At 32.4% G+C, this 72089-nt stretch overlaps 3 protein-coding genes and 2 long non-coding RNA genes across 5 annotated transcripts in view; 3 read left to right on the top strand and 2 right to left on the bottom strand.

The window, feature by feature from the left end:
- LOC139511190 (beta-1,3-galactosyltransferase bre-5-like) overlaps positions 1 to 12834 on the top strand; it is a 21775-nt gene extending 8941 nt beyond the window's left edge. Inside the window, exon 3 of the mRNA XM_071297768.1 lies at positions 11379 to 12834. Within this exon, the coding sequence (XP_071153869.1) occupies positions 11379 to 12336 (958 nt within the window). The 3' untranslated portion in view covers positions 12337 to 12834. The remainder of the gene's footprint in view (positions 1 to 11378) is intronic.
- Positions 12835 to 17417: 4583 nt separating this feature from the next.
- Positions 17418 to 22027, top strand: LOC139511189 (beta-1,3-galactosyltransferase brn-like). The gene is made up of 2 exons (XM_071297767.1): positions 17418 to 17491; positions 20022 to 22027. Exon 2 carries the CDS (start codon positions 20347 to 20349, stop codon positions 20986 to 20988), a length of 642 nt encoding a protein of 213 aa, XP_071153868.1. The 5' UTR covers positions 17418 to 17491; positions 20022 to 20346; the 3' UTR covers positions 20989 to 22027.
- A 12316-nt stretch (positions 22028 to 34343) lies between these two features.
- On the bottom strand, positions 34344 to 39904 carry LOC139511188 (uncharacterized). The gene is made up of 3 exons (XR_011661981.1): positions 39475 to 39904; positions 38400 to 38428; positions 34344 to 34505 (listed from the first exon to the last, which is right to left on the bottom strand). It is a non-coding gene; the product is annotated as an uncharacterized lncRNA (long non-coding RNA).
- Positions 39905 to 41234: 1330 nt separating this feature from the next.
- On the bottom strand, positions 41235 to 61131 carry LOC139511187 (uncharacterized). Its single transcript, XR_011661980.1, has 5 exons — positions 60575 to 61131; positions 58914 to 60037; positions 56811 to 57597; positions 45886 to 46645; positions 41235 to 41343 (listed from the first exon to the last, which is right to left on the bottom strand). It is a non-coding gene; the product is annotated as an uncharacterized lncRNA (long non-coding RNA).
- Positions 48121 to 52935, top strand: LOC139511186 (uncharacterized). Its single transcript, XM_071297766.1, has one exon. The coding sequence runs from the start codon at positions 48136 to 48138 to the stop codon at positions 49345 to 49347; it is 1212 nt and encodes a 403-aa protein (XP_071153867.1). The 5' UTR covers positions 48121 to 48135; the 3' UTR covers positions 49348 to 52935.
- Positions 61132 to 72089: the final 10958 nt, after the last annotated feature.

The following is a 72089-nucleotide window of genomic DNA, read 5'->3' as shown; positions in this document are numbered from 1 at the left end:
TTCTGTGTTTCTTTTATGCATATGAATTGGCTCTGTTTCTTATATATCCGGTCATTGTGTTATTGTGGTATTGCTAATGTTTGCCTTTCCTTTTCCTAGTGTGCTTTGTCTGTTTGCTTTTTTGTGCTTTTTTGTTTGTTTTTATAGTGATAAAGATTAAAACACAATGTTGACTGCTGCGTCTCTATTTTTGACATGTTTGTCTGTGGTGTCTCTTTCGTTCACACATCGTTGGCAATATAATGGAATTTTGTGCAACTGTCATACAAGTGACTGGTTTACACCAAGGGTAAGAATATTTTGAATGTCTTGCATTGACTTGGCAGTTGCTCGGCGTGTGATCGTATAATAGCCCCCCCCCCCGGCCCCCCTCTGTTTGATTATTTACTATTTGCTTTAAATTCAGTTTAACAGTATATAAATCAGTCAAAAGTGTACTTATCCCTTTGTTCAAACATGTACGAGAGAGAGTTTTCTGAATTTCGTCTTGCCGGTGTTTTTTTTTTTTAATTGCACTCTCTTTCCCGCTTTTCCATGTTTTTGGAATATTTGACGGTTGCGCCTTTTATTTCTCTTTTTATGATATTCCATTTCAAATTTTAATTTTTTAAATTGTGACATTTATTATCACATTCTGATAAAGTATTTTTGACTATATTCACAAAATCGTTATCTGTCAGTAAACCCGAGTAGAATTTCCAGAAACCGGGACCTCTCGAAAGTTTTCGCCGGACAGCGTCAATTTAATAAGACTATGATCCGTTATTTATAGATAGGTAAATGGATGTTTGAGTAAAACTTGTTATGATATTGTAATTATTGTATTTATTTATGTTGACCTAATTTGTGTTGTATGGCCTGATAGTTGTTTACAGAATAATCTTAGAACTGTGCAGTTTAGAAATCACTGGAACAATTACAGAATGATTGGAACTTTCCAGAATGATCCTAATAAAAGATGCGTTATATAAACTTCTACATTTTACTAGAAACTTCCATCGTAACTTTCTAGGATGTTCTAGTATAGATTGTTCTAGAATTTTCCTTGACAATTATATATATGCAGACACTAAAGTTAAACGGTCATTCTTGGATTTGGACTTAGACATCGATAGACATTAATATTCATAGCCTTTGGATTGACACTTTTATTCTACAAACAACATCATACTGGATTGTGACCGTAATATTCAGATTGGATTCCGAAAGATATCCGGATACAGATAAAGATAAAAGATTGGACTTATATTTGTGTAATACTTCTTGTAAACTTTTGTATAATAAATATTATTAAATTTTATTACTGATTTGTGTCTTTTGTTGGCTACAATTTAAAGGCGATTTCTGGCCGTAACAGAAATTGGGGGCTCGTCCAGGTCACGAAAATATCTTATTCAAAATTTATTCAGTATTTTTATTATAACTAGCCAACAAAATTCTACAAAATGGCATTTGATGCCGGTAAATTTTTGAAAACGCCAGACCTGGAGGGGTTTGATAATTTAAAGAAAGAGGAATTAGTGTTGCTTGCTAAACATCTGAAATTAGATTTTAAAGTATCTATGAGTAAACAAATTATAAAAAATTTGGTTATAGACAAATTAGTTGACGCAGAAATTTTAGATGAAGAGGCTCTTGAACTGAAGGTCGAAAATATTGAAGCCTTTAAATTAAAACAGCTTGAATTAGAACATGAACTCAAATTAAAGGAACTGGAAATGAAGGAGATGGAGAAAAGAAAAGAAGATGAACTAAAATTAAAACAAGATGAACTTAAATTAAAACAGGCAGAACTGGAAATAAAGGAAAGGTTGGAAATGGATAAAAAAGAAAAAGAAGATGAATTTAAATTAAAAGAACTTGAAATGAAGTTAAAAGAACTTGAAATGAAGGAAAGGCTAGAGATGGAGAAAATGAAAATTGAAATGGTCAAGGAAGAAAACAACACTAAAGTGCAGCCGAAATCAGAATATTTTGATGCAGCAAAAAATATACGTTTGGTTCCCAGATTTTGTGAAAAAACAGTCGATAAATATTTTCCACAGTTGGAGAAAATTGCTCATAATTTGAATTGGCCAAAGCCATATTGGACTACAATGCTACAAAGTGTTTTTGAGGGAAAGGCCGCTGAAATATACTCGGCACTTCCATCAGAAAAAAGTTCCGATTATGACATGGTAAAACAGGAAGTTTTGAAAGCTTATGAGCTAGTACCGGAAGCATATAGACAGAAATTTAGATCTTATAAAAAGTTTGATTCGCAAACCTATGTGGAATTTGCTCGGGAAAAGGAAGATCTATTTGATAAATGGCTTACTGCAAAGAAAACAGATAACAATTTTGATAACCTAAGACAATTGATGTTATTAGAAGAGTTCAAACAATGTGTTAATTTAGACTTAAAAACACATTTAGACGACAAAACTGTTGCGACAATACATGATGCAGCTATAATTTCAGATAATTATACCCTTTCACATAAAAGAAGTTTTAAGGGTCAAAATGTTAATACTTCAAGTGGAAATTACAAAACTCAAAGCACTGAGCGTACCGATAGTAAGCCTGTTGCACAGAATAAGAGTCAGTCCAGTTATAATAGGTCTAGTCAAAAATTTGATACCTTTGAGAAGAAGTCACTGATTTGTGCTTATTGTAAGAAAAATGGTCACCTGATGGCTGATTGTTTAGACTCCAGAAGAAGAATGAACGAGATAATAAGCCGAAGTCCAGTACTTGTACGACACCTTATATTACCAGTACGTTGGAATGTCCTGCGAGTCAGGCTTTTAAGTCCAGTTTTTGTGATTACATGGAGGAATATAAACCCTTTATGTCTGATGGGTTTATTTCTATTGTTGATGATACCACTCTTCAGCCTATTAAGATTTTACGGACACTAGAGCTTCTCAGTCTTTATTGTTAGAAGGTGTGTTGCCTTTGTCCGAGAAGACTTCTGTTGGTGCCTCCGTTTTGTTACAAGGTGTAGAGTTAGGTTGTATAGATGTTCCTCTTTATCGTATTTATCTGAAGTCAGATTTGATAACTGGACCAGTCAGTTATTGTGGGTGTTCGTCCTAATCTCCCTGTAGAGGGTGTTACATTATTGCTAGGAAATGATCTAGCTAGGAACAAAGTGGTTGCTGAACAAATTGTTACCAGTGAACCAGTGGTGGATGTTAAATCACCTGAAGATGATGCTGAATTCTATCCAGCTTGTGTTGTTACTAGGGCGATGGCTAGAAAACAACAAGATGAGGATTTGCAAGAAAACCAGTTTGATTACATGGACCTTTCTGACACTTTCCTAGCAGACATTGAAGGTCCTGGTAGCTCAGAAAAGGCCGTAATAAGACCAACTTTAGTCTTATGTTAACAAGAATGTAATTATGCCATGGCCAGACGTAAACAGCCATTCATTAAACAGAAAGAACTTTTTGGAAGAACAAAATAAAGACCCTGAGGTTCTTCAGCTCTGCAAGAGGGCTCAACCACAGGAGGAAGCAGACAAAGTGGCCGAATGCTATTACCATCAGGACGGCATTTTAATGAGGAAGTGGAGGCCTCCTGATGCTACCCCAGAGGAGGAATGGAGAGTGGTATACCAAGTGGTGGTGCCTAAAGTTTATAGGCAAGAAATTATTGGTCTTGCCCATGACACCCCCTTGGCTGGACACTTAGGTATAAGGAAGACTTGCCTTAAGATCTTGCAGCATTTCTACTGGCCAAGACTTAGAAATGATGTTGCAGAATACTGCAAATCATGTCATATATGCCAGGTTGTTGGTAAGCCTAACCAGAAAATACCACCAGCACCACTTCTGCCTATTCCAGCCTTTGACGAACCTTTCAGCAGAGTTCTAATTGACTGCGTTGGACCTTTACCAAAGACTAAAACTGGAAATGCGTATTTATTGACAATCATGTGTACATCCACTCGCTTTCCTGAGGCTATTCCGCTAAGAAATATCAAGACACCTACTATTGTCAAAGCACTCATCAAATTTTCACATTAGTAGGACTTCCTAAGTCTATACAGTCCAACCAGGGATCAAATTTCATGTCAGGTTTATTTCAACAAGTCGTGTACCAGTTAGGGATTGCTCAGTATAGATCAAGTGCGTACCATCCAGAATCTCAAGGTGCCTTAGAACGTTTTCATCAAACATTGAAGAACATGATTAGAACTTTTTGTCTTCAATTTGACAGAGACTGGGATGATGGAGTTCACTTTCTACTTTTTGCAGTCCGAGAGGCTGTTCAAGAATCCCTTGGAATTAGTCCCTTTGAGTTGGTATTTTACCATACTGTAAGGGGACCGTTAAAATTGATTAAGGAAAAGTGGCTTACTGAACATACTGATTTGAATCTTTTAGACTATGTATCTAGATTTAAAGAAAAATTGAATACTGCTTGCCAAATTGCTCAGAAAAACTTTAAAAAGGTACAGAACAAGATGAAAATATGGTATGATAAAGATGCCAGGGATAGAGTTTTTGAGCCTGGTGATAAGGAACTTGTATTTTTGCCAGTCCCTGGACATCCTTTACAGGCTAAATATTGTGGTCCTTATACAATACAGAGTAAAATCAATGATTTGAATTATATTGTAAAAACTCCAGGTCGGCGTAAACAAAACAGAGTGTGTCATATTAATATGTTAAAGCCATATTTTGAGTGTACTAATGAATTTGAGAGTAAACCAGTTGCCACTTTAGGCATGGTTAAATTTGAGAACAATCATGACAAACCAGAGGTAGTTGAACTACCTTTTAGTTCTAAAACTATGGAAGAGACGGTTAGATTGAAAAATTCAGAAATTTTGTCAAATTTAGACTCAAAACTTGCACATCTGTCTTTTGATCGTAGAGAAGAAATAAAAGCTTTGGTATTTTCTTTCAAAAATCTTTTCCCAGATGTGCCAAACAAAACCACTGCCGTTTGTCATGATGTTGATGTAGGAGATGCTTCTCCCATTAAGCAACATCCTTACCGGCTCAATCCACTCAAACTTGAAGTTATGAGAAAAGAAATTGAATATATGCTTGACAATGATATTATTGAGCCGAGTAACAGTGAATGGAGCTCTCCTTGTCTCCTTGTGCCAAAACCAGATAAAACCTTTCGTTTCGTGACTGATTTCAGAAAAGTCAATTCAGTCTCAAAATCTGATTCCTATCCGATTCCAAGGATAGACTATTGTATTGGCAACATTGGTCAAGCAAAATTTGTGAGCAAATTTGATTTGTTGAAAGGTTATTGGCAAGTTCCATTGACACAGAGAGCTCGTGAAATATCAGCTTTTGTTACACCAGATGGCTTATTTCAATATACTGTAATGCCGTTTGGCATGAAAAGTGCACCAGCTACATTTCAAAGAATGATCAATAATGTTATAAAAGATTTAAACTGTTGTTATGCTTATATTGATGATCTAATTGTATGTAGTGATAGCTGGGAACAGCATTTAACACATTTGTATAATACTTTTGATAGATTGTCACAATCAAATTTGACTATTAACCTTGGTTAAAGTGAATTTTGTCAGGCCACTGTTGATTATTTAGGGCATGCAGTTGGCCAAGGTCTAGTGAAACCTATTATGGGTAAAGTGGAAGCCATTTCCAAATTTCCTCCTCCTACAAATAGAAAACAACTTATGAGATATTTAGGCATGATTAGATTTTTCAGAAAATTTTGTTCAAATTTTGCTACTGTGGTTCAACTATTGACTCATCTTTTACGAAAAGATTCTAAATTTATCTGGAGTGAAAATTGTCAAAACGCTTTTGAAAATAGCAAATCACTTTTAATTAATGGTCCAGTTCTGATTACTCCACACTTTGAAAAACAATTTCAACTTGCCGTTGATGCAAGCGATGTAGGAATTGGAGCTGTTTTATATCAAGAGACAGATGATAATGTTGAGAAACCTATACCATATTTTTCTAAGAAATTAGATAAACATCAGAAAAATTATTCAACTATTGAAAAAGAGTGTTTTGCAATGTTGTCAGCACTTCAACATTTTGATGTATATTTGAATCCCACTATATCCTATTCTTGTTTGTACTGATCATAATCCTCTAACCTTCATACATAAAATGAGAAATAATAATCAGAGGTTGACTAGGTGGAGTTTATTGTTACAGGAATATGATGTAATTGTAAAACACATTAAGGGTAAAGATAATGTAATAGCAGATGCTTTATCTAGAGCTTATTAAAACACTTTGCATATATATATGTATATTTGTTCATATTATTCATGATAAGTTTTTGTTACACTAAAACTTCTTTTAAGGGGGGAGGTGTTATGATATTGTAATTATTGTATTTATTTATGTTGGCCTAATTTGTGTTGTATGGCCTGATAGTTGTTTACAGAATAATCTTAGAACTGTGCAGTTTAGAAATCACTGGAACAATTACAGAATGATTGGAACTTTCCAGAATGATCCTAATAAAAGATGCGTTATATAAACTTCTACATTTTACTAGAAACTTCCATTGTAACTTTCTAGGATGTTCTAGTATAGATTGTTCTAGAATTTTCGTTGACAATTATATATATGCAGACACTAAAGTTAAACGGTCATTCTTGGATTTGGACTTAGACATCGATAGACATTAATATTCATAGCCTATGGATTGACACTTTTATTCTACAAACAACATCATACTGGATTGTGACCGTAATGTTCAGATTGGATTCCGAAAGATATCCGGATACAGATAAAGATAAAAGATTGGACTCATATTTTGACAGTTAAGTTGACAGTAATATTTGTGTAATACTTCTTGTAAACTTTTGTATAATAAATATTGTTAAATTTTATTACTGATTTGTGTCTTTTGTTGGCTACAATTTAAAGGCGATTTCTGGCCGTAACACACTGCCTGACAACAAATTCTATATCAATCATAAATCTAAACGACATTGTATAAGCAGGGTTCATTTTTTTTACATAAATAAGGCCGTTAGTTTTCTCGTTTAAATTGTTTTACATTGTCTTATTGGGGCCTTTTAAAGCTGACTATGCGGTATGGGCTTTACTCATTGTTGAAGGCCGTACGGTGACCTATAGTTGTTAATGTCTGTGTCCTTTTGGTCTTTTGTGGATAGTTGTCTCATTGGCAATCACACCATATCTTCTTTTTTGTATTCTTTGACGCCAAGTATATAATCTAGAATCAACATGTTTGTCCTCCAAATATCACATAACTCAAATTCTTCTGTAAAATCTTCTTATTTACTCGTATATCTGACAGGTGTGCTATATTTTGAACCACTCATTTTGTTTAAAAATGCATTAAGTATGGTATTATAATCTCCACCCAAAACAAGATTGTGACCTACCTTTTCGTTTAATAAAATATTGATGTTTTCAATATATCCAATTTGTTCATTTTCAAAATTTTTGGTGGGCGCATAATAATTTACAAAAACGAAATCTGTGTAATTAATTTCAACAGTTAGAATGAGATACTTTCCGTTAATATATGCTATTTGTTCCTTTAATATATAGTCTGTTGAGCTGTTAAACATAATAGAAACACTTCTAGAATTCGGTTCCCCGTGCAGTTTTTTTTTATCTTCACCTTATTCCCTTGACATATAGTTTAATAGGATTCAATACTTATAGGTTAGACAAAACTTGGTCATGTTTTATGAAGATTTAAGCCTAAGGATGGATGAAATGAAATAGCACTGACATAGTTTGTCAGGAAAAATTGTTTTTCTTCTGCTTCAGGTAAAATCTAATACTTTTATATATTTTTAGATTTTTAAATTCTAGAAAGCAACACAATGTTATATAAATCCCCTTTTTGAAATTTGATTTCTTTTATAAATATAAAAAGTATGAATATTTGAATTCCGACCATTCAACATTAAATGCTTACTTTTTATTGATAAATTTAGATGTATGTTGTTTCTCCGAAAACAATCCTTTGCTTTATATATCAGCAGTCTGGCATTGTGTTCCCTCAAATGTAAGGTATATGAATTAAATAAATGTCATTTTATCCTTACCAATTTTTTGTTTGTGTATTCTATATATGTGTATCATTAGAAAATGCATGACATTTTGCAAAATTCAAAATGTTCTTATTTTAATCTTTACTCTTTCATCTTTAATCAGTAGGCTATTTTCCCAAGGAAAATGCCTTAGGGGATTGTACACTTCGTTAGTGCAGCTATTAAGAGTTCACTGTCATAATTAACTGACAATGAAAAGTCATTCATGTAAAGCATTTCATAGTGCATGGGAAACCATGAACTATGAAAATAAGAGGGCAAAACACTGACTTTTCATTGGACAAGAAGCGGTGAGTATGTTCTAATGTGTGTTTCTTGTAAGAAAAATGATGTCGCTTTGAATTCAACTGAAGAAACATTGATTTGCGTTTTAAATCGTCTCCAAAGCCACTTACATTAAAAGAAGATAAATTGATACAATAATTATGCATTGTATAGTTTGTGCTTTAAGTCTTATTAATTTCATATGTAAATAAACTCATCATAGATTCCAGAAATACATTTTGTATTTACGCCAGATGCGCGTTTATTCTATAAATGACGCATCAGTGACGTTCCAATCCAAAAAAGTTTTAAAGTACAAATAAAGTACTAAGTTGAAGAGCATTGAGGACCAAAGTTCCTTAAAGTTGTGCCAAATACAACTAAGGTAATATATTCCTGAGGTAGAAAATCCTTAGTATTTCAAAAATTCAAAAGTTTCGTAAACAGTTAATTTATAGCACTGGGCTGGTAATATTATTTGGAAATTGAAACTCTACTAAGAGGGACATCGACCTAGTGGTTGTAAATAACTCATCATAGGATTTTTTTTATTTACACCAGACGCGCGTTTTGTATAAAAAAAAACCTCTTACACTTAACGTAGTTGAACATTAATTATTAAGTAGGGAAAAATACACAGAAAAAATATAAAAAAGGCAAAAAATACAAAAAGGGAAAATTCTCTCTTTTCGGTCTGCCTGACTAAAACCGTATGTATAATTTTAATGTTTCTTATCTTTGAATAACAGTAACACCTAACTTTCACGTATGTGTCGGCTATTACAGCTTTTACGATCTAGGTACAGGAAGGCATTTGTCGGTACAAAGTGTTTTTTCACATCCGAAATGTTTTCTAGTCCCTTTGAAAATATTAACATCAAGAAATATGATGTCCTTAGAGGAAAATTATGAATTTTAGGCACGGATGATGATTATTTGCTAACTCTAACACATCTTTTATTTCCTTCCAATCGCCGTGATATATTAATATAATATAATCATGATATTCCATAGAATAAGGTAATTTCTTTATGTTAAAACTTCGAAAGATTTAATTTATAAATTTATACATAAGTATATCACCGACTATCGCGGTGCCTATGTTTTACTTATAAAGCTGTCCATGAGAATCAAAAATGTTGTTTTCTCAAATTGATTTGAGGAGATAGATTAAATCATCAGTAGGTTGGGGTTTGATTGTGTAATCTGATTTATCAAACTGATCATACGATATTCTAACTGCCGATAATAATTTATTAATCGGGCAGTTAGTAATAGTATGTATACAGAGTCTTCCGAATAAGAATTTTTGCTATCGGAATTGCGATTGATGTTGGAATACGTGGATGCTAGGTGTCACTTTTATACAAAGATTAGAAACATTAACACAAAACATATGGTTTTGGTCAGGCAGACCGAACAGAGAGAATTTTCTCTTTTTGTATTTTCTGCATTTTTGATATGTTTTTCTGTATTTTTTTTCCTATATAGTTTTAAAATGTTTAACTACGTTAAGTGTAAGACATATGCAATTAATAATACTGTAAAGCACAAACAAGACAATGGCTAACTATTATATCAACTTACCTTCTCTTTATGTAAATGGCTTTTAAGACTATTTTAAACGCAAATTCATGTTTCTTTGGTTGAAAAATATTCAAAGCGACATTATTTTAAAACACACAGTATTGAATCCTATTAAACTATATGTAAAGGGAATAAGGTGGAGATAAAAAAAAAACATCGCACGGGAAAACGGTTTCTAGAAGTGTTTCTATTATGTTTAACAGCTCAACAGACTATATATTACAGGAAAAAATAGCAGATATTAACGGAAAGTATCTCATTCTAACTGTTGAAATTAATAACACAGATTTTGTTTTTGTAAATTATTATGCGCCCACCAATAATTTTGAAAATGAACAAATTGGATATATTGAAAGAAAATCAAGATTTAATTAAACAAAAAGTTAATTCACATTCTTGTTTTGGATGGGGATTTTAATACGATACTAGATCCATCATTAGACAATATGGGTGGTTTAAAAAATAGCACACCTGTCAGATATACGAGTAAATAAGAAGATTTTATAGAGGAATTTGAGTTATGTGATATTTGAAGGACAAAACATGTTGTTACTAGCTAATATACTTGGCATCAAAGAACCTCTCTTATACAATGTCGCTTAGATTTTTGTTTTTCGTCAAGCAGTATTACTAAAACATCTATTGTCCCATCTATAAAAACTTATCAACGACTTATAAAATTGACACTTTCCGGCGAAAACTTTAGTGATCGAGGTCCCAGTTTCTGGAAATTCAACTCGGGTTTACTGACAGTTAAGGATTATGTTGATACATACAAAGATACTTTATAATAGTGATAACAAATATCACAATTGAAAATCTAAAATGTATACCATAAAAAGTGAAATAAGAGGTGCAACCGTCAAATATTCAAAATATAAAAACATGAAATTGCGGGAAAGGGAGTCCAATTTAAACAAAACCTACAAAAAGAAATTCAGAAAACTCTCTCTAGTACTTTTTTTAACGCAATTATGACTTTCAAAGTTTTAGACGATGTACATGTCCTTCATCGCAACTGACATCTGTGATTACTTCAATAATAGTACAAAACACTCATACTTTTCACCCAATACTCTTCAGTTTATCAAATTTTATTACATTGTGAAGGGTAGAAAAATTCTAATGTTAAAGTCTGACACCGGAAAAGAACTTTATGACGTCATACTGGCATGTGCCAAAGACTAGATCAACGATTCGCGAAAATTTTAATTCACACAAGGATAGTGTTGACCATTAGAGAAATAGTTTTTGTCAAATTGAATATAGCTTTTTGTCAACTCTTGTAATAGTAAAGTCGACGATGTTTCGTTTATTATTAAATTTATATTAAATAACTCAAATTTGTATGAAGCGAATACCAATGCTCATTTGTTATGAAACCTATAGCCAGAAAATACATTTACTATTTACCCTATAAGACAGTAACGGATTTCATATTAATTGGCTAGCAATATTTATTAATATTTTTCTCAATTTTTGATTGCAGATTTCTCTTTTTTGTGTTCTTACCGTTTGCATTATTCGTATGCAAACTTAATGGTGTAAGCATTATACAAGCGGTTACAAAAACAAAGATATCTAGGATATATTCTGACGAAATATCAGCTGATATTCAAGAACATGGAGGTTCAAATGTTAAACCAACAAATATATTTTTAATGAAAGAAGCATTTCGGAAAAATCCGAAAAAAGTGTTTTCAGTGATACATACCGTACAACTGTTGTTTATTGTCAAATCACACATACTTAATTTTGGTAATCGAGAAGCCATTCGTAGAACATGGGGAAACGTGAAAGAACTGAATGTTAAAACTGTCTTTGTCGTTGGCTACTTACATGACATGGACACGTTTGTTGATTTTGAAACGAAACAGTATAACGATGTCATACAGGTTAACATGGAAGATATATATGAAAATATAGTTTATAAGACAATTTATGCAGTCCAAATTTTATCAGGGTTAAATATTAAAACTGAATTTGTACACATTGTAGATGATGATAGATTAGTTAATACACTAAATGTGTATAATTTTGCAACATCAAGCATATCACAATCAGAGGTAGCTTTGATAGGTTTTATGAAATACTTGCCCCGGCCCGATAGAAAAATTACTTCAAAAAATTACATCTCATGGAATGATTTTCCTTTTGTCTTTTTTCCGTCCTATATCATAGGAGGAACAATATTAACAAATATGAAAACAATAAATCAGCTGGCAAAAGCCGTAAAATATATAAGAATAATCCAAATTGAAGATGTTTTCTTTGGTTTGGTCGCAACAGCTTTTAAAATTGATATGCGACATCATAATGGTTTTTTACCGTCTAAAATACCTGTTTATTTGCTACGAAATACGTTATCATGTCCTGGGTACGAAACGGCTTACTTATTATTGAGAGACTGGGGCTTAATTAATCAAAACAACACAAAGACTACATAAATATTATATCAATATGACCAACACTAGCTTATCAATACTTATACGTATATTTGCATGATTGAATATGTAGTAACACAATGACACAAATTATTGTGCATTCTTGAATCATTACATAAAAGTGTATCAAGTTTATAACTAAATAATCATTATCAAATTGGTTAAATCAAATGCTTTTTATAAAAGAAATTCCATTGGAAATTTGAAATATGTAAGTTTTTCTAATGCACCTATTTTGATGATGTACACAAACAGGATGTTCTTGTCTTAAGAAGAATGACAACGGTCGCTAGAATCGATCGGTACACACATTTGTCTTATCAATACTACATAACCTGTCTCCTGGAAACAGAGGTTAAACATTTATACAATATCATATTATTTTTTCTATCACAACACTCTATTTTGTATAAGTATATTAAAGATGTTATTTCTTTCTAGCTAAATGAAAATTTGATCGCCTCTTTGCAAATATTAAAGACAAAAGATATTGTTGTTTTTTCCTTCTTATTATTAAGGTTTATGACGTATTCTGTAGCCATGTGGCCTGCCAAATTTTCAAATTTCCATAATATCTAAGCAAAAAAGATAATGAATAGTAGAGACGTGCTATTCTGTAGATATGCCGAAGGAAACTCCGTTGAAAGCTATAGTATTAATTTCTATATTTCATTGAATTGTATAAATGGGTCATTTTGAAGCAAATAAGGAAATATTTTTGCAGAAAATCCACAGACTTTATTACAGAAATTTTCGTTATAAATTTTGTACAAAGATTTCTTACTTGTTTGGAATGTTGTGCTAGCGTTCATTGTTTACAAAACCCGTAACAACCTTTACTATCCAAAAAACATCGTCCTGTACGTATCACTTTATTTCAATCTATGAGTTTAACGGTCCCTCTGGTATCTTTAGTCCCTCTTTTTTAAGTCGAGTGAACTTGATTTGGTATATATTTATATTTGTTTTAACCAATATCTTGATTAAGAAACAATATTCAAAAGCATATTTAAATCTTTAAGTATTTAACCTATTTACCAGCAAAGTAGTATTACCAATATGTGGACTTTGAAAAACACTTCAGAACTGATTGCTAATCTTTAATATCGGTTTTTCTCTAAAAATGAATTCCATCGAAAGCTTTAAGTTTACTTCACTTTATACTAGAACAATCGTCTAAAAGAAATAATTCACAAAGCTTTTCAATATAGAAATAAGCGTTAAATTTAGTGCTTTAAAATACCTTACGACATATTTTGTTAATGTTGAATAAAAAGGTAAAACATGCTACATGAATATGAGATCAGCAGTCGGGAGTATTTTATTGACAACATATATGTTAAATTTCGATAAAGGTTTTTTTTAACAAATCGCTAGCATTCTTACGGGTTCCACTTATATATCCTCCTGAGTCCAGGTTTAGAAATCAAAGATTCAACAAACTCGATTCGCATTCAGAAAATAAGTAAATTCAGTAAATACCAGGATTGAAATTTGGTATTTACGCCAAACGCGCATTTCGCCTACAAATGACTCATAAGTGACGCTCGGATAAAAAAAAACTGAAAAAAATAGAAAAAGTAAGAAGTTGAAGAGTATTGAGGACAAAAAAAATTCCAAAAAATTGCCAGATATGAATATCAAATAAACTTTGTAGTATACCGCTAATACATATCATCCTACCCGGACACATAATGGGTACCCCGGACAAACCAATATTTGCTCTAACTCCTAAATACTATTTGTCTGGCAGATAGGCAACAAATCTTCAATTTGAAACAGACGAGGATCAAGCACACGACTTCCAGCACTCGAGCAGTGGTATAGCTTTTATTTACTCAATGAGACAACCGCCTCATCAAATGTTAGACTATTAAAAAAAGAAAGAAAAAGATAATTATATGCCATGTTGATCATACAATGAATAAAATTGAGAATAGAAATTTGAAATATGTAAACAAGTGAAACAACCAGACTAGAAAACAGAAAACAGCCGAAGGCAACCAATCGATCTTTGATACAGCGAAACAAAACTGCGCCCGGAGGCGTGCTAAAGCTGGCTCCTAAACAAAAAAAGTTCAGTGACAATTGAAGTCGTACTAAACTTTTGATGGATAAAGTTTTCAACAGAAACTTTGCATTCTTGCATTTAATGTAATACTCTTGTAACTTGAAATATATCAGCACGACATAGTTCACCGAGTTATTATCATCCATAATACATTTTAACAAAAAATAAAGTAAACGAATTAAGTTGACAGTAATAGTCGATGTTAAACTTTATATCCCTAAATTTGCACAAAAGCAAGATAGAGGATTGTTTTTGTTTTGATCAGGACCTGAACACTGAGAGCTAAACCTTTAAACAGCAGCTTCATTGAAATATATTGATTAAATGTGCACTATAAATGTTATTATAGGATGAAATTGCACATATCTGGATTTTTTCATAAAAACTATGATTGTCAGTGTGTGACCTAACAAGAGTTTAATTATCTACACCTATTTTCCGATTCATATTTTCAATAAACCAACAACTATATTAACTAAAAGTTCAATGGCAAATATTTCATGCATAATTAACATGCAGAGAGCTTGGCAATATCTCTATAAGATGCATCTGATTAAACGTCCCCATTCTGACCTGCATGGACTGGGTACTTGTATATCCCGCAGAATCAAACGGGCTCCTCGTTTTTGGTTAATTACCAAACGTGACTTATTCCCGATTGTGACTGTTTTGCTGAGTGTGAATTCGCATTACTATAAGACGTGTATTCATGTATTTAGTTTAAATGTTTAATGTTATATTTGTAATTCTCATCGCATTTTGTCAAATGTGTTGCATCTTTTCTGTTATATTTATGTGTTATGGAAACAAAAATTAATCACCGCCGTCATTTATTAGATTTAATTTTGGTCAACATAATCTGTACGATATTTTACGTTTGAAGTTGGATTCATAACAATCTGCACATATATATATTATAGTTAATTGCTATTAATAAGTATTGCAATATGCATTGTGTTTAAATGCAATATCAGTATTTAGTTCTATTTTAATCTTTAATTAATCCTAATTCTATCTTACTTTTGAGATATAGTTTTTCATATGTGACGTAATTTTTCTGCTGTTTCAGAAATTTCATATATTCAAATGTGACGTAATTTTTAATGCCTTTTCACCATCGTATGTGACGTAATTTTTAATGCCTTTTCACCATCGTATGTGACGTCATTTTCATAATTTACTGCGTTGAGGCCTGGACTGAGTCGGGTGTGTCTATTCTGTGTTGGTCATTCATTATGTATTCGTGTTTGTTTTATGTAATGAGTTAATACTTCAGTTTCATTATGTATATCTGTTATATTCATTTGATAAAATTTACTGTTTGCAATAGCATTAATTGTTCTAAATAATAAGGATGTTCTTATCCCAAGCATAAAAACTTAGCCGTATTTGACACAACCTTTTTCAACTTTTGATTTTCAGTGCTGTACAACTTTGTACTTTTTTTCGCTTTCGATCTTTTATATCTGGGCGTCACTGGTGAGTCTTGTGTGGACGAGGCGCGTTTTTGGCGTATTAAATTTTAAAACTGATGCTTTTTTGTTATTCATTAATCATGTGTTTCTTTGTCTAATACGTTTTCCTATTTATTTGTATTGTAGTCCTGTAATATTATGTTGTCATTTCTATGTTATATTTAACATTGCCATTAAAGTGCGAGGTTTGGCAAGCCACAAAATCAGGTTCAACCCACCATTTTTTCCTTTAAAAATGTCCTGTACCAAGTCAGGAATATGGCAATTGTTATATTATAGTTCGTTTATGTGCTTGTTGCAATTTAACGTTGCGTCTTTTGTTTTCTCTTATTTTTTAGTGTAAATTGACATTGCGATAAATCGTGTCACGGTACTTGTCTATCCCCAATTCATGTATTTGGTTTTAATGTTATATTTTTTATTCTCGTGGGATTTTGTCTGATGCTTGGTCCGTTTCTGTGTGTATTAGTTACATTGTAGTGTTGTGTCGTTGTTCTCCTCTTATATTTATGCGTTTCCCTCAGTTTTAGTTTGTTACCCCGATTTTGTTTTTTGTCCATGGATTTATGAGTTTGAACAGCGGTATACTACTGTTGCCTTTATTTTGCAATGATTAAACTCCTAATCGGAACAAGACCACTAATGACAATATTGCTATTCCCCCCGCTCAACTTTTAGGGGTTTAAAACTGTCAAGGCAAGCGCACGACAAAAGAGACAAACATGAGTATGACATACACATACTGTAGCCAGGTGTAGGGTGAGGCTAATAGAAGTGACATATTTGATGATATATAGATCTTTATTTTTTACTATTAACAAAGGTGGCAGGTAGTCTTTGGTTTTATAAATATTTTGATATGAGCGTCACTGATGAGTCCTATGTAGACGAAACGCGCGTCTGGCGTACTAAACTATAATCCTGGTACCTTTGATAACTACCTGCAAATACACAAAAATAAGGTTTTTAATACACACTTGTAGAACACAACTTCTGTTATAATGTACACTATCATGACAATAATGTAAATGACATCAGCAAAATACATGGTTACAATAATTTGCTTGCCTAGCCAATAATTACTCAGTATAAATACCAACAACTCTTGTATACATTTAATATGACAAAGTATGGTTTATATGCAGTAAATATATTGCTTAAATCATTTCATTAACTCTCTTTCATATTCAAAATGAAGTTTACTTAATCAAAACACTCATTTAAATTGAATTACAAAATATTGTTAAACCTGCGTTCCATAACATGACACATTAATGTTAAACAGGCTTTCCATAGTTTTGATAGCAAATAGCTCTCATTTGTGTACGAAATAAATGTTAATTAAACTTGGCATAAGAACTGGGATGGTTATTGTTCCATCATTATAGATGCATGTTATTAATATACCAAAACAATTATTTAACAATGAAAAATACAATGTTTATGCAACAAAAACAACTTACCTAAATTATAGTTTTTCTACGTGACATAAATTATGTGTCACATAATTACATATAATACGATATGTTTGTCTGTGTTATTAATTTAAGTTATACTAATACGTATGAAAAACAGAAATGTACGGAATATTTGCTTGAAGTTTTGATACAGAGTAAGTAGGATGATAATTTTGATGATCAACTTACGCTAGCAAAGGGATATCATAGGTACATCATTGTCTGTGCGTCCGTCCATTCTAACGTACATATTTAAAATATAGACGTTAACAATTATATACCAAATTAGAGTTGGAACAGGTTAAGGTGGTGCACTGAACATGGAAATATGATCATGTGAAGGAGCACGGTGTCTTAAGGCCATGCATTTCAAATGTTTTAAATTATAACGTAAATGTGTATTAATATTGTGAGCAAGTCACTTACGATTCCGGAGTTTATTCATGTATAACCGGTAATTTTCTATTTTTATTGTAACCGGAAACACCTGTATATTTTAAAAACATATATAGCTGTGTTAAGACATTTTTCATGAAAATTCTGATTTTTTTTAATGAATTGCTCGCTATATCCCCAGAAATTGTCGTCCAATTTTGACTGAAGCGATACGAAAACTCCATATTGGAATTATTTCTCCTTCTGTATTCCACATAGGAATATGTAAATGTATAGCATGAATGGTAACTGATTGACCTACGTTCTATTGAATTGATGTCCTTTGCTTAACAATATTCAAATGATATTTAGGACAAGGTCATATTCTAAATATTGATGTGTCCTTGTTCCATGATCTCTTCTTTTACAGAAAATGTTTGCCTAAATCTGATCAAGGATGTTTGCTACTCCGTTGCAATGAGGTTTTTAAAAGACTGTTATAAATTGATAAAATACAGATAAAGGTACTAAAATAGCAGAAAAAAATGAACATCCTAAAGATATGACACACGATCTGAAACAATCCAATAACATCTTATAGGAATAATGGTCCCTGAAGATAATCGATTTGAGGTTAATTGATTATTACTCCAACTTGGTACGTAATAAAGGTTTATTTGGCAAACTGTGATTGACATATGCCCTTGAAAAAATCAACCGGAAATGACCTTGCATAAACGGGAAGTAGCATTTTTGCACTCATTTCATGAAAAATGTCTTAACACAGCTATATATGTTTTTAAAATGTATATATGAACCTATCATTTGAGACCGGAAGTGAACTTTCTTAAAGTGGAAGTACATAGTATCTCTCATATTACAGACAAAAATATATAGAACCATATATTTTTGGAATCAGTGTCAATAAAGCTATTATGTGAGACTGTAAGTAACATTTTTTAAACCTGAAACAGACAATTATCTCCCAGTCTCTTATTTCAGGCAAACATATATAGAAACATCTATAATGGTTTACTTTTATAAACTGTGACTTGGATGGAGAGTTGTCTCATTGGCACTCATACCACATTTTCTTATATCTATATAAGATAAGGATGTTGTTATCTGCACCTATTTTTTCATAAACGTTCAAATATTTGGTATAGAATGTAATAAAAAAAGATTTCAAAGGATTTCAAATAACATTTGATAGGAAAGCAATTGTTTTAAACAATCGTTTTTGTAATGATAAAAATTACATCGAACCTGCATTGAATAAATTTGAAATCTTTTGATGGTATTCGGTATTAATAATGAATAAAAAAACACGGAATGAAAATAAATTGGAAAAATAATTTAAAAAAACCAGTAAATTCAAAATACCAGCTATAAAACTGACATGTAAACCTGTTAAAGCTTTTGGAAATTTGTTTGGATATGTGGAAAAAATTTGAGAATTCGTTGGAAAAAGCAAATTTCACTACGTTAAAAAAAAATTTTGATTATTAAATCCTTGATTGTATAACTCTTTACCTGATTATCATTCTTATGTTTATCATAAGATATTTTAACATCGTCAAAAATGCATTCCCAAATGATACGGTACAATTTCCTAAATCAGAGAAATCCCCGAAGGAGAGTAAATTTTGTCAAATAAATCATTATATAATGAATAGTTGTAAAAGCAATTAGTTATCACTATGTGATTAGATTTATTCTTTTTTCTGTTTTTTGGTCGGGTTGTTGACCTTTTGACACAATCCATATTTCCTTTCTAAGTTTTATTACTATTGAAAATTGAAAATATACTTTCTATTTTAATACATTGAAAAAGTTGCAATGTAAACTTTATTCAATTTTACCTTCACAAAAGTTATTCATTAGATAGAAGGTGACAAGCAATGATTTATTGAACTTATACTTTACTACACATGTTCAAAGTTATTATCATTATCATTATGATAAACCTTGGTGCTTTTTGAACATTATTTAGATAAAAAAAAAACATAATTCAATATAGTTCGTAATAGAAACCCGATAACATTTGATCACCTCCCCGACACTTAGTATGGAAATTGACTTAAAAACTGAACATGCCTGAATAATTTATCAATATGAAATTTGCTCCTGATTTCAGTTTAAGTAACATCATTTTGAAAATTACTTGGATCAGTATCTTATTTTTTATTCAGATCACTCTGAAATTGAAGAAACATAGATTGTACTGCCATTCTTCAGATTCTTTTTTATATTTTTGTCAATATATGTTTTACGGCATGGATCAACTTAATAAATATTTCCCTTTTTCAGGCGTAAACTCTGCTTTATCGGCATTCTAGTCATCATAATATGTGTATCCACGTCAATCAACAGAAGAAAATGTTATCAATTTGGGTTAATTTACAACAACTGGAACCATATTGCAGCCGAGTTCAAGAAAACTAGGACAACATCAGCAGATCAATTAAATAATATAACTTCATCTTATAGACTACTGATAAATCCCCGTCAAAATCATTGCCAATCGAGTTTATGTCAAACAGTTGACATTATATACCTGGTAAAATCTGCTTTGCGTAACGTTGGTCAACGAAAGGCAATTCGTGAGACTTGGGGTACACATGGAGGTAAACGTATGATAACAATATTCATTGTAGGATATAGCGAACCCCTACAATCACAAATAGAGATGGAATCAATTACTCATGGTGATATACTGCAGTTTGATATGGAAGATATATATGACAATCTCGTGTTTAAGACGGTCTTCTCTATTGCCTGGTTATGTGATTCAAAAATCAAAACAAAGTATGTACATTTTGTCGACGATGACCGATTGATCAATTCAAAAAATCTTTTGAAAGTAGCATTTAATAATTTACAGGTATCTGAAATTAAAATGATTGGATTTAGAGTACACTGTGGGAAACCTTACCGGAGCAAGTCATCAAAGTGGTATATATCTGTTACAGAATATGAATTTGATTTTTGGCCGCCGTACTTGCTTGGTGGGACTATACTCACTAATTTGCAGGTCATTAAAAAACTTAGAGAAGGGATACCATTTTCGAAAGTAATTCGCATTGAAGATGCATACATTGGTATATTGGCAAAATTGCTAAATATTTCCTTAGAACATAATGAAAACTTCTCACCAGCTTTCATATCTGGATATGAACTAATTAACAAAATATCAAGTCCTGATTATCGATCATACAATACAATAATTAAGGAATGGAAACTTTTAAATTCTTTCAATAATGATAACTCTTTGTAAACGATGCTATTAGTGGTGGTAACTTTCCTGAAAAGCTATAATAGAAACGTATTAGTGTGAATGCAGTTGAATAAAAAAAATGATAATGACTGGCTGATTCTCATTAATTCGGACAATGACTTCAAGAGGTTCAAATATATACATAAATCTACATCTGTGGCTCAGTTATAGATAATGCATATTTTAAGGTTTTTCTTGTCGTAGAACACACCGAGGGGTGTCAGGATTGATCAAATGAAAGACCGACCGTAGGGACCGTTGGTGTAAAAGGTATACATAAATTTTAAAAAGTTAAGAACTGACACGAAGACGAATATAAATACATGTAGGTCACAGTATGATTCCTATGCAGCGTTTATTGTCCTGGACATGCATGAAATATTTCCCACTGGACGTTAAGCAATCAACCAAACATCAATCAACCTATTCAGTGTGACACAATAAGATTTTCAAAATCTAACGCACGAATATGTTAAATCTGGCTTTTTATTTATGAAAGTCTATCTTAAAATTCATCTCACATATATAATAATGTTTCTTTATTGTAGCGATAAATTAACAAAACTTCACGTTATTTGTTTCTAAAATTAAAATGCGGGCAATGAAGGTTTCTTTTACATCTATCATCGATTGAACTTTAAAACATAAATTTCCAAATCGGCAACAAAAACTATCAGACGGATAAAGTTTTGGAGTAAATTATAGATTGCATTTTTATCAAGGAAAATAATGACCTCACACAGGTCATTATTTTATGCTTTTGAGCATATTTCATTGAAACATGGTATCGTTCGGGTTGATTCTGAAAAAGAATAACCTGTCGTTCTGAAAGAAAATAGCTTCATATAGGTATATAATGTGTGATAATTCCCAACGAGAACAGCTCCGAAATTCGCACTGCACTGTTTATTGAAAAACTTATATATAGCGCTCCAAACCACGTTTTTAAAACATGTGACATTTGCGACCGTCCATTCACTGACATTTTCGTAGATGCATGCTTTGGCTGTACCCGACATCAAATATGTACAGTACTTGGCTAGACTTAATAATAGAAAACTTTTCTCTCGATCTCTATGTTGAACTCTGTGAATGTAGTGACAAATCGTTATTTATAATTTGTCTAGGAAAAGACCCTTCAACTGCGCTCAGTGACTCAAACTTAGATTCATTTAAGCGACTTTGCTACGTCCATGTTATAAAATCTGCATCCAAATACAATCAACAATTGAACTATACAGTATAGTGTTAGCACATGTTATATCGACAGCTCGCAACATAAACTCTTTTACACTAAGGCTTACAATTTATATTAACATTTCATTTATATGTAAACATAACGCATTGTTCATAACTTTATTAGTTTAGGTAGTTGAGCTGCCTTATGCGAACATCCTAGATTTGTGTTCTACCCAATAAATGCTGAAATATGTGTCATTGTTATTATCTAGCTGGATGTTATGTTATTTATAACTAATTCTACAGTTTTTTCATACTTTTAATTCTTGATTACAAAAAATATGACCAGAAAAACCTTAAATGATCGTCGAATTATCCAAAAGTTTTGAATTTGCAAATAGAAAGTAGGGCACATTAGGAATCTTTATGTAGTTTATTATCCCCTGAGATTTTGGCTAAGCTGTCAAAGAACAAAAGTATGAAATGTTTAATCGCCAAAAATCTCGAAAGACAAGTAGTTTAGATTTCCAAATTGTCAAAAGTCGTAGGAATATTGTTTGTCGTCAATACGTAGTCAAATATGTCAGTAGTCTTAAAATAAGTTCCACTGTTCATGCTGTTAGCGGCAATTTTAAATTGTAAGACGAAATTTGTGTATCTTTTCATTTTGGAGGCAGGGGTTCAAATTAGTGGTTGTCCGAGGTCTGCGACCTTCCACTTTTGCAGTCGGACTTTCGACTTGGTTACTAGCTACGCTCAACATGCCCGACTTGAGATGAAATAAAAAAAATACTTTACAAACCTTTTTTACCAAAGTATCCTAATAAACGATCTCAAAACTTGTTTTTAGCATTATTATTCATGACAGCGATGTTCATTTTGTTCAACCGCTAGCTTTATACAGAAAATCGCCAACAAATAAAGTGTAAATTCGAGTAAAGTCGTAACTGACAAAAACAACATTGAAAACAAAATGGCTGACATGAGAAGAAAATTACAATATCGGATCCGATTCCGGAAGCGGATATGGGTAACTGCGGGTTTTGGCGATCAACTTTTTAAAAAATCAGACAGATGAAAAAATACATCTTTGCATGGTAAATAGATATAAACACTAGAATTGAAAACCAAAAGATATATGTAAAAGAACAAAAAAAAACAGAAAATATTTGTACTGAAACTCAAAATTACTTTTTGACAAATTTTAATTTCAAAATCCAATACATATTGAGTCTTGGTGACAGCTGGGAACAGTACATCTAACAATATATATGGTCCTGGTGACGGTATAAATTTTCTTTATCAGTAATAAATATTGGTAAAGCAAGTTAGATGCTTTTAAAGAGTAAACATTTTACTGCAAATTCAATGGGTATTTTTTTTCTCAATTTTGACCAGTTAAAATAGCTGGAAGTTTCTTATTTTACACATATAGAGCAACTAGATTATATGATACCTGAATGTAAGCAAATCATATGATATGTATGTGGAGTCCTTTGGGGCACTATACTCCCTCCTGTTTGATAACTTTGAAAGGGATGAGATCCCCACTTTTCAACCATATACATTCATGTATGGGACTATATAACTAATCAAACGAAATATAGGTGAAGTCCCTAGGGTCACCCACCACCTCCTGCTTTAGAACTTGGAAACAGTCGAGATCCCCACCCCTCAACCATATTTATTCATGAATGGGACAATATAACCAATCAAATGACATACAGGTGGAGTCCCTGGGGTCACCCTGACCCTCCTGTTTGGGAACTTTGAAACAGTCGAGATCCCAACCCCTAAACCATATATATTCATGGGACAATATAAAAAATCAAATGAAAAAAGGGGTTGTCCCTTGGGTCTTACCCCACACCCTCTTGTGTGTGTTTTGAGAACTTGTAAAAGATTGAGATACCAACTCCTAAACCATATTGATGCCTGTTTGTCATTTCAAAAAGATTGAATGACATACAAGGTTAATCTCATAGGCGTCATATATGCATATCACTTTGCTAGACCTAACACCTGTCAGTTTAGTCCAAACTTAGACATCATGGACTTGTGGTGAAGGTGGGAGTCATTTACATTTACTATGGATAGGTCAGTCAGACCTCACCATTGATCCCTGTAGTAGTAAACATTTGTCTGATTTGTGTCTCATAACTTTTGTACTGTAGAACACAAACTCAGTTTTCTTTCCAGGGAAGCCAGTCCATTCATACTTTTACAAGCTCGTACTAAAGTTAACTTGAACTACTAACAGTCAACTTATACAAACAATTACAATCAACTAGAAGAACTGCAATCATTACGAATGTGTACCACTGCTGACTCAAGACTCATGACCACGAAAAAAATATACTTTATATCCAGATATCAACGCCACTTTGTTTATTTCAATATTATACTAAAGAAATCGGATACGGGTCACGGAAATTATATTAAAATGATAGGAAATTTTGAAAAAAATGTCTGTTTTAATTCTAATTTAAGTGATGGACAGGTTGCCGGGGCGGAAAATAAGTATACACAACAATATACACCATTTAAACGAAACATAATGACTGTTGCAAAAATCAAGGTTCCTGAGGTATTTTAAAAATAGAAGCGAGAGGCTTGTAACATGGCAGTGTAAAATACAGGCTGAAATGGCTGAAACGTCAAATTTGCAAACTTCGTGTTGAAAATTAGCTTACAAAGTCATTAGAAAAACAGGTTCCTGGGATGGAATTTGAAACCTGAATGTCCAACGAATAAGCAAGTTGAAACGTTGAATGTGTAGTCGTTGAACTCTAGGTTCCTATGTAAAGTGAAAATGCCCGTATTTCAAGAAGAATAAACTCACGAAAACATGAAAAATTCACTAAATTTGCGTTCATTGTTTTGATTTTGACCGCCTGACAACTTTACGGAAATATCAAAGTGATTGTAAATAAGGACTCGGTGACGGGCAACTTATAATATCTGTATTTTAAAGATTTTAGTGATATCAAGCCAGTCCAGTTCAAACTATTATAACGTGGTACAATTCTCATTTACATATTATGAATATTAATTAGCAAAAGCAATACAAATTTCTGGCTATGTGATATATACGTTGCTATTAAAAACCTTGATAAAATATGAATTATTTGCCTTAATGATCAATTTATTAATTGAACATAAATCTACAATTAGATATGAATGTTTAATGTTTGTTCTTTTAAATCTTTAAAAAAAATTGAAGCAACATTGCCACAGTTTTTATAATTATGTTTGCCTTGTTTTTTGGTTAACTGCCTACAGTGCTAACAGCGCTTTGATTATTTTCTGTTATCAATGTATTAATGTATTGTTCATGATAATGTAGTAGTTGTAATCTCTATAAAGAGGAATTATGAATGATTGAATATAAACGGTAACTGAATGATGCGTACTAATTTCAAAAGAATAGCAGCGAAATTAGAATGGACCCCTTGATAAGATTAAAAATATTGAGTCTTAAGTATGTAAAAAGTAAAATCACAAAAATACTTATCTCCGAGGAAAATTCAAAACGGGAAATCCCTAATCAAAAGGCAAAATCAAAAACTCAAACACATCAAAAGAATGAACAACAACTGTCATATTCCTTACTTGAGCAGACATTTTTGTTTCAGAAAATTGTGGATTAAACCTTGTTTTATAGCTAGCTAAACCGCTAACTTATAAAGAGGTCGTCTACACTTTCATTATATTGACGATTTGTGAGCGGCACAGACATAATAGATAAAAATGTCAAAAATGATGCAATTGCAACTGATATTGCACCTTGGTTTACAATATAATACATGTCTTTTAAACCTTTGTTTGACTTGCAAAAAAAGTTAATATTAAAAGGTACCACAGCTTGTTGTTTTTCCCTTTCAGTGTCCATTCCCATAGATTGATTCAATTTTTTAATGTTATTTTAATACCATAAAATTGTAAAAATATGGGTTTAAAAGTATATTGCCGTTCAAAATTTGAATAGGACAATACATTTCCTTTCTCATCTAGAAGGTCATTCACAGTCCATACCCGGTTTTGTGCCCAATTTTCTATAATAAACACTGACGTTATCAATATTAATATTCTCATTATTCGATATAGATGCAGATATGACTTCCTCAAAATAGCAAGGATGTTTGAGTCTCGACATATTATGCCTTCTTCTTTTCAAAAAAGGTTTTTAGTTTTTTCAAAATAAGCCAACTCTGCAAAATTTATTTTTTGAGTAGAGTAAATAATTTAATCAACTTTGAATTTGAAGTAAATAATTTTATAACCCAAGTTTTTAGCCCTTGTTTATCAAATTAATATTTTTAACAACCTCTGCAGTATTCCTGACATGAAAGCTCCCGATTGACCTTGTCAGGTTAACCATCACAAATGAAAGCATACAATTTACTATTGAGTTGTCGTAGTACATTTTCATCTGGATGGGTAAGAACAGTTGATTTTATTCTGATACAATTAATGATTTTAACCATTTGTGTATAATATTTTCTGTTTCTTGAATTCAAGGAGCTTAATTTAGATTTAACATTCTAGTCAAGTCAACACAAAAAGTGATACCCAATAATTTGGAGGTACTAGAACCCCATTTCAATCCCAACTTTAATCATATGTTATCTTGACTATGTTTTTTTTACTTCATATCCATATAACATTTGTTTTATCTAAATTGATTTTCAGTCCTGATATATCGGCATAGAATTGTAAGATACAGAGTGATGCATCTAAAGGGGAAGGAGATCCATCTAATATATGTGATGTTTCATCAGCATATTGAAACAATATAAACCATGTATCATCTATTGTAATACATTTATCTCATTACTATTTCTGACTAGAATTCCAAGTATTTCTGCACATAGCAAGAAAAGGTAAGGAGACAAAATCTGTCAGACAACAATTTTGAGTTACAGTTGAAGAAATATTATTATGATGAGTTTTTATCCCGATCATAATGGATTCTAAAAAATTTAAATATTTAAGTGTCTCAAAGAAAAGAGACCAGGAGATAGAGTCGAATGAGATTCAAAATCAATATTTTTCATTATCTTTTAATTTAGGTGTTTGAAATCGTATTTCCCCTGATAGATTGGCATATTCTATACACTGTTGTCTTCTATAAAGCTTCAAATAAAATAATTTTGTGTGCTTTAAGATTTCTTTTTGCTATTCTACTACGGTGTTATAATCAATAATATTTTTTTAACAGTTTTATTTACCAAATTTTGAGTTTTTAGGTTACAAAAATAATAAGTTGCTCTCTCTACTTCTACAAATCACTGGGTTTTGGACCTAACATATTGACCTTTAACCTTGTTTTGCCGCAAAATTCTAAGTTCACATTTTTTAATCTCTATTACATTTATATTGTCCTCAGTGATTGTATTTTGTTCTAATTTTGAGTTTCATCTGTATTTTCCCCCCTGTTTTACCCTTTCACTTGTTATATATGTCGAATATAAAATAGTCTTAACTATGATCTCAATAATAATGGTTTCAAAACATAATTGGTCATTGATTGTAAATTGTATATCAAAATCATCAATAATGTTGTTTAATGCGTCTCTTCTATACCCTGGGACTGCATATTGCTAAACTGTGTTAATGATTGTTTTTTTTTAATTATTATTAATTTTACATATTCAGTATCTTGACGGAGAGAGTCGTTGAATATCCAGAGGCGTCTGTCTTTTGTAAACTCATTTATCTTTACAGTCAAAATTACTGGTGAATGATCTGACCTGTAGCTATTGCCAATGTTTATATCACATATGTCATCTATAAGGCTTTCAGAGATTAAAAGAAATCTAACAGTGATTATTTAAATGGTTTGTCTTTCTATTTGTAAATGGTTTAAGATCAGGGAATCTCTCTCTAAATGGATCCACATGAGTCTTATATTGTATAATTTCCTAAATTTTATCCCTTGATTTTGGATTATTTATATGTTTATAGTTATAGGTATCTAGGTCAAAATTCTGAACAAGATTAAAATCCCCACATATCAGACACAGTTGATTATCAAAAATATTTATGATATTTGTTCGTTTGTCATAGAAGCAAGGAGTATCAGTATTCGACCCATACACATTTATCAGAGTAAATCTCTTGTCTTACAAATCATCTACAATAGTAGACAAAACAAACTTTTGTATTTTATTCTATGAAAAGCTCTGTTCTTGATGGAAGTTAATGTTTATTGGATTCTCCTTCATCTGTCAGGTCAACCGCAGATAAAGCAATGGTAAGCTTTGGACAGACTGTCTCATTATTAGTTTTATAATAGCAATATTCCGGATTTGTTCATAGAGATACCACGGCCCTGTTGTATTTAATTATTTGTGTGCTACGGTGTTTGGCATGTTCATGATAATGGATTGTAAAAGTATAGGGTTCTTCTTTATAAACATAGTTATTATAAAAAGTTTTGAGTCACATTGTTCTTTGCTTGTCAATATGATGTTACCCAACTTTTTTTTTATGAATCAACAAAAAAGTTATGTTATATGCTTCAGTACTAGTGTTTTAAATAATTGCTGAAGGTATTACTTCCAATTATAATTTATGATAGTTTTCTCCATATTTTTTACTAACTAGGCAATATCATGGCGATTCCTACTGGACCTGGAGACATTATTTGCAATCTGTAAAATAATAAAACATATATGCTTTTACATCATCAACAAATCTTGTATTTGCATTATGTTTTAAATGTTGCCAGAAGAGACTCTAAATTAAACTGTATATTGCTGGGTCTTACAAACAACATTATATTGTAAGGTCTTCCAAGTCATAACGAAACCTCTGTTTAAATAATTAACATCAGTTGTATCAGCAATCAAAGCCCGGCGACAAAGTTACATTGTATTGCATATTCCATTGATTTACAACATATTTGTAACGTTTAGAGGACGGGGTTTTCAACAAACTATCGGCATTCCCATGGGAACTAATCATTCTCCTCTTCTTGTCGACTTGTTCCTTTATTCTTATGAGGATAACTTCTGACAGGACCATTTTAGGAAGAAACAAAAGAAGTTAGCAATATCCTTTAACTTTGTTTTCCGCTATATACATGTAGCTGATGTTCTCTAATTGAATAATACAACATTTGGTGACTAGGAGGAACGCGTTATTCCATCGAACTAGAGATCAAGATTACAAAATATCGTTACTTACATCTAGAAATTGACAATGAGGTTCGGTTGAAGACAAAATTTTACGTCTTCAGATTTACAGATTTATAATGCGGTTTTTTACATATACATTATAAAGTGCAAATATGGACAATTTTGGTTGATGCAGTCAAACAATATAGGTAAACAAGCCAGTCTGAGATTATAAAATTGCTGATTTTGGTGACGATTTAATGTTCTACTAAAGTCAAAATTCATGAACATCTAAACTTTGCCTGTATTTTTCAACCTATAATGAATAAAATCCTAAACTATGGGAACATATGTTCATTTAAACATTCTTAAACATACTTAACATATACACACTGTGTAAATTGTAAATAAACTTGCAATTGTTATGTTGTGGCCAAACCGGTTTTTGGAGTGAACACTAAATTTTCAAAAAAATCTGGAGGCCTGCGAGACGACTTTATTTGTTTAAAATTGGTATGGACGAATACTGTTATATCTTATGCTGGGCAAGCTCATGTTTCAGAAAATGTATTGTTTTTCGAGTTTCAGTTAATTTCATGTATCTAGGTGAACGAATATCGAAGGTACCATACAGAAATTGGACAAATATGCCATTAAAACATATGTATGTGACAAATCAACATGAGCTTGCCCTGCATTACATGTAACAGTATTCGTCCATACCAATTTTAAGCAAATAAGGTCGTCTCGCAGACCTCCAGATTTTTTGAAAATTTAGTGTTCACCCCAAGAACCGGTTTGGCCACAACATAACAATTGCAAGTTTATTTACAATTTATACAGTGTGTATATGTTAAGTATGTTTAAATGAACATATGTTCTCATAGTTTAGGACTCTATTCATTATAGGTTGAAAAATACAGGCAAAGTTTAGATGTTTATGAAGTGTCCTATATTTTGACTTTAGTGAAACCTTAAATGATTTAATAAAGAGAGAACATGCTGACACTATTACTTGATGCAGAAAACGAAACATTAGTAATGTTGTCACTTTCAACTATTGGCGATTATAAACATGATATATAAGAAACTGTATACAAATTGCTTTCATGTATAATGATTATTTCATACAAGTTATGTACCTTTCTTTTTATAGAATATATGAACATATGACTTCAAGAATTTGATATTTATTGAAATTTGTATTTAATGCACGATAGCTGTGTAACTTGTATCGTTTTTAGTTGATAAAAAAGGCAGTTGAATGAGGAATTTTAATACAAAAACAAAGTGTAAGGCGTACTATATCAAAAATGTGTTTAATCTGTATTATTTATATCAAGAATCAAAGAGATTTAGAAATATTTCATGAATCGATGTAGAGCGGTCCTGCTAAAAAGTTTACTTGCACTTGTAGCAAAATTTCAGTCTGAAACGGTCATTTTGGTCTGATCAAGCCTAAATAGACTTAACTTAACCGCTCGAAAAAAAAGTCTAGAATTGTTCAGACTTTCGGACGCTATCACGATATCCGTGTTAATACCGGCTTTACACATCAGCATATAGCACCGACATACACCTAGATTAGTAAAAAAACATGTACGCTGCCAATACGTTAGTAAAGTTCGACGTATGTAATTTCGAAAATCGTCCTGTCGGCGTGTCTTGAACATGTATAAATATGGGATGTTTCACTCAACTGGTACACATTATATTTACAGACCAGCTGATGCCCATCTTCTGTTGCGTGATTTTCTCACTACATTAAAGTGGTAGTCATTTTCTTCAGTTCTTTTGGAAGTTGTCATATCTTTAATATTGAATCTTTGACTATTACATTCTTATATAAGGTACTTAATATATTTATAAAGAATGTAAACTGATTCAAACCAATGAGTTGGTGAAACAAAAATCTTTGCACTACATGTACGTGAGGGTCATTTTTTACTTAGAATATTTACATATTTACAGGAGGGATTGTGCCTGATATTCATATGATGAAGACATGAATCAGTTTAATTGTGGTCTGACATGTCAGTAACTGCTAATTGTCCTTTGTTAAGTAATGTATTATTGTCATTTTGTTTAGTTTCTTTTGTTTCCTATCCAGAGATCGAACTCGGACTTTTTTTAATTGAGTTTTACTGTGCGTATTGTTGTGCGTTTGTTTTTCTACATTGGCTAGAGGTAAAGGGGAGGGTTGAGATCTCAAACATGTTTAACCCCGCCGCAATTTTGCGACTGTCCTAAGTCAAAACTGACCGCTGATGCATTCAGAATCACGTTCAATTTCTATGATATACAATGAGCACGCTGATTTCTTATCCTTTTTAAATGCCAGAGGATAGTGATGCTTGATCTTCATCTTCACGACAAAAATAATGTTTTTCCAGCACAAAACACATCTTAAATATTATTGCTATCATATGTTTCATTAAAGAAAAGGAATGCAATACAATGCAAAACTTTGAATCTTACATATTTCCATCACGTAAACATCATTCACAAAATATTGGATTTTATACATCACAAATCCGATTAATCTCCCCTCCGGTAATGACTAATCACATGATGACGAAACTCTACCGATCTTGAAATAGTCTTCTTAACCACACACACACACCTATAAAGAAAAAAATAGCGATGAGGTATAGTGAAACAGCGGTGTCAGTCAGAATAAATTCAACAAAAACTTAAAGGCTTCTTCAAAATCTACAACCATATTTTTTTCATCTTGTGGTGTTTGCAAAACTATTGATTTATCGACACTTTATCTAGATTTGAAAGTTCAATAAAAAATTCGAATACATCCTTTCATTAAACAGAGCATTAACTGTACAAACGGAAATCGTAGGTAAAAATTTGATATAAGCAACTCCATGACATAAAAAGAAAAAAAAAAAGAAAAAGAAAAACAACAGTATACAATTACTTTGATTATGTCAAGTATTATGCTGTCAAAAGTCTATGTGTAATACAATTCGTATAAACTGGATAAAATGTATTTCATAATATGAAATTTTGATAATGTGCAAAGTTCTCATTTTTCACTGTTAACTATGGCAATGATGTTAAGTCACTCAATAAACATGTATTGTCCTTCCATACAATGTATGTCTACATCACCTTGTTCAGTCGCTGCGGAATTTTTATATCACGGCCTTGAGACAAGAGCAGGCATCATCAGCGAAATCACAATGTCTGAGGAGAATTTAACAGCGACGTCACAATATGAATAGACGTATCAAGCTTTCATTAATCAGGCGTAAACCTGTCTTAGGGAGACAAAAATAACCTTGTATAGAACGATAAACAGATAATCGGCATTTCGTCGTATATATATCGTAAAATATCAGCCGTTCGACACAATGTGAAGTTGTTTAGCTCGTTTGCTGCGTTAACTCGGAAAACAGTTCACCATGTGCCTTGCGGCTGATATTTTACGATATCAATGTGAAGAAAATTCGATTATCTATACTTATCGTCCTTTCCTATGCCTATATTAACATGCTCAATCGCTCAGTAATACTTATATCACGGCATTGAGACGAGAGCAGTCATTATCAGCGACTTCAATGTCTGAGGGATAAGTTATCAGCGACTTCACACGGTGTTAGGAGACGTTATCAAGTTTCCTTTTCGTGAGGTTTAAAACGGTATTTGTGAGGGGGGAAAGACCAGTAATAAAACGATAACAGATAATGCGTTATCACGCTAAAACAGTTTGCATTGTGGCTCGCGGCTGATATTTTGAATATCAATGTATAAAAACAATAATCTATTATTTTGTACAACATTGGCATTAAATAAACCTCAAAGAAATTCAGATAAGGTAAATTTCTGCAAGTATAAGATCTGTTTTGAAATTTTGAAGTTTTGAAATGTTCCCTATATCACTACTCTAACACAGGAATGATGAAGAACGATTATAATCAACACTATGTAAGTTTAAGGTCTACACCGAGACTTGGTTAAACAATACAATGTGTGTTGGTCTCAACTCATTAGCGACTTATTATTTGCTATCTTATATTTTTTGAAACCACGATCTGTAATTCGACGCACCTGATAATCAATCGTAAGTGTTGTTTTTCGTTTTTTTTTTATATTTGTATTTTCTTTGTCGATATGAATATTGATACATTTCTGTAGTTTACATATACTTTTGTTGTCCGAGTCCTTATGTTTAAATAACATTTCTGTAGTTTACATATAATTTTGTGGTCCGAGTCCTTATGTTTAAATATTTTCTGATAGTCAGTTAGAAACATCTTTTGGTAAAAGTGCGGAACTATTTTTCGAACAAAGTTGATATTTTCGACAATATCCTACACTTTCTAGAACTAAATCTGGTTTGAAGTACTAGTTATACAGACAAAGTTTGTTCTTTTTTTTGTTCATTTTGCATAAAGCTGTTCTTTAGTCTCTATATTATACGCGGGTCTGGCGTATTAAATTATAAACCTGGTACCTTTGATAACTATTTACACCACTGGTTCGATGCCACTGCTGGTGTAAGTTTCGTCTCCGAGGGTATCTTCATCCCAATACTCAGCACTTCGGTGTTACATGAATATTATATGAAGTTCTTTTTTTTTTAATAAATTTCCTACAACATTTTGAATTTTTCGGAAAACTAAGGATTTTCTTATCCCAGAAATAGATTACCTTAGCCGTATTTGGCACAACTTTTTGGAATTTCGGGTCCTCAATGCTCTTCAACCTTGTATTTGTTGGTTTTTCACAGGTTTTGATCTGAGCGTCACTGATGAGTGTTATGTTGACAAAATCCGCGTCTAGTGTATTATGTTTTAATCCTTGTTTCTTTCATAACTATTTACACCACTGGGTCGATGCCACTGCTGGTGGACGTTTCGTCACCGAGGGTATCACCAGCCCAGTAGTCAGCACTTCGGTGTAGACATTGAATATCAATTATTTTGTCATTTTTATAAATTTCCTGTCACAAAACTTTGAATTTTTCGAAAAACAAAGCGTATTAAATTATAAACTTGGTACCTTTGATAACTATTAAGCGAACGTCTTCTTTTTAAAACTATTATGTATACGGAGAGATTTCGTCACAGGGTTAAGAAAAATGTACCTTTTTGAGGTATAGGGAGTTCCCGGGCTTGGTTTTCGTTGAATGTGATGTCCTCAATGAATGCTGTGCTGTTGGATCGTAAAAATGTATGTAGAACACTTTGATCAATTCTACTGTAAAAAATTCTGATTAATGGAATATAATACTACACTCCAAACATATATGTGTATAAAATCAACGAACATGACAATGGTGTTTTCTTTTATTTACGCATGCAGACAAATCGCAAATATGTGTTTCATTGAACTCTAATACACTACTTATACAATGCGACCATCAAATGCTATGTTAAAAGTGTATTTGAATATACAAAAAAATGATGAAGTAAAAATTTTGGAATAATCTAAACATTGGAAAATCTGAAAGTGTTTTTTTTTAATGAAGCCATTTTATAAATAGTTTGGAACAATGTGATATGCTTTGAATATAAGTATTCGACAAAAATGATAATAAACATTTAACAAAATAATACTTAAATTAAAAGTATTAAGCCATTATCAGTCAAATATACATACATTTGCACTGGGTAGGAGTAATGTTTTCTTTTTGTATTGTGTTTGACATCAAATTGATCATACTTTCACGAAAGAAAGGAATTAGTTTAGGTTTTATCTGTTTAATTTATATTTTAAGATAACAGATAAAAATTGAAAAAAAAACAGAAAATCTAAAAATTTAAACTTTAATGTTCAAATTTGTAGCTACGAAAATAGCTTTCGACAATCTAGAGAAATAATAATGTATGTATTTGAAATGTATGCAAGTAATTTAAAAGGAAACATTGTCTTGATATGTGATGTTAATACTTCCTTTGTCAGATTTGCTAGGAGGGAAAGTTATATCATCCTGGCCTTGTTTATTGACTAAAAGCATTACTTCAATACACAGGCAATTTTTTCCAACGTGATTTTAACATGAGAATCACGTGATATTCACGTTGTCCACACAACATGAGTAGAACGTGAAACGAGCAGAAACGTAATATTCACGTTGTGAGCACAAACGTGAACAAAACGTTGGTCACACGTGATATTCACGTTGTGTATAATGCCACATGATATCAACGTGATAATACAATGTGATATTCACGTTAAATATATACCACGTGTTATTAACGTGATAATGTAACATTACCTTATATATTCACTTGATACATGAACATCAAACATGGCCAATGAAAAAACAACTTGCACTTACATAAGTAATACATGTGATATTGATATAAATTTATATCATAATCATGTGAAAAAATAGACATGAAAATAACACAACTTTTACATGTTAAAATAAGGTTGAAAAATCTACATGTGAAATTACCACAATTTTTACACGTTGAAATCACGTTAAAAAATTTACATGTGAAATGAACACAATATTTACACGTTAAAATTTTTACATGTGATAATAATGTTATATTTGAACGTGAATATCACGTGATCAGATTAAAACGTGATTACCACGTGAGAATATCATGTTTGTAAAATACACGTGATATAAACGTTTATCCGGTGTGATACACACGTGGGAAAAACGTTATTCTCACGTGATGAGCACAAACGTGAAACACACGTTGGAAAAAATTGCCTGTGTAGTTATCAAAGGGACCAGGCTTATATTCAACTACACCGGACGCGCATTTCGTCTACATTAGACTCATCAGTGACGCTCAGATCAAACCAGTTATAAAACAAACAAGTACAAAGTTGAAGAGCATTGGGTATCCAATATTCCAGAAAGTTTTGCAAATACGGATAAGGTAATCTATGCCTGGAATAAGAAATCCTTAATATTTTGAAAAATTCTTACTTTCGTAAACAGGAAATGTATAAAATGACCATATAATTGATAATCATGTCAACACCGAAGTGCTGACTACTCTGCTGGTGATAAACTCGGGGACGAAACGTCAACCAGTAGTCATAGTAGTGGTATCGAGCCGGTGGGATAAATAGTTATCTGAGGTTCTAGTCTTTTAATTTAATACGCCAGAGGCGATTTAAACAAACCATTTCCAACACGATGCAGCAGATAGTGATAGGATTGAGTTCCGACATTACCTGATCATCCCGAATATGGCAAAAATTTTCAAATGAATATCTTCCGATAGCTCATTGTCAGATCTCTGTCGAATCACATTTCGCTTGATTCGGAACGCTGTCGGGACATATTTCAACAATACGAAAGATACACATCAGATTAGAATCTTATTGATAAAGGGGATAGTCGAATTTATAAAGTGTTATTTTCGTATTGTCGATATTCTAAATCTTTAAAATACATGTATATAGAGATGCATCCTTATTCTTGAGTAAACTCTAATATAGGGGGAGGGTTGAGATACCAAAAATTATGTTTATCCCCGTCGTAATTTTGCGCCTGTTCCAAGTCAGGAGCCTCTGGCTTTTGTTAGTCTAGTCTGATTTTTAATTTTAGTTTCTTGTGTATAATTCGGAGTGAAGTATGACGTCCATTATCACTGAACTAGAATGCATATTTGTTTAGGGTGCAGCTGAAGGACGACTCCGGGTGCGGGAGTTTCACACTAAATTCAGAACCAATTGGTTACCTTCGGCTATTGTCTGCTCTATGGTAGGGTTGCTGTCGCTTTGACACATTCCCCATTTCCTTTCTCAATTTTACTTGCATCAAGTACAATAGTAAAATTGAGAATGGAAATGGGGAATGTGTCAAAGAAACAACAACCCGACCAAATAAAAAACAACAGCAGAGGGTCACCAACAGGTCTTCAATGTAGCGAGAAATTCCCGCACCCGGAGGCGTCCTTCAGCTGGCCCCTAAACAAATATATACTAGTCCAGTGATAATGAACGCCATACTAATTTCCAAATTGTACACAAGAAACTAAAATTAAAATAATACAAGACTAACAAAGGACAGAGGCTCCTGACTTGGGACAGGAGCAAAAATGCGGCGGGGTTAAACATGTTTGTGAGATCTCAACCCTCCCCCTATACCTCTAACCAATGTAGAAAAGTAAACGCATAACAATACGCACATTAAAATTCAGTTCAAGAGAAGTCCGAGTCTGATGTCAGAAGATGTAACCAAAGAAAATAAACAAAATGACAATAATACATGAATAGCAACAGACTACTAGCAGTTAACTGACATGCCAGCTCCAGACTTCAATTAAACTGACTGAAAGATTATGATTTCATCATATGAACATCAGGCACAATCCTTCCCGTTAGGGGTTTAGTATCATACCATCATAACATATATGAGAAGAACATAACTCGTGTCATGCCAACAACTGTTTTTAGAATAAATGTGTTTAGTTCCGATGCAAAGACCTTATCAGTGACTCAATATGAACGCCAAAATATGCAATCTTTAATGACTTGACAACAGTATCGTAACTATATCCCTTCTTAATAAGTCTATTCAAAGGTTTTGTAAGTTTCTGATGTGAATACTGACACCTTTGTGCTTTATAAAGAATATTTCCATAAAAAATTGGATGTGAAATACCTGAACGTATTAGAAATCTGCATGTTGAGCTATATTTACGAATGATGTCTTTATACCGATGATAAAATTTAGTAAATGTTTTGACTAGTTTGTGATATCGAAAACCCTGGTGTAATAATTTTTCAGTAATACATAAATTTCTCTCGTTAAAATCTAAAATATTGTTACATACACGAGCGAATCGTCCAAGTTGAGATATATAAACACCGTAAGATGGTGACAAGGAAACGTCATCATCTAAAAACGGATAATTAACGATAGGAAATGAAAAATCATCACTTTTATCATAAATTTTAGTATTCAGCTTTCCATTAGTGATATAGATATCAAGATCGAGAAAAGGGCAGTGGTCATTGTTAGTATTAGCTTTATTTAAAGTGCTTGTTTGGTTTATTTTGGTTTTGTGTTACGCATAATTATTGTTTTAATTAAAATATAAAGTGTTTTTATGTTAGTATAGTTTCTGTTTTAAAACATCTTCTCTTAAAAGTCTTAGTTTATTTTAGAATACTCACTGTAACCTCCGTTTTCCGCCTTTTGTTCCCTGATAAAAATGAATTAATGTATATTAACAGAAATATCATGTCTGCAAAAATATTTGAAAAGCAAAGAGAATTATTTAATTTCACTATTAAAAAAATGTTATTCCCGCATTAAAAATACAGTTTTGTTTTCAATTGAGTTTACAATTTACTGTTTTCAACTTTAAGGTGACAGAGATCCAAGGGCTTATTGAATAGAATAATTGCACTTTTGTAAGTCTATCTGGTTAAATATATTTTTAGATCTATATGATTTTAAGAAAAAAATAATGCTGTTATTACGGTTTGTTTTGGTGTGCTTGTTGTTTAGAATGTCCTGATTTTGGTTGATGAATAGTGTTTTATTCTAATACTACGTTAAGCCAGGTTTATCTTGTTTGTATTTGACTTAAGGTTTGCAGAAATTGAAATAGATGACTAGCAATGCATGTATGCTTCTATAGTTTTTGTTTTGTTAATTCATTGTCTGAAACATTATGTTGAGCAGTTGCATGAGCTTTAAATATCTGAATTAACTGTAAATAAAAACGTGGAATTAAATATAAATCAAATATCTTCGTTCTTCTCTGTAATTTCCGAGACCTTCTTTCAACTCCGGAACAACTACTGGTTTGCATTCACTTTGCTGTAGTGTTGCCTGTATCGTACTTGGTTAACTTGTCGTTAGTTTTGCAGAAATTTCAATGACCCCCCCCCCCCTCCTCCCCCCTCCGTCAATACATTACACGCAATACAGTTATGATTTATTCAAGATTGTTGAATAATGTACTATCTGAAACATAAAGCTAACATATCTTTGACCATCAATTGGACAAACATAATTAGGAACTGTGCTGTTTCAATTTACGTTTAGATTTCGTCACTAATTTAGAGGATTTGTGACACTTTCTTATATTAAGAATAAAAAGAAACATGTATTGAGTTTAGCATTGTTTTTGCGTTTCATTTGGGTTTTTGTTTACGTTAAATGAAAGCACAATAAATACAAAATTTCGTTTTCAATTGTTTTTGAACGGAGATTTTATGTGTAGTTCAGTTTAATTTATACCTCCTGCCGTCTGCTCTTTTAAACATCCATTGTTTAATGAGATAGACTATACTCTTAGAGAGATCGCCATTAACCATTTTTTTCTCTCTGTGAAATATAAATGAATGTAAATTGTCAAAGAATATACCATTCATTAAACAAATGATCAAAATTTATTTTTGTTTTGATCACGCTTTCTTTTAAATTGTTATAAACACCCAACCATGAACTAGTATATGCACGATTGATTTTGTAGTGTATTGTCTTCAACTAAAAACATCCATACCTTTCTGACGGTTAATTGAAATAACGTGTTTGTAAAATCGTTGAACCATTGTACGTGTAGATCTTGTTAATATGTTTAACACTATAAGATTGTATGGTGAAATCTTTAATATATAAATGTGCGTACAATTCAACTTTTTTGATATTTGTTTTTTATTATTTCAAATAAGACATCTTTTTAACATGTTTAACTATTTGTATTTTACTTCGCAATAGTTTACTCCATTATTCAAAAATTAGATGTTTGCGTTTTATTAGAGAGAACAATACTTATCTGATATTAAAATGTCATAAATATATAAAGGAGATCTGATTTAGAGAAAGAACTCATAAACACGAAAAAAGCGAAGCTTGCGTCGACAAGGTAAGCACCTGTTGGAATGCATGAATTACCACCTATGGAAGTCTTTAATTCGTCAAAATCTTGCAATCTGGAATATGACATATGAAAAGTTAATGTAAAAAAAATACATCTATTCTGATATCTGAATATCTAATAGTAGCCTTTTCAATAGCCGTCTGGCGCGAAAAGGACGATATTTTAGAATTTAATATTTTTGGAGACGGTCAATTTGCATGCTTTATCATCACGATTTTTTTCTTTGGCCGTCGACGACAGAACTATTGCTGCATTCTTTGGCAATAAGGTATATTTGACAAGCCAGTATTATCAATGTATTATCGTGGTATCAATATATGTAAGTAATGATAGATACCTGAATTAATTGTGATTTTGGCAAGGACAATTCATCACTTCCCCTGAAGACATGATTTTGTAAAATATGACTTATCGGCATCTCCGGGCGGCAACCCAGATTAATTTCCTGATGATCTTTACTACAGCATTTTGATTGTTCTTTATTGCTACATATTACCGCTTTTTTTTAAATCAATGTTTGTTTACATTATCTACAAATGTGAGTAACATTCTAGGTCGAGTTGTCGTTCGTAGTGTATAGTTTGTTCCAAACCATTGTTCGTTTCCGGTACAAGTTGGCAGTTGTTTATCAACAATAAAGTTGTTGCAACTAAAACATGTTATCTTCAGTGTGTGTGTGTGGGTTTTTTTTCTTTCTTTCTAACTAGTATTTGTCTATAAACACAAACTGTTTTTAAATACATTTGGAAGACAGGATTGTCATGTAATTGTTATTTCCCTTGTTTAAAAATAGAAATTTCGTGTTTCTGTATTTAACGATTTACATGGCACTTTTCAGTACATATTTGTTAAATTGAATAGATATTGCTGTTTTGAATTCATTTGGGAAAGATAAGTATTTATGTCATAAAGGTCAATATTTGCATCGATGCTTATCATCTATAACCTTTGATGAAAGACTTAATCATTTTATATAAGTTGTTTGCACATATATTGTTGATAGAAACCGACCGTGCGAGGGCTGTATAGCCAGTCAAGGTCGTTAAACACTTCCATTTGTTGTTGATAGAAAGCACTCACAGGGCTGCCTAGGCTAAAGTTGTGCATGGTTTTTCACAACAATGAGATGTCTGTGTCACGTTCAGTCCGACCATGGGAAGCTGTGATCTGCCGGATGCGTTCTTATTTATTGGAGTCATTCGATGCTACATTTCTCTACTTTTGGTCTACATAATAAAAAATGTACCTAATGAATAAATTACATATTGTTTTAATTTTTTTAAATTAAGATAGCGCTATTACATTCGGCATCCATCCTCTTCTTATTTATCAGTTGTCAAATTAGACCAATCTGTGGTTTGCATCCCCTGCATAATTGATCCTTTTACATTTGTCAGACCCCTTATTTATTCAGTTAGTTGGTGAACAGGGGGAATTGATTCCCAGTTCCCTCCCCAAACTCCTACTTCACTCCATTATCTGTTCCTCGACACTCCTATTTTTGTCATCAACATGAATTATCTCTGTTTTAACAACTCTTTTCTCACGATTAAATTAAAACCACCCTGCCTCAAGCTTTCATCCAACAAATTCTCATTTCTAGTCCTCTCATTCCATAGCTCTAATTCTGTCCACCCCCTTATCAGTGTCATAATGACTCACACCCATCAACAACCCATCATTCTACGACAAATTGTGATATACAACATGATTTGTTTCCTATATGCAAAAATTACGAGTCAGATTTGTTTGCTTTAATAATGGCCCTTTATTTTCCACACATCTCGTTTTTAACTTCCATACGTAACTATATGGCCTCAACGTACACAATACAAACTATCTTTTCACAAAACCACAAAGATTACATAGCAAATACATATTCAGGGTTTTTATTAAAGTTTACTTTGCGAGCCCAAAGTGAGGAATTACATGTAATTATAAAACATGGGTTAGCAAAATAAATATCTAGAGGATGTTTTAAAAATAGACTATAGTTGATGAGCTACCCTGTAACAATATTTATCTCTCCTGGGTTTTAAACACATTGAAATTGAGATTGATTTGTCTCCCTTTGATAACAGCCAGTACCAAAGCACGATTATTTGTTTGATGATTTTTCATTAGTAACCAATAGTTAAATACAAGAAAAGGATAATACTTTCAATTTCGAGGTCTAACAAAGGCCTTTTCACCTATTATTCTAATTTTACATTAAAAAAACAAATTTAGATGAAAAGGCTATATCTAAGACATTGAATACTTGTCGCTCAAATCTATTAACACCTTTTTATTAGAAAATTGATATTAAGAGGCAATGCCATAGAAAACCAGGCAGAACTTGGAAATTTTGTTCAACAACCTTTTTGAGATTAATGTGTTTTTGTATTGTTTGCACCTTGTTTTGTTTGGAAATGACACTTTAAAAGCCATATTGGGTTTTTATGTTTAAAAAAATGAATTTGATTTTACAGTAAATTTGACTGCGTATATAGGGGTATTAATTTCTCAATAAAAACAGCCTACAATATAACAATTGATATATATTCTGCATGGATATGAAAATTCAAAAGTGAGTACCGATATCTCTTAAAGTACATTTTATTGCAAAAAAATGAAAATGGGGAATGTTTATCTTTATTTAGATAAAGTATCATATAACATGTATAAGATAAAGTATGTAAAATCTTAAATCCAGTATACTAGACATTACATCAGTACATACATAATGCAAATCAGAATAAGAATGCATAACAATTGAACCTTTAAACATTATTAGATCTATAACTAGTTTAAAAAAAATAAAAAAAAACAGATAACGCACACAAAAATATTAATGAGAGCATGTACTCCAGATATGCCAGAAGGGTTTTTTAAAATATCCCACTACAAACATAACAAATGTTTATGAAGTCCTCAGAGTTATGAATGTGAATCCTCTAAAAAATTATATTAAACTTCAAATATGTGTACTTGAATAATGTTTTACTACATACATGATATACATGTATAATATTCAAATTCATCTTATTCTAATATAATTAATTGAAAACATTTTCAAGTAAAAAACTGATGTATAAATGTATAACTTGACTATTCCATTAATTTATGTCAGGTGACTGAGCTAAAAGAAAAACACACATGAAACTGTAACCAGTTTGGGAGATTCAAAGTAACCAACAGAACATTTCAATACCTTTTTAGTTTTTTTGTGTATATATTTGACTTTTGGTGATATTTGGGCAATTACTACAGTAACTGAGAGACCTCAATGTTGAAAACGTCAAGTTTGGTAGAGCACAATTTTAAAATTTCAATTTTATTGTTTTGGATCTATATCTTTAGAAGCTTAATGGGTATCTGAAAGAATATTTCAAAGTTTTCTGAATCTATATAGATATTTATCATGTTTCATGTGTTTATAGGCAAATATTCATATATGTTTTTTTTATTTTAAGCAAGGGTATTATGAATTAAAAAAAATTGTATATGTAAAATTGAATGGGGAATGTGTCAAAGCGCCAACAATCCAACCATAGACCAGACAACAACCGAAGGCCACCAATGGGTCCTCAATGTAGAGAGAAACTCCTGCACCATCTTGATAAAAAAATCAAAATTATTACAGAGTCACAAATCAATTTACTGAAAACAAAATCTATTAAAAGGGAAAAAAGTAAAAAGTTGTGTTTTTCATAATGATTGTGTCAATATTTCTGTGTTATTCAGTAATATGTGCACCAAAAAGAATTAAAATTCTTACAAGTATCAATGTGACATGCCCTTGTTATTTTTTGTTTTGTGCAGTACATGCATTTGTTCAACATTTATCGATTGAATGAACATGATAAACTAATTGTTATTGTCACACTGTCATGACTGTAGCTAAGTATATGTAACATTTAATCAGGCCAAGTTATCTCTCTTATTAAAAAGGAGATCTGATATGATTGCCAATTTCACATCTACATGTACCTATCACAGTTCTTTTTAAGCCATAATCATTGTGACGTATGGGAATAATTCTTTGTTGTCATAATCTGACTTTTATACAAACCAAGTGATGAAGATAAATAGTGCTTTTATTTCCAAAGGTTTTTAAGAAATTGCTATGGAACACAAAAAAAATCAGAAGATGTAGTATGATTGTAATTAGACAACTCTCCATTTGTAAGAGACCAAATGATGTAAAAGTTTATAGCAATAGGTACAGCCTTCAATAAAGAACTAAACCAATCTGCATATCATATTTGATTTTGCAAAAACCAAGAGCATGATTATTTGTAGATTTTGTCCCTATCAAGTATATACATGCATGTACTAATGTATTCGCGTGGTGTCAGTCCCCTTACATAAAGTTGCCCATGGAAAAATAATCAAAAATCCCCCCGCCCCCCCCCCCCCCCCCCACAAAATAATTAATGGACAAGATCTATGATTATGATGGTCATGCCAGTTGGCAGTTCAGAATATATTAGGTTATTGTATGGAGAGAGCAGAGCATGTCACTGAGTATAAAACTATGATGGTTTGGGATGGAGATCTGTCACATTTCTTTATGTGGGATTCCTGCATGGCATGATATGATGGTTTGGGATGGAGATCTGTCTCATTTCTTTATGTGGGGTTCCTGCATGGCATGATATTATGGTTTGGGATGGAGATCTGTCTCGTTTCTTTATGTGTAAAAACATTACATTGTAAAGAACTGCGTTCAATCAAGTATCAAATATATCAAAGATGATATCATCAAAATACAGGACTTTCTGATCCACAACATTATTATTGCGTTAGTGGAAATAAATTTCATACATTCACTTCATATGAACTTTGGTTGTTAGTTGTCTCATTTTTAATCATACCACTTCTCTTTTTTTTCATAGTGAATTAGATGATACCTTGTTTCATATTTAATCTGAATTCGCTTTATCTTAAAACACAGGGAATACATTAAAAACAAAACAGTATTTGAAAATGTATATAACTCACGACAACTAAGGTCGTTCTAACCGCTATTATTACGTTGAAAGTCGAAGGTTTGACACTATTGTACTATTGTTTGACGCTTGAGTAATAGTGGTTGGCGCTAAATGGTGATTGCTTGATGCTGCATTCGATTGTTTGACGCTTGAGTAATATTGGGTGACCGTTTAGGGCGATTGTTTGACGCTGAGTACGATTTTTTGACGCTTGAGAAATTGTGCTTGACGCTAAATGGCGATTGTTTGATGTTGATTACGATTGTTTGACGCTGAGAACGATTGTTTGACGCTGAGTACGATTGTTTGATGCTTAGTACGATTATTTGACGCTGACAACGATTGTTTGACGCTTGAGTAAAAGTGTTTGACGCTATAGGGTAATTGGTTGGCGCTGAGTACAATTGTTTGACGCGGAGTACAACTGTTTGACGCTGAGTACAATTGTTTGACGCTGATTATGATTGTTTGAAACTGCACTATGATTGCATGACGTTGAAATACTATTGTTTGTCACTAAAGCACGGTTGTACTACTATCTTATTAAACAACGATGTATTTTATTATTTTTAATATGTTTCATTTTCCTCTTTATCGATGAAAAAGAAGTAAGTTTTTAGCAGATTGTATGATTTTGAGTTTATCAATCTTCGTGAGTATGCAGTATAATGTAATACTACGATTTAGCTTTTATCAATAAACTTGTACTTGATTATCAAATGTTCCAAACACAGCTTAAAGAGGTGTACATTATAATATGAACTAAACTATGGTTATTAGTAATATACTTACAGAATACATCGGCGTTGCTAAACGGCTAGGAGAGTTTAAAGCAATGGTCCAAAATAAAGAACATCAACCAAAAGAAGAAATTCAAGTTTCCAATGATGGCAGTTGCTGACTATGCAGGCAAATGAGTCAAGTGCGGTAAGATGATCTCAAATTGAATACTTCCTCTAAATTGATCAAAGCTGACCGGTGATTTTTCAGAAGCACGTTCAAGATCTTTGATTAACGATGAGCACGCAGATTTCTTATCCTTTAAAAATGCCAGAGAATGTGAATACTTCATCTTTATCTTCACGACAACTATAGTGTTGTTCCAGCACACAACGCATCTTAAACAATATTTATTTTATATGTCTCATTAAAGAATCGGAATGCACTACAAAACTTTGAATCCCACATATATCTATCACATAAACATCATTCTCAAAATATGGAGTTTCTAAAATCACAAATCCGTCACATCTCTCCAACGGTAATGACATAACACATGATGATGAACCTCTACATTTTCCTTGATAGACTTGGCAACTTCACACAACTATAAAGAATGATTAATAGCCATTGAAATAGCGGTGTCAATTTAATAGACCACTTTCGAGTTTGTCCGTCACCGGAATAAATTTGGCAACTATGCGCGACTTTATGACGTCATTCACAGATAGAGCGTTCACTAAGCGTCTTCATGATCGTCATTATGCAGGATAAACTAGAAATAATATTTGTTCCGTATGTACATAATCTTAATTCCATAATGACAGCAGTGCTGAAAGATAATTAAGAGAATTCAATTTGCAAAATAGTTCGTGCAATATAGCTTTATAGTTTTCAAACCAATCGCTCAACATTGGATCAATAGTGACGACGTCCGTAAACGCACAAATGATGTAAACTAAAACCAAAGCTTTTGACGGAAGTGCATCCAACTCGAAATTTGTCTATTGAATTCATTAAATTGTTTAAAGCGAACTACAAGTTGTTTAATGAGATTTAAGGCTCAACCGAAAGTTTGAATACATTTCTTTAATTTAATAGAATTTAAGTTCTGTACTTAAATTCAGTTATCACGGTGCGCTGTACTATTACATTGGTTGGTTATTAGTGAGTTTAGGAAAACTCAAATTTCATTGGTGGTTAGTGAACCATACAATTTGACGTCACGATCCTTTTTTAATTCGGGTCCAACAGGAGAGGCTGCTTAAATGACTTATCAGAGGAAAATTTTATTCAAAATAATTGTCAGGGATTATTTTATGTTATATTATATTTTTTGAAAGGAATTGTTATAGCTGTACGCACATTTAACGAGGAGTCGTGCAATAAAAAAGACAAATATTGACGTTAATTATCCAAAAATTAGGGATACATGTAACTGACTTACAGAACCACATGGCGAGCACATGGCGAGCACATGGTTTATTAAATTTTCTATCAATGTTTTTTTCGTTTCTGTTGCTAATTTTCAAATATAACAAAGGTAAATAATGCTTCTTGGTAATATGTTAGGACTACCAGAATTAGCAAAAATGTTTTATCTGGCGAGTTTTGAAATAACTTTTCGTGTTGGTATGCGTACTGGAGCCATGGAAAAATATTCCGTTCGTTGATTGTGTCCATTATCATGTGAAAGGAGAATATCATCTTGGCTACACGCCCACATTAATGGGTTTCAATACTTGAATTTATAAGACGCGTCCTGGTCCGCATACTTAATTTAGTTATTGTTTATTTACACACTTAAATGGAATGTACCCACAATGCTTTGTATAGTTATTAAATATGTAGTTCAACGTTCTGAGTTCTATTACTGAAAAGAATCCACATTAATAATACACTAGTCTCCGTTGTTTCGCCTTCTATGACTATGCACGAGTTTCACCGGTGTACAACTCTGAATCTTGTACAAGGATTGTACAAGAGGTAATTTGGTACTTAATGTAAACAATAACATCAAGTCAAATAATTATCGAAATATGGGTGTTCCTGATGGATAATGGAGTACAGAGTTACATGCAATTCACACAACCTTATTATAAGTACTGTCTTTTAAATAATAAAACGGTCACAGCCTATTTAAATTAATTTTAGCTGTCTTGTGCATTTTGTGATACATCAGTAATTTGCTTCGTATATATATATTAATTACACATGTGTGATATTTTCTACTGGACAATTAATCAAGCAATAATCAATCTGGATTAACTGAGTATTCAGACAGTGTTTTTTGTTTTTAATTCGGGTTATTCTATAAGAGTCATGGCAGCACAGCTCAGGCGGTCTGCCAGGAAAAGGAAAAATTTGCCAATAGTGGCTGCTGCATCAGCAAGGAAAAAGGCTAACCAGAGAGTACCTGACACTATGTCAGTACCGGCACCACCATTGCCTACAGTTGGTACTGGTACACCATTTATACCAGTTACTACTTTTACTGGGACATACCCAATGTTAATTTCACAGACAGGGGCAGGCATATATACCAGTGCAAATACAGGGCCAGTCAATTTGACGAGCACAGCTAACACACTTCTATACTCAAGAGTACCACTACCAGACCAAAGAGAGTACAACACTGTAACCAGTCAAGATCCTCCAGAACATTCCTTAGGTAATACTAATGGTGCCTCAAATTTTACAATGCCATTCAGTACCTTTGACCACCCTGTTCAGATACCCAGCATGCATGCTAATATTGCTTTTAATGTTTCTCAAAGTATTAGAGAAAAAATTATGAAAAGTGAATTTATAGATTTAGGCATTTTGTTAGTTAACAATACTCAGCAGGCTACACAAAAGCTTGCTTTTAGAGGGGGTGAATTTATTGTGCAAACAGAAAATCTGCAAAACAAAATTGGGTCTATTGACCAGTGGACATCAGCATTTATCATTTTTGTTAGTGTATATTGTACTGTGCATTCAGGTAGATTACAAGAATTACTTAAATACATGTCAGTTGTACGTTTGGGTGCAAAAAGAAATCCAAATAATTTAGGTTGGAAGTTATATGATGAGCAATTTAGGTTGCGCAAAGCACTGGATCCGGCAAGTTCATGGGCTATAGTAGATTCAGAGCTTTGGTTATTATATATGGCTGTTAGTAGTGGCACACAAAATTTGGAAGTAGTTTCTTCTGGTTACAATACATTTTCTGCTAATAGAAATGTGTATAAAAAGTCAAAGTGCTATGCCTTAAATTATAACGGCAAATGTTTCAATTCATTTTGTCAATATAGTCATGCATGTATACAATGTCATGGTGTTCACTCAGTTATAAACTGTCAATTCAGGCAATATAATTTGCCTTCACAAACAACACCAAATTCAAGGGTCAGACAACCATATGTCAACTCAAGATTTTCAAGACCTGGAGTAATGTCTTCTCAAAATTTTGTATTCAGGCAACAGCAACAAACAAGACCGAAAGCTCCTGGCACGTCTATGGCAACTAGGGCATACCCCAATAAGAATTGAAAGATTGCAAGAGTTACTTAAAAATTATCCGAACAGGGAGGCAGCTGAGGAATTGTATTTAGGATTTTCTCTTGGCTTTCGTTTACAATATACAGGACCTAGGGAACATGTTATGTCAAAAAATTTAGTTTCCGCAGAGCACTTTAAATTGGAAACTTTGAACAAATTAAAAACAGAAATAGAGTTGGGTAGGATTTTAGGCCCTTTTTCAAAATTGCCAATTTCAAATTTACGCATTTCACCAATTGGTCTAGTTCCGAAATCAGACGGGGGATGGCGGTTAATAACTCATTTATCACATCCTGATAATAATAGTGTGAATTCTTATATTGAACCCGCACTTTGTAAAGTTAGTTATTCCACTTTAGACAGTATACTTGACAAGATTTATGCATTGGGAAGTAATGTTTCCTTGGCCAAAATGGACGTAAAATCGGCCTTCCGTTTGTTAATTGTAAATCCTGCTGATTTTGATTTAATGGGCATAAAATTTAATGGTTATTATTTTGTGGATAAAGCGTTAGCTATGGGATGCTCGCTGTCGTGTTAACTCTTCAATACCTTTGCTAATTTTCTTCAGTGGGTTGTTGAAAGGCAGTCCGGCTTAAATTCTATTGATCATTATTTAGATGACTTTATTTTTATAGGGGCCGAAAACACAAATGATTGTTTGGTGTTGATGGATACATTTACCAATGTTTGTAATGAGTTAGGTGTTCCCATTGCAGAAAATAAAACAATGGGACCAACCACGGTTTTACCTTTTTTGAGCTTCCTTATCGACACCAAACTCATGATGATTTTGATTCCACCAGAAAAGCTAGAAAAGCTTAAAGTGATTCTTGAACCTTTATTGTTTAAAAAAAAAATGACACTTAAAGAGTTAGAATCTGTGACAGGGTTACTCTCATTTTGTTCAAAAGCCATTCCATCCTCGCGTGCATTCATTCGTATATTTTATGATTTGATGGGGTATGCAAGGAAGCCGTTTCATAAAATAAGATTGAATATAGAGGTGAAGTCCGATATAGCCATGTTATTAAAGTTCCTTGAGAACTTTAATGGCCAGTGTTTCTTTCCAGAACAAATTTGGACATCTAACGAAATTTTACAACTTTTCACTGATAGCTCTGGGAACCCAAATTTGGGCTGTGGGGCATTTTTCCAGGGGTCATGGGTTCAGTTTAGATGGCTTGAAACATGGAAAGATTTACAAATTATGAGGAACATGTCATTTTTAGAGTTGGTTCCAGTGGTGCTTGCCATGTATTTATGGGCAGAAAACCTAAAAAACAAAAAGATCCTTTTTAATATTGACAATCTTGCATTGGTTAGTATTGTAAACAAAAGGTCATCAAAAGATAAGGAAATAATGAAACTGATTCGTCCATTTGTGTTACTGACAATGATGAACAATATACAATTTAAAGCTGTGCATATTGAAGGATCAAAAAACAAGGTAGCTGATGCCATCTCTCGATTTCAGATGTCACGTTTCAGAGCTCTGGTTCCAACAGCCAGAACGACCCCAGCAGGGATACCAGAAGATTTCTTGACATTAATTTCAAACATATAATTGGGTCCCTTATCGATAGTTCAGTTGCCCCAAGTACTTTAACAACATATCAAAGAGGTGTATTGGCCTTTAATGAGTTCAGAAAACTGTTTGGTTTATCAAATGTATGGCCAATACCTTTGTATGAATTGTGCAATTTTATAGCATATTTGTTTCAAGCAAGTTACTCCCATTCCTCTATTAAGTGTTATTTAGCAGGGATAAGTTTTTTCAGTAGAATGAATGACTTTGAAGATTTAACTCAAAAATTTATTATAAAGAAAATAATGGAGGGGGTTAACCGGACAAGGCCAAAAATAAGGGATTCAAGATTGCCTATTACCAAAGAATTACTTCTATTAATAGTTAAAATTCTACCGTTTATTTGTTCCTCCAGTTATGAAGTTAAGTTGTTTCAGGCTGCCTTCTCGTTAGCCTATCATGGTCTTTTGAGAATAGGAGAATTAGCAGTAAGTAATGGAAAGTCAGCTCATATTATCTCTATATCTGATGTGTCATGGTCATCTTTTGGGGTCTTAAATATACGTGTACCTTCATTAAAAACTGAACAGTTGGGTACAGGTGCCTTAATTACATTTCAATCCCAACCTAATTCAGAGACCTGCCCATGCAAGTTAATAAAGTCTTTTCTCATGGATAGACCTCCTTTACCAGGAGCACTTTTTTGTCACTACAATGGCGCAGTTTTTACTCGTTATCAGTTCATAACGGTATTGAAAAAATCACTGGAGAGAGTCGGGGTTAATTATAAAAACTATAGTTCTCATTCATTTCGCATTGGTTGTGCTACAAGTTTGTCACTTGGGGGTGTGCCTGATGCCATAATCATGCAACTAGGGCGTTAGAAATCCAATGCCTACAAAACTTACATCAGATCATAAAAACTTTTTGTATTGAATTAAATTGTATTATTATTGGTTAAATTTACAAAAAATAACAAAAATTTGTATAGGTAAACCTGCAAAGATTTGGATTACGGGGTCTTTATTAGTGAAGAATGCCTTTATTGAATCTAGGCAACGTCCTGGTGGGACTAACCTCTGTCTTGACAGATTAAATGCAGAAATTTGGTGGCAAGGGAAATCAGGCATGGTTACAAGTCAGCTAAGAAGACAAATAAGAATAATGAAAACATATGAAGATCCTCCTAAATTTCTGGTCGTACATGTAGGTGCTAATGATTTAGGGAATATAAAAACTGAAGACTTAAGAGAAAAGTTGATACAAGCTATGTCCTGACACAAAAATTGTGTGGTCACAAATGTTGCCTCGTTTAAAATGGAGATACTCTAACGATAGTAAGGCAATGGAAAAATGTAGATACAGGGTTAATAATGCAGAAACTAACTTTATATTGGAATCGGGTGGTTATTATATACGCTATCCAGACATCTCTAGGACTGAAAACATGTATAAATTTGATGGGGTGCATTTGTCTGTTATAGGAAATAACATTTTTTTAAGTTCAATTCAAGGTGGTCTTGAGTTTTTCATGCTTAAAACAAATGGTCATGTGTTCCCTTCTACTGATATATAAGTATGAAATATGTAGTTTTATTTTGTGTTTTTGTCTCGGTGATATAAATATACAATATTGTAACCTAAGCCAAACTTTGTATAATTGATCTTGTGTAAAATTTTAATGTAGATATATATATATAGTTTGTTTTATTTTGTATTTTTTTATTTAGCAACTTTATTAGTAGTTACATGTAACTTGAAGTTTGCTTTGATTTTTAGTGGATGTATTTGGCTCACAGCTTGGCAGCGAACCTCCATTATATGGCGGTTGACAGTGAATCATTACTCTGTTTCACTGTCAATCTGGCATAATTCGCTGCATCAAAAAACATTTTGTTTTATGAATAGGATCATTTACTACAGATCTAGATGAACAATGTAAGGGTTTCGATCCATCACCTGTGTTCCCACGGTGATTTCCAAATTGTTTTAATCCTATCTTCAGTTACCATTATCTGTGGTAGTAATTTATATATATATATATATATATATATATATATATATATAGATTGCCTAACAATGTAATTTTAACACACTATTTAGTATGTAAATATAAGAATGTTTAAAATATTTACAAAATGATGAAAATAAACGCAATATTTCGCTAGACCAACTAGCTTTATCAAGCGTGCATCTATCCAGGTGAAATCGGATGTAGATCATCATCTACATCCGATTTCACCTGGATAGATGCACGCTTGATAAAGCTAGTTGGTCTAGCGAAATATTGCGTTTATTTTCATCATTTTGTAAATATTTTAAACATTCTTATATTTACATACTAAATAGTGTGTTAAAATTACATTGTTAGGCAATCTATAATTTTATTTGTGTAATTGAATTAATCTCTGTACTGATTAATCCACACTCCCATAGATTTGTATGTCATGTGCTGCTATTTATAGGCACTTATATATATATATATATATATATATATATATGACAGTACGGTTGCCATGATCAGCAATATGCGGGTAACCTCATTTTTCAGTTATATACAACATGTATAAATTATGAGAATATAATATTAAAGGCTGTGGCCAAATACTGCCAATTTGTTGTTTGGTCTTAATTAGCATCTGGGATAATAGAATTTAAGTCCTGTACTTAAATTCAGTTATCACGATGCGCTGTACTATTACATTGGTTGGTTATTAGTGAGTTTAGGAAAACTCAAATTTCATTGGTGGTTAGTGAACCATACAATTTGACGTCACGATCCTTTTTTAATTCGGGTCCAACAGGAGAGGCTGCTTAAATAACTTATCAGAGGAAAATTTTATTCAAAATCCCTCCCTCCTCCCGAAATGTATATTTATTGTAAATACAATGTATTAGAATAAGATACTGCCTGTGTTGTAATTTATAATTTCAGGTGATGTTTCAGTTGTCAATTGTTTGAACACCTATATGTATTTGGCCATTTGGACAGACAGGACCTGTGAAGAAGTCTGATCGAAGTTATCGAACCTTCCAACAAAGACTTTGAATTTATTAGGCCTGTGATTTGCATAATTCGCTGCATCAAAAAACATTTTGTTTTATGAATAGGATCATTTACTACAGATCTAGATGAACAATGTAAGGGTTTCGATCCATCACCTGTGTTCCCACGGTGATTTCCAAATTGTTTTAATCCTATCTTCAGTTACCATTATCTGTGGTAGTAATTTATATATATATGTATATATGACAGTACGGTTGCCATAATCAGCAATATGCGCGTAACCTCATTTTTCAGTGATATACAACATGTATAAATTATGAGAATATACAATTAAAGGCTGTGGCCAAATACTGCCAATTTGTTGTTTGGTCTTAATTAGCATCTGGGATAACAGATCGTAAGCTACAACAGGGGGGATCGAAATACACATTTGTTGTTTAAGATCATAAAAAAAGTTTACATTTTAAAAAACTGCGTTCAATCAAGTATCAAATTTATCAAAGATAATATCATCAAAATTCTGGACTTTCTGATCTACAACATTATTATTGCGTTAATGGGAATAAATTTCATACATTCACTGCATATGAACTCTGGTTGTTATTTGTCTCATTTTCAATCATACCACTTCTCTTTTTTCAAGTGTATTAGATGATACCTTGTTTTATATTTGTAGGACTCTAAAGTGCGATGGTACTCTAAAGTGCGATGGTAACGCTAAAGTGCGATGGTCTACGCTAAAGTATGATGGCGTCTCACGCTAAAGTGCGATGATAGTTTGTTCGCTAAAGTACGATGGTGTGTCACACTAAAGTGCGATGGTCCAAAGGGTAAGATTCGAAGTAATAAAACATCGAGGTTAAAAAAGTCTTTTTGCAAAAGCAATTATCCTAAGGTATAACATATGTGATAAGCTTTTCAATTTACCGGTAGACTGAAGTGATTGTTTCTAAATTAACAAGTCCTACCAAGTAATAATTGCTATAAAGGTAATTTATGTTTTGAAAATATTATAAATCATGTAAAATAATTTTTTAACAATTCAGAGCGTATTGAATATTTGGATAATTGGTGAAGAATGCCGTTCACACTAATGTTACTACATCCCTTACATTTGTCATTGAAAATCAAAAATAAAAAATTCGTTCATTGTCGGGATATGCAACATTTATTTGTATAAGTTTTAATCTAAATGCGAGAGAAATGCAATGGTCGCCGATCTTTCTCCTTTTTGTAAATGTAGCGAGTACAAATACATGTTTTATTTTCCTACAATGCACAGTACGAACTAATGTTTTAGCAGACAATTTATAGTTCACGCATGCAAACATGTATCTTTATTTTAGTTTACCGACGTTACTTTTCATTAAATTCGACGGCATTTTAACGGGGATTACAAAGTAAACTGCCACATAAACAATGATTTGAATGTATCCGTTCGCTTCAAATAGAAGCAGGATAAGTATGCGTATACTATTTGGTATCTATATAGTAAAATGGTCGACTGTAGGATACAAGTCCTTATTCCAGCACTCGAAAAAATAAACATTGTGATTCAGCCGACAAAGAACGGTTCAATTAAATCAATTAATCGTAAGTCATGGACATTTGGTGTAAACATTGTTAATCAAATATTCCTAATCTATCCGGCATGTTCATTTTTGGTTTGTATTTAAACGACTGTTAACGTCATTATCGAACTATGTTTCTAACGTCTATATTTTCGCGGACCTTCAGACTTCAGCGTATGGAAGCATCGCACTTTAGCGAACACCATCGCACTTTAGCGTGACCAACGTACTTTAGCCTCCCCATCGCACCTTAGAGTCCTACAATCTAAATTCGCTTTATCTCAAAACACAGGGAATACATTAAAAAAAAGTTATTTGAAAATGTATAAAACTCACAACAATTATGGTCGTTCTAACCGCTATTATTACGTTGAAAGTCGAAGGTTTGACACTGATGTACTATTGTTTGAGGCTTGAGTAATAGTGGTTGACGCTTATGGTCGATTGCCTGATGCTGCATACGATTGTTTGATGCTTGAGTAATACTGGGTAACTGTTTAGGGCGATTGTTTGACGCTTGAGAAATAGTGCTTATTATTATGTATTAGATGATACCTTGTTTTATATTTAATCTAAATTCGCTTTTTCTCAAAACACAGGGATTACATTAAAAAAAAACGGTTTTTAAAAATGTATATAACTCACGACCAATGTGGTCGTTCTTTTCGCTATTATTACATTGAAAGTCGAAGGTTTGACACTGATGTACTATTGTTTGACGCTTGAGTAATAGTGGTTGACGCTTATGGGCGATTGCTTGATGCTGCGTACGATTGTTTGACGCTTAAGCAATATTGAGTGACCGTTTGGGGCGATTGTTTGATGCTTGCGAAATAGTGCTTGACGCTAAAGAGCGATTGTTGGATATTGATTACGATTGTTTGACGCTGTGCACGATAGTGTGACGCTGAGTACGATTGTTTGAAGCTTAGTACGATTATTTGACACTGAAATTGATTGTTTGACGCTTGAGTAAAAGTGTTTGACGCTATAGGGTAATTCTTTGACGCTGAGTAGGATTTTTGAAACTGAACTACGATTGCATGACGCTGAAATACTATTATTTGACACTAAAGCACGGTTGTACTATTATCTTATTAAACAACGATGTATTTTATTATTTTTAATATTTTTCTTTCATGTTCTTATGTCGATGAAAAAGAAGTAAGTTTGTAGCAGATTTGATGATTTTGAGTGTACCAATCTTCGCGAGTATGCAGTATAATGTAATAGTACGATTTAGCTTTTATCAATAAACTTGTACTTGATAATCAAATGTTTCAAACACTGTTTAAAGAGGTGTACATTATAATATGAACTAAACTATGGTTATTAGCAATATACTTACAGAATATATCGGCGTTGCTAAACGGCTAGGAGAGTTTAAAGCAATGATCCGAAATAAAACTCATCCAAAAGAAGAAATTCAAGTTTCCAATGGTGGCAGTTGCTGACTATGTAGGCAAATGAGTCAAGTGCGGTAAGATGATCTCAAATTGAATACTTTCTCTAAATGGATCAAAGCTGACCGGTGATTTTTCAGAAGCACGTTCAAGATCTATGATTAACGATGAGCACGCATATTTCTTATCCTTTAAAAATGCCAGAGAATGTGAATACTTCATCTTCTTCTTCACGACAGCTATAGTGTTGTTCCAGCACACAACGCATCTTAAACAATATTGATTTTATATGTCTCATTAAAGAATCGGAATGCACTACAAAATTTTGAATCCCACATATATCTACCACATAAGCATCATTCTCAAAATATGGAGATTTTAAAATCACAAATCCATCACATCTCTCCTACGGTAATGACATAACACATGATGATGAACCTCTACATTTTCCTTGATAGACTTTTAAACTTCACACAACTATAAAGAATGATTAATAGCGATTGAAATAGCGGTGTCAATTTAATAGACCACTTTCAAGTTTGTTCGTCACCGGAAAAAAACTCGGCAATTATGCGAGCCTTTATAACGTCATTTACCAGATAGAGAGAATCGCCCATATCCCTGCACTATAAACGTTCACCAAGCGTCTTAATGATCGTCATTATGCAGGATTATCTAGAAATAATATGTGTTCCGTATGAACTTGATTTTAATTCCATAATGACAGCAGTGCTGAAAGATAATTAAGAGAATTCAATTTGCAAAATAATTCGTACAATAGTGCTTTATAGTTTTCAAACTACTCGTTTAACATTGGATCAAAAGTGACGACTTCTGTAAACGCACAAATGATGTTAACTTAAACCAAAGCTTTTGACGGAAGTGCATCCAACTCGAAATTTATCTATTGAATTCATTAAATATTTAAAGCAAACTACAAATTGCATTATGAAATGTAAGGCTCAATCGAAAGTTTGAATAATTCTTTAATTTAACAGATCATTAGCTACAAAAAGGGGGATCGAAATACACATTTGTTGTTTGAGATCATAAAGACATTGTAAAAAACTGCGTTCAATCAAGTATCAAATATATCAAAGATGATATCATCAAAATACTGGACTTTCTGATCCACAACATTATTATTGCGTTGGTGGAAATAAATTTCATGCATTCACTTCATATGAACTCTGGTTGTTATTTGTCTCATTTTCAATCATACCACTTCTTTTTTTATAGTGTATTAGATGAAACCTTGTTTTATAATTTAACTGAACTCGCTTTATCTTACAACACAGGAAATACATTAAAAAAACTAAACGGTATTTGAAAATGTATATAACTCACGACTACTATGGTCGTTCAAATCCGCTATTATTACGTTCAAAGTCGAAGGTTTGACACTGATGTACTATTGTTTGACGTTTGAGTAATAGTGGTTGACGCTTATGGGCGATTACTTGATGCTGCGTACGATTGTTTGACACTTGAGTAATATTGGGTGACCGTTTTAGTGCGATTGTTTGACGCTTGAGAAATAGTGCCTGACGCTAAAGGGCGATTGTTTGACGCTGAGAACGATAGTTTGACGCTGAGCACGGTTGTTTGATGCTTAGTACGATTATTTGACGCTGACAACGATTGGTTGACGCTTTAGTAAAAGTGTTTGACGCTATAGGGTAATTGGTTGACGCTGAGTACAATTGTTTGACGCTGAGTAGGATTGTTTGAAACTGAACTATGATTGCATGACGCTGAAATACTATTGTTTGACACTAAAGCACGTTTGAACTTTTATCTTATTTAAAAACAATGTATTTCATTAATTTTAATATTTTTCATGTTCCTATGTCGATGAGAAAGAAGTAAGTTTGTAGCAGATTTTATGATTTTGAGTTTATCAATCTTCGCCATTAGCAGTATAATGTAATAGTACGATTTAGCTTTTATTAATAAACTTGTAATTGATTATCAAATGTTCCAAACACTGTTTAAAGAGGTGTACATTATAATATAAACTAAACTATGGTTATTAGCAATATACTTACAGAATACATCAGCGTTGCTTAACGGCTAGGAGACTTTAAAGCAATGATCCGAAATAAAGCTCATCCAAAAGAAGAAATTCAAGTTTCCAATGATGGCAGTTGCTGACTATGCATCTATCACATAAGCATCATCCTCAAAATATGGAGTTTTTAAAATCACAAATCCGTCACATCTCTCCTACGGTAATGACATAACACATGATGATGAACCTCTACATTTTCCTTGATAGACATCACTTCATGATGAGTATACAAATACAGTGAACAATAAAGTAATAATTGTATGTACTTCAAATATCTGAAATTACTATTCAGACAGTGATCTTCGTTGTTTTCGATAATTTTCGAGACCATCCTTCAGATGCAGACCTCAAACATTTACGTGTTTAAGGCCTCACTGTTTCCTTGAATTAAAAACAAATGCTGTTATTACGGTTTGCTTTGGTGTGCTTGTTGGTTTTTTTTTGTTAATTCATTGTCTGAAACATTACGTTCAGCAGTTGCATGAGCTTTAAATTCTGAATTAACTGTAAATAAAAACGTGGAATTAAATATAAATCAAATATCTTCGGTCTTCTCTGTTATTTCCGAGACCTTCCTTCAACTCCGGAACATCTACTGGTTTACATTGACTTTGCTGTAGTGTTACCTGTATCGTACTTGGTTAACTTGCCTTTAGGTTTGCAGAAATTTCAATGCCCCTTTTTCCCCTGTCAATACATGACACGCAAAAAGTTATGATTTCTTCAAGATTTTGAAAAATGTATTATTTGAAACATAAAGCTTTCATATCTTTGACGATCAATTGGACATACTTAATTAGGAACTGTGCTGCACAAATTTACGTTTCGAATTCGTCACAAATTTAGAAGAATTGTGACATTTTCATATATTTGGGATAAAAAGAAACATGTATTGAGTTTAACATTGTCTTTGCGTTTCATTTGGGGTTTTGTTTACGTTAAATGAAAGCACAATAAATATAAAATGTCGTTTTCAATTGTTTTTCAACGGCAATTGTATATGTAGTTCAGTTTAATTTATACCTCCTTTCTTAACATCCTTTGTTGAATGAGATAGACTATACTCTTGGAGAGATCGCCATTAACCATTTTTTTTTCTCTCTGTGAAATATAAATGAATGTAATTGTCAAAGAATATACCATTCATTAAACAAAAATGATCAAAATTTATTTTTGTTTTTATCACGCTTTCTTTTAAAATGTTATAAACACCATAAATGAACTAGTATATGCACGATTGTTTTTGTAGTGTAGTGTCTTCATTCATATCTATCTGACGGTTAATTGAAATAACTTGTTTGTAAAATCGTTGAACCATTGTAAGTGTAGATCTTGTTAATATATTTAACACTATAAGATTGTATGTATAAATCGTAATATATAAATGAGCGTACAATTCAACATTTTTGATATTGTTTTTTTCCGAAGAGATCAATATTTAAAATAAGACATCTTAATGTATAACTTTTTGTATTTTACCTCGCAATACTTCACTCCGTTATTCAAAAATCAGATGTTTGCGCTTTATTAGAGAGAACAATACTTATTCAAATGTCATACATATAAAAAGGAAATAGAATTTAGAGAAAGAACTCATTAACACGAAAAAAACGAAACTTGCGTCGAAGAGTTAAGCACCTGTTTGAATTCAGGAATTACCACCAATGGCAGTCTTTAATTTTTCGAAATCTTGCAATCTGGAATATGACATGTATACGGTAAATGTAAAAACAAATACATCTGTTCTGATATCTGAATATATCTAAGACATTGAACACTTGTCGCTCAAATCTATTACCACCTCTTTATTAGAAACATATAAACATATTCCTGACGTTTAAACGAAATTTACAGTTAAGTCGGCCGCATATCTTGACTTACATCTACAAATTGACAATGAGGGTCGGTTGAAAACAAAACTTTACGACAAAAGAGATGATTTCAGCTTTCTAATTGTGAACTTTCCATTTCTAAGTAGCAACATTCCAGCAGCACCTGCATACGGGGTATATATCTCCCAATTGATACGATATTCCCGTGCTTGATTTTCTTGATAGAGGGTTGCTGCTCCCAAGGAAGCTATTAAATCAAGAGTTCCAAATATTTAAGTTGAAATCATCCCTTCGTAAATTTCACGGACGCCATCACGAGTTGGTTGACCGTTGTAGAATAACCGTTTCACACATGATATCGGATATGTTCCTTACGTCGTAACTACAATCTCCTTCCCTTACATTAATGTGACCTACCGAATTAGACTATTTACCGGATTTGTTATCACATTAGCAACACGACAGCAGCCACATGTGGAGCAGGATCTGCTTGCCCATCCGGAGCACCTGAGATCAGCCCTAGTTTTTGGTGGGGTTCGTGTTGCTTATCTTTGGTTTTCTATGTTGTGTCATGTGTACTATTGTTTGTCTGTTTGACTTTTTTCATTTTTAGCCATGGCGTTGTCAGTTTATTTTCGATTTATGAGTTTTACAGTCCCACTGGTATCTTTCGTCCATCTTTTATACAACAGCTGTTTATTGATATTTAATACTTGGAGATACATGTGATATAATTTACTATCCTATAACAGTTGGTAAATGTTGTTTTCTCTACAATTCTTTAATTCCTGATTAAAAACTAATTATGAATAACTTGCTGTAATATTTGCGACTCTTTATATTTTCCTCTTATTACAAACGTCCAATTCATTGCACATAATGCATTCATATGCTCTAGTGTTAATAATCCGTTTTCAGAATTTTTATTCTTATATAGTTTCTAATGTTCAGTTTGAATTATTTCTGCTTAAGGATGTACTTAGGTGAGGTTTTGCCATTTGTGTCAAAGGTTCGGACTCCTTGGTGTTTTTCCATACAATACAGGGTAAAATATTATGCCCCATAACACCAATTTTTTTTTTTCAACAAGATTTTTAAATAGCTCATAACAGGTCATTTACCAAAACTATAGCAGTTTTTTATTTTCCTTCTTTTGATTTGAGACCCACATAATATCAATGAATATATAAGGTAAAAGTCCGAGTCAGCCTTTTCCCGCCAAATTTTAGATATCAAATATCTCGAAAAGGAGCTCCATGACTTATCAATATTTTCAACTTATTTTATTTCTTAACCAATGCTCTTCCAGCTATAAATAGTGTCAATTTTAGGTTCTTGATTTATTTAATTTCACATAAGTACATCCTTAAACCTTTTTTCTCTCAATATTTTCAAAGATGTCTAGCTGTTTACTCAGTTTAAGCAAATTTAACACGTCCCAAGTTTAACGATTCTTTACTGTTTGATTTGATAGTTTTACGTTATACGTGTTGTTTTCATTTTTTAACACCACTTGGTCGATACCTCTGCTGGTGGACTATCAGTCCCCGAGGGTAGTATTAGCTCAGTAGTCAGTACTTCGGTACTGACATGATTTAACAAACTTTACTATAATTGTCCGTTTAGAAATTTTAAAATTCTTAAAAGACTAAGGTTTCAACTCTCTCAAGCAAAGTTGGCTTTAGATGGATTTGGCTATTTATTTTAGGTATTTTTGACATATAGCTCTTCAACGGTTTCGGTAATTATACATCTTCGGATTTCAAATGTTTGGCTTTGAGCGTTCCTGATGAAGGTAAATCCAGAAAAGCGCTTCGGACGCAAGAAATTATCAAACGTGTTGTTTTGGTTTTTTTGTAAAGAAGATAAACATAAACTTGTAGCTTTGAAAAAAATGTGATGTCCAAACGCAAGTTTTTATAACAGATTCTTCCTAACGTCAAACATCGCGGAAAATTGGTAAACAATATTAACAAATTAGGTCACTCTTATTGCATATCAGAAGAAATCATCCAAAACAGAGAGGAAATATATCAAAGGTTTGTTCAAACTTATCGAAAAATTACTCATAATTATGACAAAACAATTTAAAAAAAACAACAATCAAATGACAAACAGCATTAAGCAACTCCCAACACAAAAAAATCCGTATATAAAAGATTGGTTTAGAGTGAAATCCATAAATAAAGGCAGCAGTAGTATACCGCTGTTCAAACTCATAAATCGATGGACAAAAAACAAAATCGGGGTAACAAACTAAAACAAACTAAAACCATAAATATTTTGTTTTGATACATGGTTCTAATTTGGATTATCTCCACTAAGGACCATGAGATATCACCTATAGGAGGTGTTAATGTCGAATTACGTTAAGATCCCAAGTAATGACATGACTAGAGGTACTTTGAGTAGGGAGGGTCACATGTCGGTGGTCTTTTTGATGTTCTCTTAAATCAGGGTCATGCAAAGTGTGTTTATAGTCATATACTCTAGGTGCAATTTTTCTTCTATACTCAATGTAATAAAACGTTAACAAAGTTTGTCCAGTTTTTATTATATTTCCATCACAAAATTGACAATTCGTTCACTTAAAGGTAAATATGGCCTAGTGTAACATCTTTTTGCAATGGCCAATGCTAAGGAACCGCAACGAAATTTACGTAAAGTTCACAGGTAATCTATAAACTTGAGGGATTTCACATAACTGGTTGGCTTAAGATAATTTTTGTACCATCTGAACGTCCTAACTTTATTTCACAGTTTCTATCTTTAGATAAATCGCTTAACCAATTCTCAGCATCCATAGTGTTTAGTTTGTCCTTTACAATATTTTTTTGTCGGGATGTCATAATTTCAGCGTTTATCAAACAACTGAAGTCACTTTTGTCATTAATTCTAATACACAGGAATGCCACAAGCGCTGTTTTGATTTACTCGATTCGTGTTTCCCATTAACGAGCCTGTTTTCTTCAAACTTTTTAGCTTTAAAATACAGTCTTAAAACTACAATATTTTATTTTGTCTTTACTGTAGAGCATCCCATGTCACATGTAGCTAGGTCATATTTATACACGATTTTTGAAGAAAATTTTACGTGAAAATCGTAGTTCTCATCGAGTGGCAATTCAAACAAATGTTGAATGATTTTGGGGTGTTTTTTTTTGGAAAAAATTTTACTCACAAAACAGTTAACTTTGATAAAAAAAAAATATTTGACGATCAATTCAGGAGACTTATAGTTTTAAAACAATGTAAGCTACCACTTCCAATGCAGTTAGATTAAATGTGCTTTAGTATTTTTCATTATATACTTTTTTTTAAATATAGGTAAAATTATAAGTCGGCACGCGCTAAACAAATTGTTGTCCTGTTATGTTTATTTTCGATCACATTTTTTACACGCTTTCTAAAGTTTTACTCAAATTGCAAATACAAATATGTGATATTATGTTTAATTGCTTTTGCGTTTCATTTGTTTTACTATTGCTTAATCCATATTAGCAAAATTAATTGTCTTGTGAATTTAAAGTAAAAATTCAACAACACACAAGCGAATAAACATACTATATCAGTTTTTGATCATCTGCGCTCGAATGAACTTTAGAAATCGGGTAAAAATAAAAATTAAAAGTAATTGACAGGAAAAAAAAACGACAAATTGTTTAGCGCATCTATCAACATGTATTCCCTACAAACCACCAGCAAATATGCAAACTAAAGCCAACAAGAGAATACCACTGTTCGAAATTCATAAATCGATTGAGAAAAAAATAAATCCGGGTTACAAACTTAAACTGAGGGAAACGCATCCAATAAAACCGCTTTTTGAGACAGTTAATGTGCAACTTAATGTACAATGCTGTAGATAAATAAAGGCAACAGTAGTATACCGCTGTTCAAACTCATAAATCCATGGACAAAAAACAAAATCGGGGTAACAAACTAAACCTGAGGGAAAGGCATTAAATATAGGAGAACAACGACACAACACTACAATGTAACACACACAGAAACGGACCAAGCATCAGACAAAATCCCACGAGAAAAACAAATATAACATTAAAAACAAATACATGAATTTGGGATAGACAAGTACCGTGACACGTCTTATCGCAATGTGAATTTACACTCAAATTTAAGAGAAAACAAACGACGCAACGTTATTAAAAATGTAACACATACAGAAACGAACTATAATATAACAATGGCCATATTCCTGACTTGGTACAGGACATTTTTAAAGAAAACAATGGCGGGTTGAACCTGGTTTTGTGGCATGCCAAAGCTCCCCTTTTAAAGCCATGTGAAATATAACATTAAAAGGACAATTCAACACCACAGGACTACAATATAAATAAATTGGTGAATACAATTGACAAAGAAACACACGAACAACAGCCAACAAAAGACAACAAGTTGAAAATTTTAATACGTCAGAAGTGCATTTTATCCACACAAGATCCACCAGTGATGCCCAGATACAAAAGTTTGAAAGCCGAAACAAGCACAAAGTCGAACAGCATCGAGGACCAAAAGATCAAAAAAGTTGTGCGAAAAACGGCTAGGGTTTTCTGTTAGTTACCAGAACATCCTTATTATTTAGAATAATTTATACTTTTGCAAACAGTAAATTATAAAATTACTAAGCAAAAGCTGTACATGATAGAACTGAATTATTAACTAATTACAGGAAGCAACTGAAATACATTACATAACCAGACATTTGCAACACAAAATGTAGACACATCCGAACAAGCCCAAACCCCAACGCCAAGTGACGTCATATTTGAAATTGTAAAAAATGACAAAAAAATGATGACGTCATTTGAATTTGTAAAACAGATCATAAAAAAATGAAAAATGACGTCATTTGAATGAATAAGATAGAATTAGGATTGATTTAAGATTATATTTGAACTAAATACTGATATTGCATTTAATAACAATGCACATTTTAATATTTATTATCAGCAAACTAAGGTAGCAATTCACTATATTATAAAGCTGTTTTGAATCTGACTTCAAACGTAAAATATCGTACTGATTACGTTGAACAAAATGAAATCTAATAAATGAATGCGGTGATTAATATTATTTACCATAACACATTAATATAATAGAAAAGACATCAACACATTTGACAAAATCCGATGAGAGTTACAAATATAACATTAAACATTTAAACTAAATACATGAATTTGGGATAGACTAATACCGTAACACGTCTTATAGTAATGCGAATTCACACTCAGCAAAACAGTTACAATCGGGAATAAGTCACGTTTGGTAATTAAAAGATTAGACGACATAATGACAAACAACAATCTACCATGTGGTAAAAATGTCCTTAGCTAGTTTGGTCAAAGATACATCGTATGGATCCACCAATTCGTGATGGTGTCCATAAAAGGAGTAACTTCAGTAAGGGCCATATTTGGCCCCAATTATAAAGTTCATAGGTGCAAGCCAATAAAGGTTTTAAGTTGCCGTAAATACATGTGAGAAAGTTAAACAGAACCGTTTAAGTCAAAATTTAAGTCTAAGACGTTGATTTTTACATCCCAAAAAGGTCAAAATAAAGGATTCTGGTGACATTTGACAGAATGAGCTGGATTTCAACCAAATTAAGGACCAGGAAACATAGAGCGCAGGCGTCGACAAACTTAATATTCAAATAAGACATGTGAAATGTCTTCACACACATTATTTTAAAAGATCCTTGTTGTCGACGTATGCGCTCTATGTTTCCTGTCCAATAATCTATTGAAATTTACCATTTTTCATTGATTTTTTCGTGAAAAATCAATATGAGTCCAACTTGTGACGTCATATTATAACGTAGAAACGTAAAGTTTTTAAAACAAAATAGCTTATTTCCTATCTAGTCACTATATTAGCTTTAATTTATTGTGATATTGGTCAATAAATCCGAATTTGAAATTTACGCTAAAAAAGGGGGCCATTTTAGAACCTTACTGAACATACTCCTTTACGGAGTGTCAATTTTAATCTGTCCTCCTCATAACTTTGTTGGAGCAGTTTCTGCGTAAGGAGCACACTCCTGTACATGAAGTCCGTATAGTGTGAACAAGCACGAGAATAACGTATCAATTGTGATATGTAAACACCATACGAAGGGGCAGAGGGTATGTTACTGCTGAGAAATGGCAAATGATAATTGGGAAGTTGAAATCGTCCCGTTTATCATAGATTTTCGTGTGAAGTCGTCCATCTACGTCAATATTGAGGAAAAGATCAAGGTATGAAGCAATCCTTCTAGTATCAGTAGTTTGAAGCACTTGGGTCGAATAGCCAGATCAACATGGCTCTAACGTTGAATCGTGCATAAGACGTCAGAATGTAAATGTCAGGTAGAGATATAAAATAATGTCGTTCAGAGTCGTTCAAGTTATAAAAGTAATAAAGTCTGTAGTTCTTTAGGCATATCCTTTGCAGAATGTAAATACAAGTTTAAATTCCGTTCTTGCCGCTTGTTTTTAGTTAAATTGTGTATTTCTGTTTTTAAAAAAGCCACGTCATTGTGTAATACTATGAAAAAGTTAATTTCAAGTTCACTGGGATATATAGGTTATTCAATGATAGAACATCATCAATATATCGGAAAGTGAAATTAAAGAATTTCGCAAGGTGCGATAGCTCCATTGCACGTTTGGCTTACATTGTTATGAAAAACAGCAATGACTGTCAGAAATGCGTAAGGAGAAAATTTACCATAGTACAATTGCACAATGACGGGATGTATAACTACAGAGCCACGTCATTTATGTAACGAAGAAACATAAAAAGGCATATACACAAAGCATATAGCAAAAATGAAACACGAGCAACGAACAACTATTCGAAATAACACCAAAGGGCATAAAGACAAAGTACACAATGAGAGACAATAATACGAAAATATCATAAACAAGAATGACAGAATGTATAAGTACCACAAGTATCTACCTATTAATGATTGACAGGTTTGAAGCACTTGGGTCGAATAGCCAGATCAACATGGCTCTAACGTTGAATCGTGCATAAGACGTCAGAATGTAAATGTCAGGTAGAGATATAAAATAATGTTGTTCAGAGTCGTTCAAGTTATAAAAGTAATACAGTCTGTAGTTCTTTAGGCATATCCTTTGCAGAATGTAAATACAAGTTTAAATTCCGTTCTTGCCGCTTGTTTTTAGTTAAATTGTGTATTTCTGTTTTTAAAAAAGCCACGTCATTGTGTAATACTATGAAAAAGTTATGTCTACAACAAGATTTGGTTGAACAATATGATGTGTCTTTGTATCAACTCATTAACGGCATATTATTTGACATCTTTTTTATTTGGAAATAGTTATCAAAGGTACCAGGATTATAATTTAGTAAGCCAGACGCGCGTTTCGTCTACATAAGACTCATCAGTGACGTTCATATCAAAATATTTATAAAGCCAAACAATTACAGAGTTGAAGAGCATTGAGGATCAAAAATTTAAAAAAAAAGTTGTGCTACATACGGCTAAGGTAATCTATGCCTGGGATAAGAAAATCCTTAGTTTTTTGAAAAATTCAAAGTTTTGTAAACAGGAAATTTATAAAAATGACCACATTATTGATATTCATGTCAACACCGGAGTGTTGACTACTGGGCTGGTGATACCCTCGGGGACGAAACGTCCATCCGTATTGGCATCGACCCAGTGGTGTAAATATTCATCAAAGGTACCAGGATTATAATTTAGTACGCTAGACGCACGTTTCGTCTACATAAGACTCATCAGTGACGCTCATATCAAAATATTTATAAAGCCAAACAAGTACAAAGTTGAAGTCAAAACGACACGATAGTTATTTTTTTCTAAATGTATTCCCCATGCAGTGTAGAAGAGAAAGACTTTACGCAGAACTAACATAAAGATATCGAAAGGTCGTTCGAAAATAAATGATACTTTTAAACATGTTAAATGTACTTTGAATGTGCGTACTCAGCTCGAGAACATGATTATGAACCTGAATTGGTCATAAACTGAGACGATAATCCAAAAGTACTCACGTGTTAGTTCACAAGTCCCCCGATCACCATATCTGGACATATTATAATGTCTTCGTTCCGACCAATCTTTGCTCTTATCCTTAAATATCCAGTGTTTAGCAGAGAAAACAAGCATTTGGTTTGATCCTTACAAATATCAAATGTGGGCCCTACAATATCAACACGCTATCACAAGACCACTGTGGCAGTTATGGTTATTGAGGTACTCCCATAATTATGCAAATGAATATTGAAAGCATTTGAAACACACTTGGTGGGCAAATAGCATTATTTTCCTCACATCATCTCACTAAAGCTTACATTTGATATATATAGTTTTAAAAGTTTTAAATTTAGAATAGGATGGATGCACGAACGCACGAATCTCTAAAAAAAATAGTATACCCTTGTTAGCATATAATTTGTCATTAAACGAATCTTATTCAAATAGTAATTACTAATCAGACGCACTTCTAAAATGACAACGCCAAATATTTCATAAGCAAACAATTTGTGCGTTATGACGTTAAATTACACTAAAGACTTCAAATCTCCGTTGTCAATATAATGGATTTTCATGCGACTGTTATGCAAGTGAGAAGTTTAGCTTACTATAAAAACAGGTTTATTCCACCATTTTATACATAAGAATCCCTATATCAAGTCCAGAATATGACAGTTGTTATCCATTCGTTTGATGTGTTTGAGATTTGATTTTGCCATTTGATTAAGGACTTTTTGAATTTTCATCAGAGTTCATTTTTCTTGTGATTTCATTTCTTCACAAGGTGTAAATAACTTTTGATCTGGTAAACTGTTTTTTCTCAAAAATTAATATTAAATTGTGTTCAGTGAAAATGGACGTCACACTAAACTTCAAAAACGTACAAACTAAAACTGAGGGAAACGCATCAAATATAAGAGAACTACTATACAAAAGAAACACAACATTAAAATGTAACACACACAGAAACGAAATATAATATAACAATGGCCATTTACCCGACATAAAATACATGAGAACAAAATTACCCGTATCATGTCAACACCTGGTTTAAGAATAAATGTGTTTATTTCCGATGTAAAGACCCTATGAGTAAATTAATATTAATACCAAAATATACAAGCCTTAATGACTTGACAACATTATCATATTCTATAGGTTGTGAAATATCTGAACGTATACATGCAAGGTGTTTGCATGTTAATTTACTTTTCGAATGATGTTCTTGTACAAATGATAAAATTTAGAAAATGTTTTGACTAGTTTGTGATATCGAAAACCCTGATGTAATACTTTTTCAGTCATACATAGGTTTCTGTCGTTGTAATCAAATACGTAGCTAAATACTCGAGCGAATCAAGCAAGTTTAGATGTATAAACACCATAAGATGGCGAGAAAAAAAACGTCACAATCTAAACAACAGGAATTGAAAAAATCACCTCCTGCATCATAAATTTTGGTATTAAGCTTCCCGTTAAAGATATAGATATGCAGATCCAGGAGACGAAAGCATTCATTGTTACTATAACCTTTATCTAATGCCAATTCGGCAGGATAAATCTCTTTTAGTGTTCATACGTCATTATTAAGAGTGTAAATATATCAAAGTGGTATCAAATTTATGAATCAGATGTTGTTTTGTTGGGTCTTTGCTAATTTTTGTAATTAATTGTTACTCTTAACAAAACAGAAACAGGTCTGCAGTAAATGGTACAAAGTAAGTCCCAATAAGAATTTCGATAGCCTGACGATACATGGAATCTAAAAAGCGACCAGAAATGTTATCTAGTAAATATTCAAGTGCAGTTGAAGTTTGAAAGCAGGTCCAATTTACATAGTTCTTTTGTTTGTAGTTACTACAAAAAAAATTCTCAGAGAGGGTGGATATATCTATTCGCATTCGGACTTTCTAAATGTCCATTAATCAGGTGTGTGATTTGTTTCGTGTTAAGATTGTGTGGCAAAGCGGTTTAAAGGGTAGAAAAATCAAAACTTTAAATAAATTTGAAACCACACCAATTTAAGCATGTATCAAATACTTCTAATTTATTTTTGACACAGGTTTTTGTAGTAAGTAGAACAAATAGCTAAGTATTGGAGCGATGGCATGAAGAGAAATAAATCTATATTTGTAAGGAGTTTTGTGCAGCTTCAGAATCTATTAAATAGTTGGAACTTTCATTGTATTAGGTTCTGCTTAAAAAGAGGTAAGTAAAATTTTGTTATTGTTACACATATCTTTTTTTGAAAATTGAGTCAGTTGGAATGTTGGTGAATTTGTGATTTTCTTTTGTAGAACCTCAATGCAAAATTTACGCCAAACATAAACATATTGTGATATTGTTAGCAGCCTTATCAGCCGGAACAAAAACATATTCCTTGGAGAGTTCTTTTAGCTTATATTTGATACGGACAATTGATCTATTATGGTTGTTGTTAGGATTTAAATTATCTTTAAAATGTTGAATACATAAATCAACTAAGTTCATTATTAAATTAAAAAAAGAATCTAATGATTTCTTGCCAATTTTTTCTCGTTTATCCATTTAGGGCAGTAAGTTAGGAGTGATACATTGATGATGTTACGACACTCATTTCAATTAATAATTGACGGGAGATGATGTTTAGGCCTTTTACTGAGGAATTATTTAAACTCTTGGCCACGACGATGTTGAAATTATGACATGGGAACTGATTCCATAAATGTATTCGGAATTACAGCAATTTCATGAGATAAGTGAATTGTCACTGATATTAATATCTTTACACAACACACTGTAATTAAACACATATTTCCGTGTATAAATTGTTTTGCAAACATAACACATAAGAGGAAGTTCAATGTTGATAAAAAATATCCAGTATTTTTTTCTTTAACAGAATGTCTTTTTAAAAACAGGCAATATTTACAAAGTCAAAACCTTAATTGACATATTCATTTTTAATAAAAATGTTTTTTTGAACTTCAGGGCACTCAATTTAAGGAAATAATTTAGAATAACAATATGCAATATTAGTAATTGGACTATGATGTGGAATTGTAATGCTATTCCCCAATTTTTAATGTATTTTATAAGACGGCAAAGAACATAGCTTGGTTAATAGATAATGTCTACCGTTGTGTTTTGAAATACAAAATTAGGTACAAAATATTTGTATTGTTATCACAAAATGTTTTTTGATTGCGTTTTATTCGACGTCCATGAGAACGTTCTTTACGCACTGTTATAGAAACTATTTCCAAAAGGTTTACAAAATCTGTTCTAGAAATACCAATTCCCATGATAT

The sequence above is a fragment of the Mytilus edulis genome, chromosome 2 (genome assembly GCF_963676685.1).
Source record: "Mytilus edulis chromosome 2, xbMytEdul2.2, whole genome shotgun sequence".
Classification (NCBI taxonomy): domain Eukaryota; kingdom Metazoa; phylum Mollusca; class Bivalvia; order Mytilida; family Mytilidae; genus Mytilus; species Mytilus edulis.
Note: the sequence above shows the minus strand (reverse complement) of the source record. Positions and strands in the feature narration are given on the sequence as shown.

Bases quoted from the DNA above. Each gene is read 5' to 3' on its own strand.
- LOC139511189 (XM_071297767.1), top strand. From the start codon at position 20,347: ATGATAACAATATTCATTGTAGGATATAGCGAACCCCTACAATCACAA.
- LOC139511186 (XM_071297766.1), top strand. From the start codon at position 48,136: ATGGCAGCACAGCTCAGGCGGTCTGCCAGGAAAAGGAAAAATTTGCCA.